The sequence below is a fragment of the Lactuca sativa genome, chromosome 4 (genome assembly GCF_002870075.4).
Source record: "Lactuca sativa cultivar Salinas chromosome 4, Lsat_Salinas_v11, whole genome shotgun sequence".
Classification (NCBI taxonomy): Eukaryota; Viridiplantae; Streptophyta; class Magnoliopsida; order Asterales; family Asteraceae; genus Lactuca; species Lactuca sativa.
In genome coordinates this window covers 135,847,302-135,919,390 of record NC_056626.2, presented here as the reverse complement: position 1 = coordinate 135,919,390, position 72,089 = coordinate 135,847,302, and the positions used below count along the sequence as shown (strand labels likewise).

General features: G+C 37.4%; 2 protein-coding genes across 2 annotated transcripts; both read left to right on the top strand.

Moving 5' to 3' along the window:
• The first annotated feature begins 45,371 nt into the window (after positions 1–45,371).
• On the top strand, positions 45,372–46,769 carry LOC111886186 (uncharacterized). The gene is made up of 3 exons (XM_023882420.1): positions 45,372–45,586; positions 46,113–46,297; positions 46,432–46,769. The coding sequence occupies exons 1-3, from the start codon at positions 45,372–45,374 to the stop codon at positions 46,767–46,769; spliced, it is 738 nt and encodes a 245-aa protein (XP_023738188.1).
• A 2,814-nt stretch (positions 46,770–49,583) lies between these two features.
• On the top strand, positions 49,584–50,117 carry LOC111886176 (uncharacterized). The gene has a single exon (XM_023882408.1). It carries the CDS (start codon positions 49,584–49,586, stop codon positions 50,115–50,117), a length of 534 nt encoding a protein of 177 aa, XP_023738176.1.
• Positions 50,118–72,089: the final 21,972 nt, after the last annotated feature.

Genomic DNA, 72,089 nt, shown 5'->3' with positions numbered 1-72,089 from the left:
GTATACACTCGGTAACGAACTTGTTGAAAATGTTCACATCTAGGATTTAACCTGCTATAGCAGGTCATAATGGTCATATGTGAACACTTCCAACAAGTTTGTTACCTAGATGTGTGTAAAAAAATATAGTTACCTAGATGTGAACACACCGAAAAATTAATTTCCTTAATAAGTCATTTTCCCAATAGGAAAATGAGAGTCCAAAGGTATAAATATATTCCCACTTAGGATATTAAGACATGTTTTATTTATTAAGCTTGATTCTTATTAAGTCCATTAAATAAAAAATACCGTTTAAAGGGTGTTTGAGACTGTTTTTCAAAACAGCTTATTGGCTTATTGGTTTTTTGAAAAGCTAATAAATAAATAAAAAAATGTTTGAACAACTCAAAAGCATTTTTGAGTTTAGCTTTTCCATTAGATTCAAAAAACACTTTTTAAAAAACATATAAAATTTAGCTTTTTGAATTTTTTTTGAATTTTTAGCCAAAATAACTTCAATAAATACTTTTAAGCCAAACATCTTTTAACTATTGATTTTTTCATCTTTAAAACTAATTCAAACACTTTTTAAAACTCTTTTTACCACCACAATAATTTAATAAACACTTTTATCTAAAAACACTTTTAAATTCAAAAAATACTCCAAATCACCCCTAACTCGGTTAAACTTTTCTAAAATTTGACAAAAATTTAGAATTTATGAAAAAAGTTATAACCAATAATATCCTAGGTCCACTGAAGAATTTAGCGAATGGGTTGTGAATAGACTAACGAGCTACGAAATTGTGCTGATAAGCCCATGTGGGGTCTCCCCTGTATAAAACATTTTTTTCTTCAATTTTGTTTTTTTTTACAACGTATTCTTTTTGTAAAATATATATCAATCTAATAACAATACATTATACAAAGCTTTATTTTGCAATGAAAAGGTACTTTGAAAAATTCCTACAACAAAGAAAATGCAAATAACAAAAAAAAACCCATGATTTTTACAGTTTAATAGGAGTAATTATTTTTTACTTAAGATAATAACTTCGAAAGTCAAACCTACAAAATTACATTTATCTATAGTTTTTTTATTTACTAAGATCAAACCAGCAAAAATGCAGGTCAACCACAAACTTTCAAAAACACATGTCAAATTTGCCAAAAAAGATTGAAAGTATTTTTTTTCACAAATCAAACCTTTAATTTTTATATGTTTTGTTGGTCCAACAGTAATTTCGCGAAAATGAAACTTTCAAAATTAATAACCATTTTTGGAATTTTAATATTTTGATTAAATATTTAAAAATAAAAAAACTTATCAGATTAAGAAAATTTGTCTGAAAGGTAAGTCCACCTGTAAATAATAAGACAAACAAGACTGCGCACTCATTAAAAGAATAGGTAAGGTACGAAAGTGCTGTACGTACGCATTAGTTATTTGTACGTTTACGCTACATTTATTTTTTCGTTTTCGTTTTCTTCTTAAAAAAGTTAAATCAAAGTTAAAACAATCAATTTAATAGTTTTTGATGAGTCTGATTTTAAAAATAATAATTTGATAAGAAGGTTGAAACTACCAAGATAAAATGACATTTATGAATTATAATAAGCTTCTTCGGATGTTGAACAAAAATACAAGTTCACAAGTCACAACAATAAATTGATACTTGAGATGTACATTGAGAAGGATGCTTAGAAAAGATTAAATATACGAAAAATTCCCTTGAAAAAATTATCAATTATCAAAGATCACTCGAAACACAAGGGTTACAATCGTATTGTGTTTGGATTTGCAGGGTTGCAAATCATAAAAGTTCAATACAGACGCGAAATGTATGTGGGACCTAAGAAAAAAAAAGTAAAAAAAAGTCCTTCAAATACAAATATAATAAAGATTAAAAAAAATATCATCTATTATTTGTTATAAACGTGTGTTCAATTAGCAACAACAAGCAATCCAAATTGTTTATCTTTTGAACAAATTTGAGTTTGAACTAACTTTAGACCTTAACAATCATTTATAAAATAATTTTTATATATATATATATATATATATATATATATATATATATATATATATATATATATATATATATATATATATATATACACTATATAGCCCATAAAATTTAGGCCCCATAAAGAAGTAGGTCATGGACGGTCGTCCAAGTTGCCCACCATCTGGACCGACCCTGAATACAGACACAATCATATAAATATATGCTCAACAAAATTACAAATAAATAGGAAAACCTGCATAACCATTCAATTAAAAGGGTTCATGGGTCATCTTCGTGGGTCATAAAATAAAAGTCTAAATATCACATATTTGCTTATTAGTTTTTATTTTTTCCTTTATTTAATAAATATATTTTTTTATTTTATTTTTTAATCTAATAAAATAAATGAATTTACAGGTCAACCCACAAAATTATTTACAAACCTGAATACTGCTCTTATAAAATAAAATTGTCATCCTTATTGGAACATGACTATAAAAAGTTAAAACCTAAGTTTGAGTGATTTTGAATTTAATGAAAATTGTAGACCGCTAAAAATATTTATTTGTATAGCAAATGAAAAATCTATATGGTCAATAATTTAGGGTTTGAAATAGGGTTAAAAATCATAGAAATAAATAGTAATTAGATGTGAATTCCAAAGGAAATCAAATAACTCATTTAGTTAAAAAAAATTGAATTTATTCAAATTTATTACTATTTACAAAATATATTTGCTAAAAATCAACAAAATAGAACAATAAAATCGTTCACAATTATTAGTTAAAGTTCAACGAAATATATTTGCAATTTGTAAATATACGCGAATAACTGTACTATTTTGCTGATTTTAAACTAACATGCTTTGCAAATGGTATAGTATTATTTAATTAAACCAATGTCGACGATATGTTTAAAAAAATATTTTTTAATATGTCACAAAATAATCTAAGTGATATAATTTTTGAAATTACTGCGACTATATATGTCAGGAAAGGAAATAGTGATCTCAAATAAGAAATCTTTCTATTATTTAATTACATATTTTCATTTTTAAAAGAGAAAACAAAAAGATACATAACATAAATAGTGATATTTCCGCCAGCTCGATGTTGGCCTTTTTTTTTATTTTTTTAAATTTCTACCGTTTTATTTAAAAAAAATTGCTATATGTTTTCCTTGTGGTTAGATAAACTATTTATATTTATGTTTGATTTACAATATGATTGGACTATATATATATATATATATATATATATATATATATATATATATATATATATATATATATATATATATATATATATATATATATATATATATATATATATATATATATATATATATATAATTTTATGAGACCGTGAGACGCATTTTTTTTATTATTTTTATTTTTTTAATTAACTCAAGTTTCGAAAATAATATTTAAAAAAAGAATTTTTTTGATTTTTCCATTTATTTTGCATTTTAAAATTATTTTTGGAATATATACAGTGTAATATTCTATTTAGAATATTTCACGTATTTTAAAAAAAAAATAGGATTTTTCTTATTTTTTTTTATTTTTTTAGTTAATTCAAATTCCGAAAATAATATTTAAAAAAAGAATTTTTAGATTTTTCCATTTATTTTGCATTTTAAAATTATTTTTTAGAATATGTCAGTGTAATATTCTATTTAGAATATTTCACGTATTTTTCAAAAAAAAAAAGGAATTTTTTTTTTTATTTTTGTTTATTTATTTTTTTATTTTATTTAGTTAATTCAAGTTCCTAAAATAATATTTAACTTTTTTTTTGGATTTTTCCATTTATTTTGCATTTTAAAATTATTTTTAAATTTGGTCTCACGGTCTCATAAAATTAGAATGGTCTCAAATTAACCTGAACCTATATATATATATATATATATATATATATATATATATATATATATATATATATATATATATATATATATATATATATATATATATATATATACTAGATATGTTTGAGGGTCGTGCATGTACCGTTGTCTAAAACGTATTGTGCTAATAACCAAAAAAGTGAAAAAAAAACACTATAAATAGATGAATTTTCAATGTACAATGCGTGAATAGGAAAATGAAAATGGAAGTAAATTGTAAATTTGTAATAATCAACAAATATGTGGAAGCCTATTGTAAGTTCTTGATAGATATTTTCATATTATTAGAAAGCTCATCATCATTTGTAGAACGCTAAAAGGATAATATGATTAATCATGAGATACCATCTTTAATTTCTGTATTCAAGGCTTCAAGGCCTCAACCACTTGTTCATTGATTTCCCCTCTAGCTTTAAAGTTTTGTATTTGCTTCTTGGTTCTACATGACCTAAAAAATTAAGCATGAATTAGAAATATTTGGGACTTTAAACAATATTTTTTGCTCTTGCATCCTTTGTAACATGTTTGGTGTTAATATTAACATCAGATAACTAATTGACGTGTTATTTAATTGAAAGAGAAAGTGATTCATTATTACTACATGCTTAATGGATATTTATGGATGTTGTTGTGACATGTAGATTCAACAATAAAGGTCACGACATAGGACACATGAATCTTTATATGGTTTCATAAATGGTTAATTGCATACCTTCATCTTTATAACCTGTGATGAAACGAAGTAGATCTTAACACCATTATATTTGGCTAGAAGATATGCAAAAGAGGAAATTGGTTGCTTGTTGAACACATAAAGAATAACTCGAGTAGGATGGTAGATGGACAATCCCCGTCATCATTTCATTCAGGCTCTACTGAAGATAAATACAAAACAATAAAAAATATATATTACTATTGTAAAAAACTCAAAATCTGAATTTAAAGAGAGTCAAGTGTTCCTCCAAAAATAGATCTCTCAAATTCCTGTAATTTTAAAAACTATAAGCCCAAGTAGTATCTAAATCCAGAAGTGTATAGTTTTCTTTAAAAAATCACTCAAAAGAAAGAACATATGACTTGCATTCTAAAATTTACTGGTTAAAACATTTTAATAAAAAATTAAAAAGCTTTATCAATATTATAGAAAAAATGACAACAAAAACCAAAATCTAAAGTCATACATATTACATTTTCGTTATTGGGCATCTATTACCATTACGTCTTGTTCAAAATTGATACCTGTTATCATGATCCATTGAAGTTTTGGATATGAAACGAACAGAATTCTATGTGCTTATATACTTACTACTTGCAACTTTAGCCTCTTTAATCATTTTTCATTGTATGAACACATACATCTAGTCTGTTGGATATAACTTAAAGGAGACAAACATGTAAACGGTTATTTACCAACGACATGTCGTCGGATAAGTGTCGTCGGTATAGCTTGGCTTTTGCCGACGACATATGCCGTCTGGATAAGTGTCGTCTCCATAGGGCTCAATCCTTGTAGTGCCTTGGTCATCATGACCATACTAAACAAACAAAAAAACAACAAATTTAAGTTGTTATCATTATACAAAACCATAGTGGACATCGCTTTTTAGAAACATATGCTTGTCAGAGCATGATTTAATTCTTGAAGTCTTAGAAGTTTTACTTGAGTAAACATGATGTGATTAATAGGAGTGTTTAGTTACATGAAACCATATCGTCCATTAATGATATTTTTTATTCTGGTTATCATCTAATTCTATGAATCCATCTTGATTGCTTGACATTTTATTAGTTTATCTTCTACTTCAGGCATTCCATCAAACAGTTAATATGTATGCCAAATTATCACATATTGATGTTTAAAACGATAGTATACGCAAATCCATGAGAAACAACTTGATTAAACAGAGATAATAATAATAATAATAATAATGACATTAGAAAACTTGTATATCCACTTGCTTAATTGCCAGAATCCATAAGTGCTACATACCCAGTTCAAAAAAATTATCAAACAGGTTGTAAAAAGATCAAAATAGAGAAAGTGAATCATCAAAGAGCTGATTACCATAAAAGGGAAGCATGCCAAAAAGAATTTGAGCATTTATCTAAATTCCAGATTAACATTATAGTTCTAAAAGCAAAATACCTTGTCTAATGCAGATGTTCTTCCAAACCAGAAAATCACAAAGAAAAAGACACAAAAAGGGTTAATCCTCAAGGATTGTTGTCATCACCACTTGGATTAGCATCCTCATCATCCAAATAGCTCTAGAAAGCTTGTCTGGTCGTCCCATCTAGTCTGGTGTAACAAACGCATCTTTAGAGCACATGGGAGAGAGAGAGAGAGAGCATGCATATTCCTCACAACTGCATTGGTATTGATACGTTAGAAAGTTCCAAAAGAATCTGACCACTTAAGGAGTTATTGTGAAAATGGGTGAAAAATTCAACAACAAATGTCATGTAATCACATAAACAAATTAACACATATACCAATAAAATCTAATTTTATGATCCACTAACGTAAAAATCTCCGGATACTACTCTCTCAGGATATTCATTAACCAGTTGTGTTTTCCCTATTTGTATCTTACCCACTTAGCATAGAGATCCATGTTATCAATTGGTTCTCTGTTTTGACTTGTCGTGTCATTTAATTTACTATTTCAAATAAATTTTAGTATCCAGATTCCAGACTACAAAATTTACAAAGCAAAATTAATAGTAAACAATAAAATATGAAAGCGAGAAACCTGTGATAAACAAGCATGCCACCAAGTGTAGTTGTCTTTAGACAGTCCCTAATTAACCATCTTTGTAAGTGCGACTGTATGCTGTATAGAATTGTCTTCAAGGAGTTGGATGTTCATCTAAGTGTTGCAAATAACCAAATGTAAAAAAGAAACGCAGATTAGGGTCTGCAGTAACACAAACAAAATGAAACACGAATATATCAATAAAGAGTAAAATTTAGAAAATTTAGGGCAAAACCAACTATTGCCTTCTGTTCCTTCTTGTACCTTTAAAATGATGAAGAGTGAATCGATTGCATGGCGAGGTTGATTAGGGTTCGATTTTTCTCTTTCACCGAAGTCATGGAATCATATTCAATGCAAAAGAAGAGGCATCGAAGGGAGGATAAATGTCGAAGCGAGGATAATTAGGGTCTAGCACGATCGATCAACGAGTCTCTATTGGGAGTGGAACGGGTTTCACTCAAATGGATTTTACTTGGAACCGGAAACATGCCTTCCTCAAAGAGAAAGAGCAAGAGTACGAGAGGTTGTGTTGATTTGTGCTTCATTTTCTAAAGCGGTGTTGGAGTTAGGTGTCACGAAGAGAAAGAAAGGTAAAGATACATGTCGATTCGGTGACAGTTTTGTTTACGCCATCGGCTTTTCTTTAAAGCCATCTAACGCGCTGTACGCGCTTCTTAAAAAATAAGGTTTTTGTATATAATAATGATATATATATATATATATATATATATATATATATATATATATATATATATATATATATATATATATATATAAAGGTTCAAATGAGAACCAAAAAAGGTTAAGAACCGTAAGAACCTATAATTTTAGATGTTTATAAAGGGATTAAGGTTTAGGGTTTAGGGTGTTTATAAAGGGTTTAGGGTGTTTATAAAGGGTTTAGGGTTACTTTAAACCCTTTATAAATATCTAAAGTTAGAGTTTCTTACGGTTCTTAACCTTTTTTGGTTCTTATTTGAACCACTCCCTATATATATATATATATATATATATATATATATATATATATATATATATATATATATATATATATATATATATATATAGGAAAATGTTATATGGAAAATAAAGAATTAGGGCAACACATGTTGGAACCAATAAAAGAATGACAACACATCATTTTGGAATAACTACATAAATAACTTCCATAGTACATTGCTTATGAATAAAGAAATGGACACGTGTCAGTTGATCATTGGTTCCAGCATATGTTGCCCTAATTAATCATTTTCCATTGAACCTAAACCTATATATATATATATATATATATATATATATATATATATATATATATATATATATATAGGTTCAGGTTCATTTGAGACCATTCTAATTTTGTGAGACCGTGAGACCAAATCTAAAAATAATTTTAAAATGCAAAATAAATAGAAAAATCCAAAAATTCTTTTTTTAAATATTATTTTTGGAATTTGAATTAACTAAAAAAATAAAAAAAAATTCCATTTTTTTTTTTGAAAAATACGTGAAATATTTAATAGAATATTACACTGTACATATTCTAAAAAATAATTTTAGAATGCAGAATAAATGGAAAAATCTAAAAATTCTTTTTTTAAGTATTATTTTCGGAACTTGAATTAACTAAAAAAAATAAAAATAAATTCCATTTTTTTTTGAAAAATACGTGAAATATTCTAATAAAATATTACACTGTACATATTCTAAAAAATAATTTTAAAATACAAAATAAATGGAAAAATCCAAAAATTCTTTTTTTAAATATTATTTTTGGAGCTTGAATTAACTAAAAAAAATTAAAAAAAAATAAAAAAAATGCGTCTCACGGTCTCACAAAATTAAGCCGTCTCACATGAACCTAACCCTATATATATATATATATATATATATATATATATATATATATATATATATATATATATATATATATATATATATATATATATATAATCGATAAACTATTTAAAGTCTATTTATCTCTAATACGTTTTTCCAACGACGGGAAAGGGAATGTGACATCTAGTTCATGTGTTATGCATGATAAAAAAACATTATTTCAGTGTCAAATCTCCCTAAACCAAGTCTCAGTTTGTAAGCAATCGCTTATTCTTTCATATTGTTTTCTTCTACTTAGTCATTGATTTTATAAAATAATCATACAGGGCATTTTAGTCGAGCTTAATATTATTTTAATATTACTCAAATGACTCATAACATAATACATTTTATACACTAAAACAATGCGTTATAACTTATAAGATAGCAACATATGGTCCATCTAAACATATTTTAGCCCGAAAAAAAGACATTTGGCAATAATATTTGAAATAAATTAAATTGTCAAGAGTTAAGATCGAATAGTTATAATCTTAATAGAGCAAAAACTAAAAATAAAAATCTCATTGAGATAAATAACAATGATAAATCTCAACCAATTTTTTTTTTTTTAGAGAAATAGGTTTCCTTAAGAATTAATTTTATTACAATAAAAAGAATCCTAGAACAACACATAACCTCCAAAAATGACTTGTACTTCAAAAACAAACATCTAAGCGATCTCGATTACAACTGTTTTGAGTTTTGACTGAAACATATTTATATATAAACAAATACATCTGAGTTTTATCAAAACTTATGGAATTTGGAGGTACTCAGATATACTCACTTTATAAAAATAAGTTTTTTTGATAAATATTAAAAAGTTATTTGATAACTTTTGAGTTTTGAATGAAACTCAATCGCTCAATATTCAACGGTTTGATATAGCCGTTGAATAACCTTTGAACAAATTAAAAGTTTCTGAACCATTAAACAACCACAACTTCTCTTAAACCATTATAAATTTGAAATAATTTTATAATAAACGGCTCAGATTTAATTAAAAAAGTTAAAAAAAAAAACATAAATCTCAATTGAGGTACCAACTAACCATCATGCCGACCCAGAATGATGGTCCAACTTGCCCCTTATGGACCGGACCCGAGACTATGTGTAATCTTCTAAACGATAATTCGTATATATATTTAATCTGTATCTCTTTTAGATGAGCAATAACTATCATATTTCCAAATTTACTTTATATATATATATATATATATATATATATATATATATATATATATATATATATATATATATATATATATATATATATATATATATATATATATATATATATATATATATATATAACGACCCAAAATTCAAAACTAAAAATTTCTTTTAATAAAACATTACTTTAATCAAAGTCATCATTCCAAAACATAATTTGAATATAAGTTTTCAAAACACATGTTCATTATCAGAGTAAACATTCCCAGGCTGACTAATCTATGGTGTGTGCCATGCGATCACCCCGAGCTCCTCCCTTCGCTACCGGAAGTACCTGAAAACAAAACTGAAAACCATAAGCACGAAGCTTAGTGAGTTCCCCACCTTACCACATACCATGCATAACCACATACTGCACATACTGGGCCATGCCCGCTATCCGGGGCCTCGCCCCCTACTTCGGGTCTCGCCCGCTACAACGGCCCCGCTGCTCCAGGCCCCGCCTGGCTTCGAGCCCCGCTCGGATACAGATCTGTTTCACTTAGGCCTCGCCTGTCACAGGGCCCCGCCCACCAACATATAATAACACATACATATATCACATAACATCACATAAGCTAAACATACACTAACAGCTCTTGCTCTAAGGCCTCGCCTATCTCCGGGCCCCGCCCGTGTCCTGCTACTGATGAGTCATGGAACCCCGTCCATACTCCTGCTGATAGTGAGATACGGGCCCCGCCCGTCCTCACTCCTTTCCTAACTTGGGCCTCGCCCCTGGACTGCTGCTACTGAGATGTGGAACTCCATCCACACTCTGCTATTGGTGAGATATGGGACCTCGTCCCCACTCACCTCCCTACCAGGCATATACAAGTATCACACAGACAACAAGTATAAACTATCACATAAACCACCCCTTGGGCACCCGCCCTCTATCATTGGACCTCGTCCGAAAATCATACTAGCATACTGTGCCTAGGGCTAACCCCCGGGTCTTCTACTCATAACTACATGGGCCGGCATTGTGGCCGTAGACCCATCCATACAAAGGGAAACTCACCTGATACTGCTGAACTGCTGCTGCTAATCCCTTTGACCGCTACCCGTCCACTGACTCCGAACTGCTACTCCACTAGCTCCCCGAGCTACCAATATCAACACATTACTTAGTCTAATTGACCTTCAAAGGTCAACCAAGTCAACCCTTGCCAAAGTCAAAGTCCTGGTCAAAGTCAACCTTCCAGGTCAACCCTCCTCGCCGAGTCCACTTACTAACTCGTCGAGTTCTTATGCTCAAAGTCCTTCCAATCGCAACTTGACTCGCCGAGTCAGCCCCTGACTCGCCGAGTCTACAGATTCCTGAATCCTGTCCTGACCAACTCACTGAGTCCTTGCTCGACTCGCTGACTCGAGTCTTAACTCGAAGGGTTTGGGACTACGCGACCTGACTCGTCGAGTCCAATAACAGACTCGCCGAGCCCAAGGAAATCTCCAACCAACTCGCCGAGTCGTTCGTCCAACTCGCCAAGATCACGCCCATCTTCATCCGACTCGACGAGCTGTTCATCCCACTCATCGAGTTCCTCCTCGTCTTCAAGCTACTCGCCGAGTCCACTCGAAGGACTCACCGAGTCCATTCAGATCTACATACATGTAGAGGACTTTCGAGTCATGCATGGACTCCAAATTGTAGATCTACCCTCCCCAAGCCTATCCCCCACGTAAAGTTGCAAACTTTACGTGTAGAAATGGAGATCTAGGCAAAATGCACCATAAACTAGGGTTTAAGGCCAAGGGGCTCCAAAATCCACTCAATGGCTGATACTTTACGGGATTCTAAACCAAAACAAACATGGATCTGAGGTAGCAACCTCAGATCTGGGCCTCAAGCTCGAGATTGATCTTAGTCATAGCTTAAAAGCCCCAAAACTCATAACCAAAGAAGGTCTAAAGGAGAGGAACGACTTAATACCTTCAAATGCTCTGAAATGATCCTCAAACTTCGGATCCAAAGCCACTCCCTAATGCTTCAAAGATTCCCACTTCTTCTTCTTCCTCTAAATCACTCAAAAATGGCCAAAAGCATGAATGATTACAATGGGGCTTAGGGTGCGGCGTTCTAGGTGAGAGAGACAGTAAAGGAGCCCTAGGAAGAAGAATGAGGCGATTAAATAGGCTCCAAGCCCCGGATTTAGGGTTTTCCTCGCACAGACCCTACTCGCCGAGTCGCCTTGGCCGACTCGCCGAGTTGGTCACTTAATCCTCGACTCGGATCCCGCTCGGACTCACCGAGTCCTTCCTAAATTTGGGGTTTCCTTACTTTCTTGGCTTTCAAAATATTGGGTGTTACAACTCTCCCCCACTTAAACTAAACTTCGTCCTTGAAGTTTACCATGGCTCACCGCCTGCTATCTGCCTGCAATACCCCACCAATTGTTCCAACACTAGCTGGCTACCTTCGCTGGTCTTCCGCCCGATCATTCTGACTAGCATCAATCCTTGCGGTTAATCATCTCGGGTCAACCCTAACCCTAAACATTCTGGAAACACAACTTACTCAACTGACAATCCTTCTGGTACTCTCCGAGTACTGCAACTGAACCTATAGGGGTTCACCCCTTCTTTTCTCACGCGATTCCCTTGCCTTCCCAAGGCGATGCTCCAAAAACAACTATTTCCTCTGACATTGTGAAGATCCTATCTTCACCATTCCATTATTCCCGCTAAATTCAGTACAGGTCATCACCGCTAGTAACCACTGACACTCCTCTCTTGACACAACTTGGTGCCGAGCACCTCTCGATCAACCAACTGAATTCCCACCATACGCTGCATACTCGCACTGACACTGACTGGAAACTCTGCTGTTCCTCAACTGACTTCCGGTTGTACTGAGACCACCCTGGTCCCTACCAAGCTATCAATGTCTGGTTTACCGGCTCCCACCGATCGCTGACCCATCACAACTCCTAGTCGCTCTCAGCGACTTCCAAAGGAACTTCGACCACCTACCACTGCTCAATCTATCATGCCAATCCGGCGCCACAATCCCGGGGTCCTCGATCCCCTATCTCGACACTAAGGTCCTTACCAGGTCCCACCTGTGCTGCTAAAACTCTCGGGCCTCGCCCACGGGTCTCACCCAACCATACTACTGAGCAACCCTGCTCTCAGGTCTCACCTACACTGCTAATCTCATACGGGCCTCGCCCACGGGTCTCACCCAACTATATCCTGGAGCGGCCTCTCCCAAGGTCTCACCTCTCCAGGGCTATACAGGTAACTCCCTATCATTCTCATCCACTACCCATTCCTGATCCCTACCTGATCACTAGGAGATAAGGGCCTCGCCCCAACTCCGCTAACGAAACTACTAAGGAATGCTACGGCTTACCCATGGGCTTACATTACCACCCATTGCTGACTGTTAGTGAATGCTACGGCTGCCCCGTAGGTTTACAACACTTCCACCACTGACTGCTAGTGAATGCTACAGCTGCCCCGTAGTCTTACATCGCCTCCTACCACTGACTGCTAATACAAAGGCACCCCATGTGCCATCAGCTCTCAAGATCCTCATTCTGACTCCCTCGAGTCCCACGGGTGATCCACGACCCAAATTCCCAACCATGAACTAACCATTACCATCACACGCACTAGCTGATGGGGAGTTTTTCAAACTCCCAACCCTGAAATCCTCAATCCATCAAACGCTGAACTACTTCCTTTCCTCCTCGGAGATCGCACACTCATTCTGGGTCTGCGTGCTCCTCTCTGGGCACACTCGGAGGATTCTCCCCCACTTCGATCCTGCTTACCCCTTGCTGCTCTATACTCAAAATAGATCCTGATCTTTGCTACCATTGCATAATCCATCTACTGAGGAACCCAAGCCAGCCATAGCTAGGCATTTCACCAATCCATCTCTAATACTATACAACTCCGATCTAGCGAGACATACCAAGTCTCTTCCAAGCATGCTACAGATACTGCATCCTATGCAACCTTCTCCAACAGGGCACATCCCCTCACTACCATACAATTACCCAAGGTATGCAGATGGCATATAACTCGACCATAATCAACCGCACGTAAAATAAAATACTCATACCGATAATGATGCAGAACCATAACAATATAATCATGCACAAAATAAAAGAACTGGGAATGGAAATTGCATACCTGCAACGTCCAGCGTTGCTCGCGTCTCCAAGGTCGTCATCTGAAAAGCCCTGCTCCCTGCTGCAGGTGCCTCTACCCGGCCCTGACGGCCATCCGCGATCCTCATGGTTGCAGGGGCGGGTGCCATCACCCGTCCTGCCGAAGACAAACTGGGGCACTGGGCCTTTTTGTGGCCCCGCTGGTTGCAATGAAAACATATCAAGTCTGATCCCTGCGCGGCGGTAACAGTGCAATCCCTGCTGAAATGACCAGTCTGACCGCACTTGAAGCAGCCAAACTCACCACCGCTACCACTCCTGCACGCACCCCCGTGCGCCCTGCCACACTTTCCGCGCCGACTGCGGTCCTGATGATCCCTCGATCTCGAATCTGATCCCTTGGGCCTTTTTCCCGAACCCGCAGCTACTTGAACCTCATCCGGCTTCCTCTTCCGGATTTGCTCCAAATCAATCTCCCTTTCTCTAGCTCGAGAAATCATATCTTCCAGCGTCTTACAGCTGGATCTGCTCACGAACTCCCTGATGTCATCCCTCAACATCTCATGGTACCGAGCCTTCTTCATTTCCTCATCCGCGACATACTGCGGTACAAGGAGAGCCCTCTCCCTGAACTTGGCGGTGATCTCCGCCACAGTCTCAGTAGTCTGCGTCAAATCCTGAAACTCTCGCGCCAGCTGCTGCACCTCAATCATTGGCGAAAACTCCGCCCTGAACCTGGCCGAGAAATCGCTCCAAGTCATCGCGTCCAACGCGGCATCATCCCCCAAAGCATGACCAATCTCCTCCCACCAATCCCTCGCTCTGTCCTTTAGAAGACAGGAAGCGAGTTTGACCTTGTCCCCCTCGGGACACTTGCTCATACGAAAAGCGTTGGCTACATCAGCCAACCATCTGCTGCTAGCAATGGGGTCCCTAGCCCCATGATAAGTTGGTGCCCCGCAGGCTCTGAACTCTCGAAATGTCAGAGTACGTGCTCCCATCAATGCCATCATCTCAGTACGGAAGGCTCCCAGCCTCTCATCCAAGATCTCCAGTATACCCTCCTTGACCGTGCCAAAGATCACAAGAGTCTGAGCTAGGATACTGCGCGTAACCTCAGCTGATATCAACTCTCTCATCCGCTCCTCGAGCTGCTCGGTCCCTGAACCCGAGCCCGATCCCTCTTCGGCGCCTGAACCGCCTGCTGGTCTCTCTCGCAATGTCACCATGCTGAAAATATACCACAACCATCATCAAAATACTCATCATTGATGCGAGACCAAACATACCCTACCAAGTTCCCGGTCTTGTCTCGGCCCTTCCCGAATCGAGTACGGATCCTCTGCTTTCAGTAGTACGGGCCCATACTACCTTCCACATCTATCCGTACTTTCCTCAGGAATTTCTTTGACTCCACCAGATCCCTTAACCACTACTACTGCTCCCAGCACTATCTCATCCTAGGCTTACCCTAGGGAAACCTCTGACTCAACACAAACCAGTCCTCAGCTACTGAAGGTCTCCTTGTGATGCCAATTAGCCATCACCTGGATACCATCACATACGACGAGGCTCAGATAATCCTTCAAGTAAAAGACTCATCCCTACAATGTTTGGACTCAAACGAGAGCTGCACAATAGGACCAAATCCAGCACTCTGAGATTATTCAACCCTGATCGCATGTGACTTGTCGTATCCACCTAATGGCTAACTCCCATCACTCAGAATCCCACAATGCAAAAAGCAAGCAACATTCGAACAAGGGATAATCTAACCATAACATACTCAAGCAATCATATCCACATAGCAAGAATCTGAACTAGCATGCAACACAAACTCATAAATCAGGCATAACCTAATCAGGCTATCCTACTACTGTCTACTCAGCACTACTATGCAGCTCAAAAGCACAAATAACAGGCACATAAGGCATCATCCCTAGATCCTTAGTCCAATTCTAGCATGCTGTTCTACAAACTGATAATCATAACATAAACTTATATGGGTATTTTGGGGTACTTACTTGAGCTCGGCTGATTGCATGCACCACACCCTTTTCTCTTTTCAAAGTTCTTTCCTTTCTTAATTATTTTGCTTTTCTAAAACTGTTTTCTTCCCATAACTCTCTTTTACAAAACTGACTTTTCATTTTTGAAAACTTTTTATCTGACCCCTCAGTTTGAGTTCAGGCACACCCGAGAGTATGTCCGAATCCCTCAAAACAAGGCTCTGATACCAACTTGTAACGACCAAAAATTCAAGACCCAAAATTTCTTTTAATAAAACATTACTTTAATCAAAGTCATCATTCCAAAACATAATTTGAATATAAGTTTTCAAAACACATGTTCATTATCAGAGTAAACACTCCCAGGCTGACTAATCTATGGTGTGTGCCATGCGATCACCCCGAGCTCCTCCCTCCGCTACCGGAAGTACCTGAAAACAAAACTGAAAACTGTAAGCACGAAGCTTAGTGAGTTCCCCACCTTACCACATACCATGCATAACCACACACTGCACATACTGGGCCACGCCCGCTATGCGGGGCCTCGCCCGCTACAACGGCCCCGCCGCTCCAGGCCCCGCCTGGCTTCGAGCCCCGCTCGGATACAGATCTGTTTCACTTAGGCCTCACCTATCACAGGGACCCGCCCACTAACATATAACAACACATACATATATCACATAACATCACATAAGCTAAACATACACTAACAGCTCTTGCTCTAAGGCCTCGCCTATCTCCGGGCCCCGCCCGTGTCCTGCTACTGATGAGTCATGGAACCCCGTCCATTCTCCTGCTGATAGTGAGATACGGGCCCCGCCCGTCCTCACTCCTTTCCTAACTTGGGCCTCGCCCCTGGACTGCTACTACTGAGATGTGGAACTCCATCCACACTCTGCTATTGGTGAGATACGGGACCTCGCCCCCACTCACCTCCCTACCAGGCATATACAAGTATCACACAGACAACAAGTATAAACTATCACATAAACCACCCCTTGGGCACCCGCCCTCTATCATTGGACCTCGTCCGAAAATCGTAGTAGCATACTGTGCCTAGGGCTAACCCCCGGGTCTTATACTCATAACTACATGGGCCGGCATTGTGGCCGTAGACCCATCCATACAAAGGGAAACTCACCTGATACTGCTGAACTGCTGCTGCTAATCCCTTTGACCGCTACCCGTCCACTGACTCCGAACTGCTGCTCCACTAGCTCCCCGAGCTACCAATATCAACACATTACTTAGTCTAACTGACCTTCAAAGGTCAACCAAGTCAACCTTTGCCAAAGTCAAAGTCCTGGTCAAAATCAACCTTCCAGGTCAACCCTACTCGCCGAGTCCACTTACTGACTCGCCGAGTTCTTATGCTCAAAGTCCTTCCTATCGCGACTTGACTCGCCGAGTCAGCCCCTGACTCGCCGAGTCTACAGATTCCTGAATCCTGTCCTGACCAACTCACTGAGTCCTTGCTCGACTCGCTGACTCGAGTCTTAACTCGAAGGGTTTGGGACTACGCGACCTGACTCGTCGAGTCCAATAACAGACTCACCGAGCCCAAGGCAATCTCCAACCAACTCGCCGAGTCGTTCGTTTAACTCGCCAAGATCACGCCCATCTTCATCCGACTCGACGAGCTGTTCATCCCACTCATCGAGTTCCTCCTCGTCTTCAAGCTACTCGCCGAGTCCACTCGAAGGACTCGCCGAGTCCATTCAGATCTACATACATGTAGAGGACTTTCGAGTCATGCATGGACTCCAAATTGTAGATCTACCCTCCCCAAGCCTATCCCCCACGTAAAGTTGCAAACTTTACATGTAGAAATGGAGATCTAGGCAAAATGCACCATAAACTAGGGTTTAAGGCCAAGGGGCTCCAAAATCCACTCAATGGCTGATACTTTACGGGATTCTAAACCAAAACAAGCATGGATCTGAGGTAGCAACCTCAGATCTGGGCCTCAAGCTCGAGATTGATCTTAGTCATAGCTTAAAAGCCCCAAAGCTCATAACCAAAGAAGGTCTAAAGGAGAGGAACGACTTAATACCTTCAAATGCTCTGAAATGATCCTCAAACTTCGGATCCAAAGCCACTCCCTGATGCTTCAAAGATTCCCACTTCTTCTTCTTCCTCTAAATCACTCAAAAATGGCCAAAAGCATGAATGATTACAATGGGGCTTAGGGTGCGGCGTTCTAGGTGAGAGAGACAGTAAAGGAGCCCTAGGAAGAAGAATGAGGCGATTAAATAGGATCCAAGCCCCGAATTTAGGGTTTTCCTCGCACAGACCCTACTCGCCGAGTCGCCTTGGCCGAGTCGCCGAGTTGGTCACTTAATCCTCGACTCGGATCCCGCTCGGACTCGCCGAGTTCCTCCTTGGACTCGCCGAGTCCTTCCTAAATTTAGGGTTTCCTTACTTTCTTGGCTTTCAAAATCTTGGGTGTTACAATATAGAATTTTTTTTAATTTTTTTTAGTTAATTCAAGTTCCGAAAATAATATTTAAAAAAAGAATTTTTAGATTTTTCCATTTATTCTGCATTTTAAAATTATTTTTCAGAATATGTCAGTGTAATATTCTATTTAGAATATTTCACGTATTTTTCAAAAAAAAAAAAAACGGAATTTTATTTATTTATTTATTTTTTATTTTTTTAGTTAATTCAAGTTTCGAAAATAATATTGAAAAAAAGAATTTTTGGATTTTTCCATTTATTTTGCATTTTAAAATTATTTTTAGATTTGGTCTCACGGTCTCACAAAATTAGAATGGTCTCAAATGAACCTGAACCTATATATATATATATATATATATATATATATATATATATATATATATATATATATATATATATATTAAGCTTATGTACAATAATATTATATTAAGAGGTACGATACTTATTACCTTATGTACAATAATATTAAGCTTATAATCACATGGTATATGTATACACGGTATTACCTTATCTCTTCGATGTTACCCTAATCTTCTCTACACACAACAACCGCCATCAGAAGGAAATTGAACCCCTCTTCTTTGCGTCTCCTTCCTAATCGCTTCAGAATCGATCGATACTAACCAAAAAATCGCAGTGTCTCCTTTTGCTCAATCGACGCCCTGGAAGTCCACCAACCATTCACAACCCAAACACCTTTATGGCTCAAATATATGTGTGCTGTATCCCAGTAACAGAAGGAAATCAAACCCCTCTTCTTTGCGTCTCCTTTCTAATCGCTTCAAAATTGATCGATACTCACCAATAAATCTCAGTGTCTCCTTTTCTCAATCGATCGCTATCTTTTTCCCTTTTCTTCTCAAAATCGATTGTAAGTTCTAAGTTCCGATCGACAGAAGTCAAGAAATGCCCCGATCGATCACGAAAACCTTCACTGTTTGATTTTGATTGCACGCTTCTTCTCTCCCCTCTCACGAAATCGATTGCAGATGTATGTTTTTCCGTCACCGTTGTCCGCCACTTCTACCTGACAACAACCAGTTAATTTGACGATGGTGACCATTTTTGTGATCTCACCTACGGACGATTTTGAAGTCAATTAGACCATGGGTGATAGTCAGTACTCTTTCTCTCTAACAACTTTCAGGTATAATCTACATGCTAATTTCTCCAATGGTGATCAACTTTGATTTCACTTGAAATTACAAAATTGCTAGAACCCTTCATTCTTGTTGGCAGTCCTTCTGGATTCAAGGCAATATGATGTCAAAAGTTTTTTAGGTTTGTAAAACTTGATAGAAAATGTACTTTTGGGACAAGGGTACGGAAGCTGGATTATTGGACGACTCTTCTATGGAGAGGAAGGACCGTGAGACATTAGCTGAAAAGACTGCTAGGCTTGAAAAAGAGGTATTGGGGGATTTTCTTTTTATCTTCTTGCGAGTGAAGTCGATTCGCCTGAGACCCTTTGGTTTGTTACATTTCTGTTATTGTTTTTGTATCACATGTTAACCAAATATATTGTTAAAATCTCATTTTAATATCCAAAACTTCAGAATTCACGTTTACTTTGATTGGTTACCTTTCTGTTTTTGTCTAGTGTCAAAGCTAGAGTGAGGCCAAGGAGATTGTTTTCTAGGTGAAAAGTTTATTGTGCTTTAGACCAACTATGTCTTTTTCACCTTTTAATATTGTTTGTTAGTTTATCTCTTAATTAGTTGCAATAGTGAAAAGGAATTCCATGGTTATTGTAATATTTTTCATTGAAGCACATTAATCCTTTATTTCCTTCAAAAAATGCAACATTTGTTAATTCTATGCTTTTGATACTGATTACAGAACAACACTTCTCTCTAATGATTTATTTCCTTTTGTTTTAATAAGAATTTCACTTTTACCCATTTGTTGCATACTTGCATCTATTAAAATGTCATTGGAATTTTGGAATTTCATTGGTTGCTTTCTTTCTTTGTACAATTATTTGACTATCAGTATAATATGGGACTCTTGCTTATTGAGAATAAGGAGTTGACAGAAACTGCTAAGCAACTTAGAGAAGGATAATCATAGATACATGAAGTTGTTAAACGTGAAGAAGCTGCTCATTTGATGGATGTCTCTGAAGTTAAAAGGAGCGCATATAACTTTCTAATTTTGTTGGTTCATGACTTCACCAGGTAAGTCAAAACTCTTTAAGTTTTTGAAATGTGATTGCTAAAAGGGATAATTACCATGAGTTATGTCTGATTACTTGAAATTATTTTATTTGGAATTGTGTTTTCATATTCAAGAGTTGTACGATTTTGTTTGCAGTTGAAAGGATATGTTGGCTGAATGGGCAATGAAAGATAGCTCCAACTCTAGAGGTGAATTACAATCTTTGACCCAAACATTTGGGTTGACTATATGGATCTTTTTTATCTATTTAAAAAGAGTATGTAAGGATTATATCATTAAAGAAAGAACATAAACTGGAGTATTTTATTATTAGGAGATGGGTATGCTGGAGGTAAGGCGTCAACATGAGTTAGAGTTGCTTGTGAAGGTTTGTGTGCATGTATATAAGTAACATTTTCCTTATTTCTAGAAATGTATGTTTATTGTCATATACTCATATTCATATGGGCAATAGTTTCTTTAAGGTCATGGGAAGATTTATTGATATTCATGTTTGTTGGGTTTTGAGTACATAATTAACCATGCTTACTGGTAGGGTTGCTCATCCAGTGTTGAAAGGCCCAAGTGTGGTCAAGGAGTTAACCATTGGATCAATGCTTGTTGGTAGGGTTGCTCATCCAGTGTTAAAAATCACACATTTTTTATTCTATTTTTTTTAAATCTTAGATACTTTTCTCTTTATCTTTCTCATAAATAATACACAGCCAATGGTGTATTACACCCTATATTTCGAAAAGCAGCTCTTGAAAGAGGTTTAATAGAGACCGATGATAATTTATTACAATGTCTTGTAGAGGCTTCATTATTTCAATTTCCCAGCGCACTTAGAAGGTTATTTGCGATGATGCTGGTTTTTTGTGAACCGGGAAATGTTCGCAAGTTATGGGATGATCTCTGTGATTCTATTTCTGAAGATTATAGGAAACAATATGGATGTCCCGAACGAGTGAAAAATATGGTCCTCATCGACATTAGAGTCTTCCTAGAATCTATGAGTAAAAAGCTTAGTGATTACGACCTTCCAAATGTCAGTGCACACATCGATTTACAATCAAGAGGCTATCGTGAGGTGCAAGAAGAATACTTTATAAATGTGGAATATAAAGACTTACATGCACGAGACTCTCTCAATCCAGACCAAAAGTTTGCATATGATGAGATAACGAGGCATGTGGATGAAAATTTTCCAGGTGTGTTCTTCATAGATGGTCCGAGTGGAACTGGAAAGACATTTTTGTACAAATCTTTGTTGGCCAATATTCATGCCCGTGGTCTTATTGCACTTGCAACTGCCATGTCAGGTGTTGTGGCTAATAACATGATAGGAGGGAGAACAGCTCATTCATGATTTGGAATTCCCCTTAATCTTGATAATAACTCGATGTGCAAGATCACTAAACAAAGCGGGAAGGCTCAGCTAATTCGCGAGGCAAAGATAATCATAGGGGATGAAGCAGCAATGGTTAAGAGGCAGGCGGTAGAAGCAGTTGATCGGACAATGCAAAACATCACAGATGAGAAGCTCCCTTTCAGTGGAAAGATAATGGTTATGGGAGGTGACTTTAGATAAGTGCTGCCGTTCGTGAGACGTGGCACTTGAGCACAAATTATGGACTCTAGCTTACGAATGTCACCTTTATGGGCTTCAGTTAAAAGGCTTCGATTAAATATCAACATGAGAGATGTAAATGACCCAAGGTTTTCTGATTTTTTATTACAATTCGGTGATGGAAAGGAGGAAACATTGGAAAAGTCCTTTATTCGTATACCTGATAACATGTCCATTCCATACACTGATAAAACTAATTCAGTGGACTCTCTGATTGATGCAGTATTTCCTTCTTTGCAATCCAACGGCACCGATTCAAAATTTATCATTTCGAGGGCTGTTGGGTTTTATTTTTGTGGTTTATGTTGGGATCATAATTCCTTAGTGGGTCTAGTTTGTTTTTTGTTTTTTGGGCTTAGGTTGTTAATGCTTTAATGGGTCTGTATGTGTTCACGGTTAGTTTAACCATGAGCACTTAGTACTTATATGGTGTTTATGGTCTTGATGGGCTGGACTTTGAGGCTTTGGACTGATATATATATATATATATATATATATATATATGTAGTGTTCTCAGCCGTGACTTAGTAAGTAGTTTTTGGCCATTGTTGGTTCACAACTGAAGTTAGAAGGTTTAATGTACCAGACGATTTATTAATCAATAGAATCGTGTGCATTGAATGTTATTTTTGTGTGCTTAAATCTCTATTTAGTTTATATTCCGCATTTGCTAAATAGATTGATTGATATTGTGTAAGCTTCATTGTTTTGAGACTTACAATTGGTATCAGAGCCTTAACGGGTATCAATCGCATTCAAGGACTTTGGAATCGGTTTTAGTTGTTCTTGGGGTTGTTGACTTATTAAAAAAAATTATAATCTTAAAGCCTTAGATTTTTGTTTTCTTCTTTCTGTGTTCTTTATGAAATCGAGTTTGGCATTCATCGTGTTTATCGGAAATTCAGATATATCCAATTCGTGAATCTTAAGAGAGCTGGATAAAATTTAGATTTTTTTTTGTTAAAGATTAGCATCAAGGGTATGCAGACATTATGGAATTTACAATCAAATTTGGAGTTCACGGTCAAACATTTAAGGTTTACGGATTCTTTTTGGTCAAAGTTGATGGGTTTTAGCCATAAGAACTTTCCTATGTGCGCATGCAAAACCCTAATGCTTGGATCTAGGCTTTCTAATTAAACATGCTTTGAATCCAAGACTTCTAATGACTAATTAGGTTAAATAACAACATTGAAACAGATCTAGAACCATACCTTTGAGTTCCTTGTTGATCTTGTAGTCTTGGAGCTTCTAGAGTCACAAATGTCACTCCTCTAATGGCTTACAAACACCAATAGCAAGGAAGATGATTTAGGAGAGAGGAGAGGGGAGGAAATCGGCCAGGGTACTCTTACTTTAGGTGAGAAGCCGATTTCCCTTAGCCATGGGGTCTATTTATACTTGTAGACTCCTTAAGGGTTACAACCTAAACCCTAATTGGATAATCTTCTCTTAAGGCTATCCAAATCCTTTCCATAGATAAGTCATGGACGAATTTAGCTATCCTTTAGCTTCTAGAATTCGTCCCTTGTATATCTATAAGGATTTATAGTCTAAAGCTTAACTATCAAACAATTGACAGTTTATACCCCTTTATTTAATTAATCTCTTTAAGTCACCAAATTAATTCTAATTAATTCTATGACTTATATTAATCAAATAACAATATATTATTCTTTATATTATTCTCATAATATATATTAATAATATTTACTCTCTCTTAATCAATCATCCTATCAAGTTGCTATGGTGAAAGCAACCCAAAAGGACCATGCACAACCGGGTCAAATACTTGCCTAATATAGTTGCAGCCTTAGACACTATTCCAACAGTCTCCCACTTGGATAAGTCTAGTAACTATATGCACAAGTACAATTCGGTTTGCAATCGTAGCTCTCAAAGACGCTGTCAAACTCTGATCTAATCAATCTTGTCCTTTAGATAAGGGATCGTACAGTCCTCTGTTAGATATAATGCAGACAATCTTATGGAATGGTTAGTCAAGCATTTAGGTTTCTCGATCTCTGATTTATTTGACACAGAACTTAATCAAACACATCAATTCAGTTCTGACTGGGCCCGACACATAAGTCAAATCAAATCATCGAGCGGCCGAGATATCGCTTTTACCTTCTTAGATAAAAGTTACAGATAAACTTCGACTTATATGCATTTACTTATTTATTAATCAACTATACACAACAATGCGTTTTATAACACCGAGTTACTGATGTGTTTTCACATTATCAATGTACAATCAATTAACAAATAACAAACCATATATCTAGGTTTTAAGACTATATGATATTATCGTCTTGCGATCACCTTTTATATCGTATTCCATAAGGTGATTCCAGCAAGCGCGGGTTTGTTCCAATGCTCAAAACTAGTTCATAAGCACTCATGAACGTTGCAACAACCCTTTGCTATGTCTAACACCATTTAGACATTCTACACACCAATTCATGACAATCTTCATTCATATCTACTTCCAACCTATGAACGATTGTGGATAATTTGAACAATTCGATTATTCCTAATAAACTCAATTATTCTCGAAGTCAAAACATGCAAAGTGAAACAATAGTTAAACAATTAACATAAGATAGTAACATTACTCATAAATAAAACTCCTTTATTTAATCATCAAATGTTAATTACATTTATCTATTACACGTTTCTAATACTATCTAATCTATGCTAATATCATCCTTCAGCCCAATACTCCTAGCATGCTGCAAGTGCTTAACCCTACTCAGTCCCTTCGTAAGCGGATCTGCTGGGTTATCTTCTGATGATATCCTCTTCATTACGAGTTGTCCTTCTTCTACACGATGTCTGATGAAGTGATATTTTCTGTCGATATGTCTTGATCTACCATGATCCCTCAGTTCCTTGGTCAAGGCAACCGCTCCTTCGTTATCACAGAAAATTTCCATGGGCTCCTTTATGGCAGGTACAACTCCAAGATCACCGATGAAGTTCTTTAGCCATATTGCCTCCTTCGACGCTTCGCTTGCTGCAATGTACTCTGATTCGCACGTCGAATCAGCTACAATCTCCTGCTTGGAACTCTTCCATGTCACTGCTCCTCCATTTAGGGTAAAGACCCAGCCTGACTGTGAACGGTAGTTGTCCCTGTCGGTCTGAAAACTGGCGTCACTATACCCTCGCACCTTCAAGTTATCACTCCCTCCGAGGACTAAGAACCATTTCTTCGTCCTCCGAAGGTACTTAAGGATGTTCTTCACCGCAATCCAATGTGCTCTGCCAGGATTCCCTTGATATCTGCTAACCATGCTCAAAGCGAGGGCTACATCAGGGCGAGTACAAGTCATAGAGTACATGATTGAGCCAACTGCGGAAGCGTATGGTACTCGGCTCATTTCTGCTATTTCAGCTTCGGTACTCGGACTTTGAGTCTTACTCAACTTGGCATTACTTTGTATCGGTAATTCTCCCTTCTTCGAGTTTTCCATACTAAAACGTTTTAGTACCTTCTCTAAGTAAGTATTCTGACTAAGTCCAATTAGTCTCTTACTTCTTTCTCTTACTATCTTTATTCCCAAAATGTAAGAAGCCTCTCCGAGGTCCTTCATAGCGAAGCACTTCCCGAGCCAGGACTTAACCTCCTGCAGAGTCGGTATGTCATTTCCTATGAGTAATATGTCATCGACATATAGAACGAGGAAGCTTACTATACTCCCACTGGCTTTGACATATACACAAGATTCATCTTCGCTTCGTACAAATCCAAACTCTTTGACTTTCTCATCGAAGCAAAGATTCCATTTGCGAGACGCTTGCTTAAGTCCATAAATGGACTTCTCAAGCTTACACACTCTATTCGGATGCTTCGGATCCACAAACCCCTCTGGCTGAGCCATGTAAACATCCTCAGCCAACTTTCCGTTAAGGAAAGCGGTCTTGACATCCATTTGCCAAATCTCATAATCATGAAATGCAGAAATTGCTAGCATCACTCTAATAGATTTAATCTTCGCAACTGGTGAGAAGGTCTCATCATAGTCAACTCCGGGAGTTTGAGTAAATCCCTTCGCAACTAATCGCGCTTTATATGTGTGCACGTTTCCATCCACATCGGTCTTCTTCTTGAAGATCCATTTGCACCCAACGGTCTTACGTCCGGGCACATAATCAACCAAATTCCAAACTTGGTTATCATACATGGATTGGATCTCGCTATCCATTGCCTCTTTCCACTTCGCAGACTCCAGGCCTGCCATGGCTTCCTTATAGCTATTAGGTTCATCAAGATTGACTAGTGTACCATCACTAATATACGTGTCCCCTTCGGTAGTAATATGAAAACCATAAAACTGGGGATGAACTCTAACTCTATCGGAACGTCTAAGAGGTAAGGACTCGTCAATCGGTTCAACTGGAGTTTCCTCCTCGAGTTGAGTGCCAGCGGTAGAGGTTCCTTCATCTATCGACTCTTGAATCTCTTCAAGTTCGATTTGCCTCCCACTGTCTCCTTGGCTTATGAGTTCTCGCTCTCGGAAAACTCCTCTCCTCGCAACGAAGACAACATTGTCCTTCGGTCTATAGAAGAGATATCCAAAGGATGTCTGCGGGTAGCCGATGAAAATACATCGCTTACTTCGAGGTTCAAGCTTTTCGTGAGTATCTCGTCTTACGAAAGCCTCGCAACCCCAAACCTTGATATGTGCCAACGAGGGAGCTTTCCCTGTCCACATCTCGTGAGGTGTTTTGGCAACCTTCTTAGTAGGGACTCGGTTAAGGATATGGGCGGCCGTCTCTAAGGCATACCCCCAAAAAGAGATAGGCAGTGAAGCAGGACTCATCATAGAGCGAACCATATCCAATAAGGTTCGATTACGCCTTTCTGCCACACCATTCAACTGTGGTGTCCTAGGAGGCGTCAATTGCGAAACTATTCCACACTCCTTGAGATAATCGTGGAATTCAAGACTTAGGTACTCTCCTCCTCGATTGAATCGAAGCATCTTGATTTTCCTGCCCAATTGATTCTCCACTTCATTCTTGAACTCTTTGAATTTTCAAAGGTTTCTAACTTTTGCTTGATTAAATAGATATACCCATATCTACTATAATCATCGGAAAAAGTCACGTAGAAGCGGTTCCCATCCTCCGTGGTTGATCTAAACGGTCCACATACATCGGTATGTATTAGGTCCAATAGACCCTCACCCCTTTCACACGTACTCGTGAAGGGTGATTTAGTCATCTTTCCAAGTAAACAAAACTCGCATGTGTCATCTTCCCTAAGGTCGAATGACTCCAACACTCCATCCTTTTGGAGTTGGGCTATGCGTTTCTTGTTGACATGTCCAAGACGACAATGCCACAAGGATGCTTTATCCATACTAGTGGAAGAATCTATATTCAAAACATCATTTCCTAAGTTATCAACAATCATAACAGTTTCATAAATTCCATTACATGGTATAGCTTCAAAGTAAAAGACACCATTTAGATAAGCCAAAATAGAACCATTCTCATTATTAAAAGAAAATCTAAATCCTTGTCTATATAAACCATGAAATGAAATGATGTTTCTAGCCATTTCTGGCGAATAGCAACGCTTGTTCAAATCTAAAACCAAATTATTCCTAAGCACTAAAGAATACACTCCAATCTTGGTCACAGGCGACGATCTTCTGTTCCCCATGATTAGATTGATCCTTCCTTGCTCCACATCCCTACTTCTTCTTAGTCCCTGCACATTAGAACAAATGTGATAACCACAACCGGTATCAAGAACCCAAGAAATAGCATGATTAGAATCGTTAGATTTAATTGTGTATATACCTGCAAAAGATGGCTTGATCTTTCCTTCTTTGATTGCTTGCAGGTACTCTGGGCAGCTTCTCTTCCAATGTCCTATCTTGTGGCAGTGGTGGCACTCTGCCTCCTTCTGGTTAGGACAAGGCTTAGCGGGATCAACTTTGGTCCCACTAGAAGAGGCACCATCTCGGGCTTTGACCTTGCGATAGTTCTTCGATGAAGCCTTCCTCTTCTTTCACTTTCCTTGACCAATAGCCAAGACAGGAGCAGTAGGCGGATTGGGAGTAGGTGCAACAGACTTGTCCTTGAAGTTGCTCTCAGCGACCCTCAAGAGACCTTGGAGTTTGCTTAGGGTGACCTCTTCTTTGTTCATGTGGTAGGCCATCCTAAATTGGTTGTACATCGGAGGAAAAGAGTGAAGCACCATGTCGATCGCCAAGTCTTCCCCAAAGTCAACATTTAACTTGCGAAGGCGGTCGACATACCTTTGCATCTTTTGTAGGTGCACGGTAAGAGATTCTCCATGACCCATCTTAGCGGAAATCATGTTGGTGAAAATCTCATAACGCTCTTGTCTCGCGTTTTGGTGGTATCTCTCCAATAAGTCTTGGTGCATCTCGTACGGGTACATGTCCTCGTAGGACTTTTTGAATTCGGAGTTCATGGTGGCAATCATGATGCAATGTACCTTCGTTGCATCTCGCTCATGAGTCTCAAAAGTGGTGATTTCGGCCGGAGTAGCGATTTCGGGGTTGATTTTCTCGAGCTTCTCATCGAGGACATACTCCTTATCCTCATAGCGAGCAATGGTGCGAATGTATCTTATCCATTCGCTAAAGTTCGTTCCATCGAAGGTGACCTTTTGGCAAAGGCTCATCAACGTGAAAGAACTAGCAGCAGCGTTGTTGGCGTTCGACATCTACAAAATAAAAAGGACAAAGATAGATTAGAATAAGAATCCCTAATTTTCACCCAATAAGAAAAATTAGGGCTAGGATCCAACAATAACATTTACATACTAGAAAAGGGATGCCGTAATCTAACATGCAAATAAATTGAAGGTAAGTGAATGACGATTCACTAATTCTCCATCACAAAACTTAAACTATTAGTCCTAAGTGTATTGAGAATTCCTAGGTTCGGATGAGATTCATTGAACCTATTCAATGGCATGTTTAAATCTCGATATGCCCCTCTTGTTTGTGACTGGGATACCGAGGATCACAAAGCGGGTGTGAATTACCATGCAAATTCACATGGTGCCTTCATTGTAACGATCACCTATTCGATGTGCCGGTAAACCACACATGCTCCATCGAACTATGATAAACAATGAATCACCCTTTTCCACCTTTGCTTAGAACCAATTAGTGTGCCGGTAAACCACACACGCTCCACTAACTTCTTAGCAAAGGTGCAAAGTGTAATTTCATGGGATTGCATCAATTCACTTTTCCTAAAGTAACTAAGATTGGGAAATTTTAAAAATATGTAGTTACTTTGTATTACTTATTATACTTTTAATGAGAGGATGAGGTTTCCCTATCCTACCCGTTCGGCTAACGACCCTCCACCAATCAAGCAAGCGGTGGGTGTGAGTGTACACCCATTAAGCGCCATTTTATAGGCCGCAACCTTATACCCACCTTATAGATCGGCTTCGTGAATGAGGCCTACTAACGGTAAGACTAGCATTTAGTTATACATACATATATATATATATATATATATATATATATATATATATATATATATATATATATTATTCTAGTAATATCATATTAGTATAGGGTTGTATTTTAAACCTTTTAAAATCTAGGGTTTGAAATTTAAGTTGTCTAAATTAAAACTTTTAATCACAAATATAAATTTCAAAACTTGAGGGCAAGTTTTAAAACATTTAAAACATGGAGGATCAAATAACAAATAATTCCAATTAACAATTAATATCCTAATTATCTATATTTGATTTTATTCAAGATTTCTTTGAAAGATAATTACCAAAATAGTTAAAATAATTAATTAATTATCATATAAGGAAATTAAATATTTAATTAGTTGATAAATACCTTTAACTAGATCAAGATAATAGTCATATATATCAAAAAATCGGATTTAGGTTGATCTATTATGATTAAGGTAAGTTTCCATAAGATAATTATGAAAAAATCCCGAATCTGGCCATTCCTGACGCCTGGACTCGCCGAGTGCACAAAGGGACTCACCGAGTCCACTTTGGAACTCGCCGAGTCCATGACTCAGAAGCCAAAAAATCGAATTTTGTAGGTTTTTTTCAGTTAATCAAGCAACAATTTAAAGAAAACCAAGCTAGTCTCTGATACCACTGATGGGTTTTAGCCAGAAGAACTTTCCTATGTGCGCATGCAAAACCCTAATGCTTGGATCTAGGCTTTCTAATTAAACATGCTTTGAATCCAAGACTTCTAATGACTAATTAGGTTAAATAACAATATTGAAACAGATCTAGAACCATACCTTTGAGTTCCTTGTTGATCTTGTAGTCTTGGAGCTTCTAGAGTCACAAATGTCACTCCTCTAATGGCTTACAAACACCAATAGCAAGGAAGATGATTTAGGAGAGAGGAGAGGGGAGGAAATGAGCCAGGGTACTCTTACTTTAGGTGAGAAGCCGATTTCCCTTAGCCATGGGGTCTATTTATACTTGTAGACTCCTTAAGGGTTACAACCTAAACCCTAATTGGATAATCTTCTCTTAAGGCTATCCAAATCCTTTCCATAGATAAGTCATGGACGAATTTAGCTATCCTTTAGCTTCTAGAATTCGTCCCTTGTATATCTATAAGGATTTACAGTCTAAAGCTTAACTATCAAACAATTGATAGTTTATACCCCTTTATTTAATTAATCTCTTTAAGTCACCAAATTAATTCTAATTAATTCTATGACTTATATTAATCAAATAACAATATATTATTCTTTATATTATTCTCATAATATATATTAATAATATTTACTCTCTCTTAATCAATCATCCTATCAAGTTGGTATGGTGAAGGCAACCCAAAAGGACCATGCACAACCGGGTCAAATACTTGCCTAATATAGTTGCAGCCTTAGACACTATTCCAACAAAAGCCTTAGTTTACGGTCAAATTTGGAGTTTATGGTCCAAAGCTAAGCCTAAGGGTTATTTAGATTCGTTTACAGTGAAACCTTAATTATTATTTGGATGTTTTCGAAGTCATTAATTTAAAATGGAATTCCAATTCACAAGCTCAATGCATCAAGAGTTGGACTCTATCATGGGAACTACCACTTGTATTCCTCGACTTTTGTCAGCTGGTGGATTTCTGGAATGGAAATTCAGAATTGAGAATTACATTAAGATGAAGGATCCTAAGAATGGAGGAGCATTCTCAGAGGTCCAGTCAAGATTACAACTGTGGATGAAAAGGATAAATTTGTGATTGAAAAGAAGATAGAGGACTACACAGATGAGGACTTTGAAAAATTTGAAGAACATGACAGAGCTCTTGCTACTATCACTATGGCTTTGTCTCCTGAGATTGCTCAAGGCTTTAGGGAATACACATCTGCAAAGGATTTATGGGAAGCTTTGATTGAGGTTTATAAGGGAAATGAGGACATGAGACAGAGCAGACACGACTTACTTCGACAAAAGTTTAACCTATTTAATCACATTCTAGGAGAGTCTCTAGAAGCTCAACTACAACGATTTATTACCCTAACTACTGAGATGAGCACCGCTGGAATTAATCTATCTCGCTCATAAATTAATAAGAAGCTACTGAACTCTCTTCCAAGAAGTTGGGACATGAATGTGGCAGTGATCAAGAAGACTAAAGATCCGACTAGTCTCACCCTTGCTGAAGTTATGGCTATTATCAAGGCATGTGACATAGATGATAAACAACATGAAATCAACCATGTGAATTCCTACTCTACTACAAATCTAGGAATCTCATCAAATAATGCCTTCTCAGCTCAACAAACGTATACTGCTCATCCTATTGTGCCTGCTCAATCTTTGATATCCTCAAGTCCTTTTGGCTCAAATTCTAAAGTCACAGCTACAACTCAAACCTCATCAATTCATAAAGAAGCTGAAGAGAACTTAGCCCTAATGGTTGGGTTTATGAACTGTTATAATGCTCTTCTGGCAGGGGTTTGGCCCCTCCAATCATGGTTGGAGAACTGGATCAGATTCACCCTGAGGATGTGAAGGAAATGGACATCACGTGGCAAATAGCTATTGCCATGTTCAGGGAAAAGAAATTTACTCAGCATACAGGAAAGAACAATTAGGGAATGAATGTGGAAAAGAAGGTAGGATTCAACAAGAGCAAGCTTCGATGTTTCAACTGTCATGATCTAGGTTACTTTGCTCGTGAATGCACCAAGCCAAATACTAGAAACAATTCCGATAGGACACTGGTGCCCGCAGGGAACAACAGTGCAACTGCAGTTAACGCTGAAACCGCTAACTTGGAAATGGTAGCATAAAGCTTCAATTGGGAGGATCAAATGCAAGCGTTGAATTTGATAGGACATGAAGCAGCAAACATGGCTCAGATCAGTGAGAATTTAAAGATGGACGAAGCTGAAGAAGAGATGATGGAATTGCAATTTGCTTTCATAGTCTCCTCCTCACCTGCCACAAAAGAGGTTAGTGAAACTCCTTGTTCTCAAGCATGTAGTGATACAATTAAACTTTATCGTGATCAAATTGATATATTAATTAGGGAAATTGAGGACCTTTAATATGAAGTATACACTCTCAGGAAGGCTCAAAAGCCCTTAAAACAACAACTAGAGGCCTAAACAAAAGATTTAAAAAGAATAAAGGAAGAATATAATATTAAATGGGAAAAATATAATTATGCTCAACTAGAGATTGCCAGTCTCATTGCCAAGCTTGACACATTAAAAAATAAGTTTGAAAACGCATATTTTAATTTTAAAAAATTTGATGTATCAAGTAAGAAGGTTGAGATGATGATTGAGAAACAACCTAGATGACAAGGTAAAAAGAATGTAGGTCTTGGTTATGATAGTGTTCCTCCTCCATTTAATGATAATTACACCTTCCTCCGCATGATTAAGGAAGAAATAGCATGGGAAGCTCACATGTAATATGGCAAACCAACTGTTGTTGAGATAGTGGATATTGATAGGATGAACGATACTAATGTCTCTACCTCACATGCAGATGAATCCCTAGTGCAAGACAAGAAGGAAGATGGAAAGAGTACTTGTGTTTTAAAAAATGACACTGCTTTCAAAACTGATGTTTTAACATATGATATTGCTATTCCTATTGACTATGTTGATTGTTTAGACAATGTTTGTTTGAAACTTGATGTTTCTTTTATCTCTAATGTGTGTGATGATGTGATTATTAATCCAAATTTGAATGGGCTTGCCATTAGTAAATGTAGTCCACCAAAACAAGTCAATAAGACTGCCAACTATAGGTGTACTTGTAGAAATAATCAGGAATCACAACCAAGTAATAATCATTTCTATGTGAAGAGGCATACATGTTTCTACTGTGGAACCCCTGGACACATTGCCAGAAGTTGTCCAAATCATGCTTATACTCCTTATTGTACACCAGGTAGGCAGGACGTATCACGAGGAAGATCTTTTAAAAGAAATTCCTCGAGGTCACGTTCTAGTGATGATGATTGGAATGCAAACAAGGACAGAAAACAGGTTGTAAAAGAAAATAAAAACAAAATGATTTTGAAAAAAAAGTCACGAGATAAATTGATGAAACCGAAATTGATCAAATCAAGATCGGTATCACCAAAGTCATCTCATGGTTCTCCATCTATATATAGATGGATACCCAAAAGTTCCAACATAAAAGACAAAAGGATTTCAAAATCAAATGTTAAATCTTCCATCTATGTCAGCAATAAATTTTTTAAATCTAATTATAGATGGGTGCCCAAAGGTAATGCATACCAATCATCTCACCATCATTTAAATTCTTCAAGTACAATATGTGATCCAAAGGATATGGTATGGCAGGAAGTTAAATACTTAAACGGACATGGTCAACCCAATGTCTCTATGGACCGGGTTGCCAAATCTAATTAATCTCGCACATCGTGCAGGAACAACTATGGATGAATATCATCAGACCTTGGTATGTTGATAGTGGCTGTTCCAGGCACATGACATGAGATATCTCTTAGTTGCATGACATTCAAAATTTTAATGGAGGGTATGTTTCCTTTGCGGGAGGAGAAGGAGGAAAAATCACTCAAAAGGGTACGGTAACTAATAGAGTCTTAAGTTTTGAAAATGTTAATTATGCTCCAGAGTTGAAACACAGTTTGCTGAGCGTCTCTCAGATATGTGACAAAGGTTTTTCAACTCATTTCACGAACAAGGAATGCTTAATCTTAAAACCTGGTATCATCATACCAGAGGATTGGATTATGGTGTAGACTTGACAATTCGTGTATTCGTGTCATGAAAACATGTCACCCAAGAATTTGAAACGATACAATTACACGATGAGAAATAAGCTTTATCTCAATTTTCAAGATGTATTCGTGTCGTGTTGTGTCTCTCACGGATTTGTGTATTCATGTCTAGAATTGCTAGGTCTATTCCGGTGAGATCTAAGTGTGAAGGAAATGCATACATTATCGACATGAACCATAATGTTCCTGAACAGGTAACATGTCTATTCTCAAAAGTCTCAGAACACAATGCTATGGTTTGGCATCATCGTCTTAGTAATGCAAATGCTAAGAACCTAAATTGTCTTGCTAAGAATGATAGTGGACTACTAATAAAGGATTTCATAACCTTTGAGAAATGTGTGGCCTGTGCTCAAGGAAAATATCATCGTAAGCAACATAAGCCCAAACTGATTAACACACTCAGCAAAATCTCCAACTACTAGACATGGATTTATTTAGACCTGTAAACGTTCTGAGCATTAGTAGAAATTCTTACTGTTTAGTAATAACAAATGACTACTCTTGTTTCACCCGGGTCTTCTTTTTGTCAAATAAAAGTGAAACCACTGAGCTTATCAAGAGGTTTGTAGTGCGCATTGAAAATCAGACTAATGAGAGAGTGAAGGGGATTTGAAATGACAATGGCACAAAATTCAAGAATGTTGTTTTGGATCATTTCTGTGCCGAAAAGGGTATACTGCGTCAGTACAGTGCTACTAGGACACCTAAACAAAATGGTGTAGCAGAGCGGCGAAATCGCACTCGGATTGATGCAACAAGGACTATGATTTGTGACTAAAAATTACTAGTCTTCTTCTGGGCTGAAGCCATAAACACAACTTGTTACGTTTCGAATCGTGTTCTGATTAACAAATAGCAGATGAAGACTCCACATGAAATTCTATATGGTCACAAGCCAACTGTAGCTCATTTTTGGATATTCGGATGTCCATGCACACTACTTCATCTGGAATCAACTCCCAAGTTTAACTCAAAAGATGATGATTGTTATTTTGTAGGATATGCTGGACACACTGCTTATAGGGTATACAACAAGTCCACGAAACAGATTGTGGAGTCATTTGATGTGCGCTGGCTGGAAGAAAAGACGACGGATGCTCGAGTTGGTCCAGATTGGTTATTTGATTACACTTCATTATTTAAAACATTTAATGTGTTTTTAGATGATATTTCAGGAACATGCTCAGGTTCACGTGAAGTTGTTGGAGATGATGAAGAAGAAGTTGTCATTGGTTCATTTAAACCATCTGTAGTGGCTCATGAATCCTCCACTACAGAGGCAACTACACCTAAAACATCTTCCTCATCACCAGTCTAAGAGTCTATATCTGTCTCTGAAAATACCATCATTCCTCCTGAAGAAGTTGAGGTTCACGCAAAGGACTTAATACCATCAAGTGAATCTGCATCATCAAGCGATTTTGTGCCTGCCACACAAACTTACATGGAAATTCTCTTTCCAGAGCCATCCGCAAGTGAATTTGTGGCAAGTACCTCTCATGATCACAGACAGTCTGAGGGAGGCAATACGGCAGCAGGTAGATTCGTCAACATCACAAATCTTCCAATCACTATAAATGATATCAGCAATCCAATTCCAACCAGTGTTCAACACGATCATCCTATCCAGAACATTATCGGTCCACTAGAAAGCGGGGTTCATACTAGAAGTCAAAGTGGAGATGTAAATGAGTGTCTTTATTCGTGCTTCATATCCCACATTGTGGACATGGCTCTGAATGAACCAAGTTAGGTAGATGCAATGCATGAGGAGTTAAACCAGTTCGAGAAACTGAAAGTATGGAAGTTGGTGGAGCTACCGAAGGGCAAGGAATCCTTGGATATGCGTTGTGTGTTTAGAAATAAGCAAGATGATAACGGGGTGATTGTGCGCAACAAAGCTCTTTTAGTCGTTCGTGGCTTCAGGCAAATAGAGGGTCTTGACTACACTGAAGTATTTGCTCCTGTGGCTCGGTTGGAAGCTATTCGTATATTTATTGCTTATGCTTCCTACATGGGATTTGCAGTTTATCAGATGGATGTCAAGACAGCCTTCTTGTACGGTGTAGTATAGGAGGAGATTTATGTTGATCAGCCCCCAGGGTTTATCAATCCAAAGTTTCATCATAATGTTTACAAGCTGGACAAGGCTTTATATGGTTTGCATCAGGCTCCTAGAGCCTGGTATGCTACCCTAACTAAACATCTGCTTGAACACGGATACACAAACGATCGATCAAACATTATTCATTAAGAAAATGGATGCATACTTGATTATCATCCAGATATATCTAGACGACATCATCTTCGGGTCGACCAGTTCAAAGCTATGCAAAGAGTTCGTGGATGTAATGAAGAAAAGATTTGAGATGAGCTCGCTAGGGGGGATGACAATGTTTCTAGGGTTATAGGTTCAACAAGATTCGACTGGAATCTTATTGCATCAAGGAAAATATGTGGAAGACATGTTAGAAAAGTTTGGTTTTAAAGACTCAAAAATTGCTTTGACTCCAATGGCAGAAAGACCACTGTTGGCTCCAGATCCAGATGGGGAACCCATAGATCAAACAGAATATCGATCGATGATCGGATCTTTGATGTATATGACTGCCAGCAGACCTGACATCATGTTTTCCGTCTGTCAATACGCTCGTTATCAGGCTAATCCTAAACTGTCTCATTTAATTGCTGTTGAAAGATTTTTTAGGTATCTTAAAGGTAGCCCTAAACTGGGTCTTTGGTATCCAAAAAATTCCGATTTCAATTTATATGCTTTTGCTGACAGCAATTATGGAGGATGTGATCTTAACAGGAAATCCAAGTCCGGTGGATGTCAGTTTTTGGGGGATCGATTGGTGTCATGGCAATGCAAGAAACAACAAACGGTGTCAACCTCAACGGCTGAGGCTGAATTTGTTGCTGCCTCAGCCTGCTGCTCTCAGGTTATTTGGATTCAACATCAATTGCTGGATTACGGTTTGAACTTTCTTGAAGCTTCCATTTTTTATGATAATGATGCAACTATTCAGATTGCTAAAAATCCGGTTCAACATTCCAAAACCAAGCACATTGACATTAAGATTCATTTTATTCGAGATTGTTATGATCGCAAACTCATTCGTTTGGAACAAATCCACACTGATAATAACGTGGTGGATTTGTTTACCAAACCCTTCAGTAAAACCCGTTTTGATGTGCTTGTGGATTTTCTAAAAATGATCCGTTCGAAGATTTAGTTATTTATTATTTGTTTTCAATTTAAAAAAAAAAAAAAAATTCTTTTTTGCAAATATTTTTGGGAAGTGATATCAATATGTGATAACAGGCAATTTAAATCTGTGTAAGGCACCAAAGTTAAATTGTCTAGGCTCTGTGTTGAATGCGCTGGTAGGCACGAAAGATTTAGATAGACTTGACTCGGTACAGATGAACTTAAGGAATGTAGAGACTTGACAAATCTTGACCTAGATAGATCCGTTTAGCCTGACAATATGACGCTCGGGTAGGTTGAGCAGTGAGTTATACATGGGAATCTTCAAATTACACTAAATAATCTGTATCTAGAACCGTGGTTTAACTTTTCCTTGATGTGCGGACTTTGTCCTTAATTCCGGTATTGACGGGACGACTGGGGAATTCCGATAAATTAGGTCTGTAGAAGGTTATTTTCTTGCTTTCTTTCTGTTAGTCATGTGTTGCCTCCTCTGCGTGATTGAAATACATCTGAACTGGATTGCAACATATGCAATTCTATCTCTCTACATCTTCTATCTATTCAATTCTTTCTGTCTGTTAGCCATATGTTGTCTCCTCTGAGTGATTGAATACATCCGACCTTGTAAACAACATATGCATCATTCTACTTCTCAATCCCTCTAAATCTGGTTAGTTATATGTTTCACCCTCTACGAGATTGGAAGAGATCCGACCTAGGTGTACAACATATGCATTCTAAATCTGCCTTCTCCCATAATAATTGTCTGCTCATCTAAAGTATGGAGTATTTTGGAAGTCCCCGATTATTGGGGTATATCAGGAAGCGGGAAATATGTTCTAGTACATCTAAAATTGAACAATTAATAGGTTGTCTATAGATCTCACTGCTTAATTTTAGGTGGACAACAATATCCTTGGTCGTCGTCAGAATAATGGTCCTTAGGAACATTATCTAGGAACGTAAGGTCACAATTGTCATGTCACTTGTAGTATGTCCTAATTTTGTCACAACCTTTCATGTTTAAGTGGACCACAATACCGGAAATTGACCAGATCTATTGATGAAAGGGGAGGTATCGATAAATAGATTGAGGCTGTCTAACAACTTTGATCCCCAAAGTTTAAAGTTAGTCATACATTTTTTTAAAGTTTGTTCATATTTTATTTTTTCCTCTATACAAAAATTTAGGGGGAGAATTAAATAAAATTATATATATATATATATATATATATATATATATATATACACGTACTTTTACTACTAATAATAATAAATAAAAAAATTAATAATAATAATAATAATAAATAAATTAATAAACAAAAGCCTATTTGTTCAATTAATCTTTGAGTAAATTATTTTAAGCTTATTAGAGTTATTTGAGCCCAATGGACCGAGAAGCCTATTTGTTTAGGTATAAAAGCGTTATTATCTCTTCTTTTTACTTGACTTTCAAATTTTTCACAGTAAACACAAAAGCTCCAAACCCTTGGCGAAAACGGTTCACACTCTCTGCATCCCTTCGTTTTCAAAAATCTCCAGTTGATTCAACATTTTTCCTTGAGGCATGTCTTCATCGAGCATCATGTTCCAAGTTTTGCTGTATTTTGAGGTTGTTAATGGAGGATTTTGATTCATTGATGGTGGTTTCCGACTAAGGCTCCGACAAAATGTAGCTGATGAATCGTTGGGTTAATTTAGGGTTTACGCCTTGATCCAGATTCAGCTGGAAACCCCTTTACCTGACCTTAAACGAAGACAAATCTTTACCTGACCGTGAACAAGGACATTCATTGACCGTAATCGATAAAAGTTTAACTTTCACCATAAATGGTTAAAATTGGACTTTGACCGTAAACATATGTCACAACTAGCATTTTTGCTAGGAAATTCTACTATCATGCAATCATTCACCTAGTGTAATAACTTTTACTCTAAAGGAATATCATACTCCATTCTCATTCAAATATATCTCATATGCTAAATAAGGGTTGGAAACCTTAGAAATCCCGACTCAAGTTCTTTATGGACTAGGATTTCTTTATTGGGCCTAATGGTCCAATAAGCTTCCAATTTAACTATCTTAAACATAGAACTCTCAAATGGGCCATAATTGGACCGATATACTTGAAACTTAATATTATGGGCCTTATAAGCCTAAAATGAACTAGGTTAACTTTAATGGGCCTTATTGGGTCATAACAAATTTATATAGCCCTAATGGGTCATAAAAATCATCCCTTGATTTATTTGGGCCAAAAATTACCTAATTGAGTCATAGTATGGGCTTAAACACTAAAAGCCCAATATTCTTTCTTTCCCTTTTCCTCTTTTCGGCCCAACAACTCAAATGGAGGAAGAGTTGACTTCCATTTGACACCTCCTTATTGCCTAATGGATTTCCATGCACCATCCCATACATCCATGCAACTCTCTCTCTCTCTCTCTCTCTCTCTCTCTCTCTCTCTCTCTCTCTCTTCTTCTTCTTCTTCTTCTTCTTCTTCTTCTTCTCTCTATTCTCGGCCAAAGAACACCAACACACACACATTTCTAAACTTCAGTCTCTCTCAATTATTCTCTCAAGAACTCTCATCTCCTTCCTGTAAATTTCGAGTTTTGGAGTGTAGTTTCAAGAGTATCTTCACCTAGATCATCATCTTTGGTAAGGTTTTGCTTAGATCTATGATTTAACTTCTTTACTTCTTCAAAAATCTCCTCTTACCACCATATTTCGTGGATCATGTTCATTAGAACCATCAAAGTTCAAAAACCTCCTCAAGAGGCTTGCTAAAGTCGAGATCTCTTCACTTCTTCATCAAAACCGACTTCCAAACCCCAAGGTGAGTTCATACCCCTTGTTTTCTGTTTTTAGATGATTTTTGGGGGAGAATACAAGTTGCTTTGTGTAGATCTATGTGTATATGCATGACTATGTGTGTTTTCCATGAATTATTTGATGATTATGTGTTGATTTCTTCACTAATCTAAAAATATGTTGAGAAACTTGAAGTTATCACTAGGATCTTCATATGAATCTTGAGAAAAGTATGTTTTATCAAAAGTATTACATTTAAACATGTAGATCTGGGATTTGTATACTTTATATAGCAAAAACAAGTGTTGTGTTCAAATATTTATAAACTAAACCCGCAAAACAGCTCTTAACAGAAAAGTTTTGGTCCAATATCGGACTGTTTTGACCATCCAAATGGAATTATTTTTCAAAACTGTTTTACATGGATAAAGTTCAGGTTTATACCTTTAAAATGACTACTCGCACGTTTTCATATGATTTTTCTACAATTTTTGGCGAATTTTACAAAACTGCCTATCATATTTGAAATAATTTTGGACCAACCTGTGAAGATGAGCAATTTCACACTTGTTAGAAGACATTAAAAATTATGAGAAAATTTTGGAACAAAGTAGACAAAATTTCTAAACTTTGAGAGTTTACGGATCCAAATTTTGACTTACGATGATTTTTCTACAAATTTTCAAACAACTAGGTCGGAAAAGTTCAAAAACCAGAAAATGTGCGTTTTCACAAAAATCAAGCTAAGAATGTTATTTTTGACAAAAAGGGGTTTTAAAATGTTGTTTTTACTACAAAATAGTTATCAAAACAAGTTTTGAACAAAATGGAGACCAAAGTGTTATTCTTACAAAATTGGGCCTTAATCCTAAATTTTTGGCTTATTGGGCCAAGAACATCATTTTTACAAAAAGTGGGCTTTAGATATCAGTTATGTAAACAATCATGCTAAAATAAACTAAACAATAACAAACGGGTTAAAAACGACATTCATATCCTTATTGGGCCTGGAAATAATATACTTGTTTAGTGGGCCTTGGTGTCCTTTTACATGTATATTGGGCTTAGAATAGACACTCACATTCCTTTTGAGCCTGGAAATAATAGACACATATAGTGGGCCTTAGTGGTCCACTTACATGTTTATTGGGCCTAGGAATGGGTTTTATATGCGTTATTCTTTTTATGCTATTTTAATGGATACTATTTGCATGCTATTTGAGCCTATAAATACCTTACATGTGAAATGGGCCTTAGTTGTCCTTTCACATATATTTTGGGCCCATGTTATATAATCTCATTCCCTTTAGGTCTTGAAATGATTTACATGTTGAGTGATGCCTTAGTGGTTCACTTACATGGATCATTGGTCCTAGAATGAGTTTATACATTTTTCTTCGCGTAAATTCGATTAAGGATCTAGCGAGTTTTAATCGGTTGGCACCTATTAAGTGAACGATCGTAGCCTGTAGTTATAACCAGAGTCTCTTGGAGGGAGAGCGGGGATTTGTGTATAGATCTATACGGGGATGACACCCCACACCAGAGCTGTTCGCTACAGTTAGACTAGGCCAGTCTAGGGTGACAAAAACCTTATTCTATTTTCCGTCGGCGTCCAACGACGCCAAGACATGCAAAATTGTCATTATTTAGTATGGTTATGACGGCTCGCTTAGAGGAATTAACGTTATGAAGTTTACGGAAGACCTTTCTATTTAGGCAACATCGGGTTGTCTGGGAACATTCTCGTTACATGCTCTTACGTTCTCTCTGCATTCTCTTTACCTTTTTAATCAAATAAACAATAACATACATGCATTAATACAAGATCTAACACAAACACACTAAACAGTTTTCAGAAAATATCGGATTTTCTGGTGGTTTTCAAAGTTATACAAATCATTTTCACAAACATGCTTATGAACTCACCAACATTTTTATGTTGACCGTTTTCAAAATAACTTGTATTCTCAGGAAACCGTTGAAGCAGGATGAACGAAACAAACTAATGAATATTGTGTGATATTTTGTTTCATCGTACTCTTACTATTTTGGCATGTAATATTCAAATACAATACTCGATGTAAACAATGAATGTTGTAATATTACATGTGTGATGATGATGATGCTATGTTTCAATTATATTCACTGTAATGATATTTCAAGATGAAGGTACGCGCAAGCCCCCAGACGTTTCCGCCGTCTGGTTCGGGGGTGTGACAACATCTAATTCAAGGAAATTATTATGTTTAATAAGAAGTTATTATTCTTATTATTCTTAATAATTAAATTTTGTTTTGTAATTAATATTGTTTGGACAATTATTTTTCCTTGAATCATTCTTACTTGACTCGTTTGGTGCAGATAAATGGCATATCATTTAAAGTTCTATGAAAATCACAATGTTGCTGGATTTCTTATGGATCCTCATGCTGCTCATCGAGAATTCAAATATATGATTGTGGGCTTGAATAATTGTAAAATTTCACACGCGTTACGTTCTAATCTAGTCGTTTTCAAGGACCTAATTGTTGATTTCTGGAAAAATGTCTCTGTGAATAACAAGGGTGCAGGTGGAGCTGGCACCATTGAATCTGTGATAAAGGGAATTAACATAGTTATCTCTGAACAAATTATTCGAGATATGCTTGAATTTGGTGATGATCCTGCATTTCCAACTGAATATCCTGCTAGTAAAGTGAAGGAGGTGCTTGAGAAAATGTGCTATGAAGGAACTTATTCTCCAACTATCAAGAAGCAGCTGCCACCTTATTGAAGGTTTCTTGCACATTACTTTGTAATTTGTATTTCTGGAAGGAAGTTAGGTTTTGATGAGATTTCTCAGACTGCGACCTCAACTATTGTCGCTCTATCTATGAACTGGGATTACAACTTTTCAAAGTTTGTCTTTGAAGAAATGAAAAGAAATCTTCAGGGGAAGAAAAAGGATCAATTCTTAATGTATCCAAGGTTTCTTCAAATGATCCTAAATGAAAAATATTCTCAAATTGAGAGGTCATATGACACGTTGGAGTTGAAAGCTTTGGGTCCCAACACTTTTGGACTCATGAAGCAATCTAGAAAACAACTAAGATCACTTTTCGAGGAACAAGAGAGTTGGTTAAATTTGGAAAGTTTGCTGAAATGGAAGATGCTCAGATTGCTAGTACTCCAATTGCAATAGTAGTTGAAGAATATGCAGCTCCAACAAGACCAAATCTCAGTTCCTTGTTTGAGATTTCTGATGATGACGATGACAATGATATTGATGATGATGTTGGTGATACCGACGATGGTGATGATGGAATAGATCTTCGTATGCATGTACTACCACAGAAGTTTGCTAGTAAAGGTTTGGATACTCCAGTTGAAACTGAAAAGGATGTAAATATTTTCAAGCAATCAACCGATCCCACACCCGATTAGATGGATGCTCTCATTACTCAACTACAGTGAACTGCAAGGAAGCCTCCCCAAGCAGTTCCTGTTATTTCTGCTTCTCCATCTGAGAGTGATAAAATTGATTCAGACGCCTCCTTATTGCCAAGAAAGCAAAGACGCAACAATCCAAGACAGGGATTATTTTTTTCTGAACCAGTACAACCATCAAGCCCTACTGAAGAACCAACCCTATTTTCTCAAGATAATCAAAGTTTTTCTATAGGACTAGCCCAGATGGCTCAAGATGATCTAAGCCCTATTGTAGAACCAGTCCAGGTCTCTTAAGATGATCAAGGTCTTTCTATGGAGCAAGCCCAAGTCGTTCAAGAAGATGCTCAAAGCCTAATTTTTGAACCAGCCCAGGTTCAAGATAATGTTTAAAGTCTAGTTTTTGGCGAAGGTTTCATGTTTTTGGCCAATGAAGAAACGTTCGCCTCAGGAAGTTCCTCTGCTCCATCACTTCCAGAGCATGATGCTGCATCTGTCAAGCTAGCTAGGATACTTGCTTTTCAAGATTCTATTTCTCAATCCAAAGGAAAAGGAATATCTATCGGCTCCAGACAAGGGAGTGATGAAGATTCTCATCAAATTATCTCTGAGCTTAAACATGAGATTGTGTCTTTCAGGAAGGAATCAATAGAGAAGGACTTTCTAATTGGTAATTTGGATGTATGAGTATCTAGTCTTGAGAAAGAGAACTCTGTTAAAGATGCGAAGATTTCTGAACTTCATGTAAATCTTGGTGGTATAGCTGCTTTAGTCCTTGACTTGTTACAACGTTTACATCAAAAGTTTGGTGATGATTTCCAACCTTTGAGCTCTGAAGGTGAAAAGATTACAACTTCTACTTCTAATCCAGTTAATCCATCTTCTCAAGGTGTAAGTGAGAGGGTTGTTAGACCTGCTCCAGACGCGAATCTTGACACTTTTTTATCTTTTGGTCCTTTTTCTGCTCAATAAAGGAGAGAGAAGCAAGCACGGATTGAGGAGCTAAAGGGGAAGATGTTGGTTATAAAGCATTCAGATCAGAATGTTTTAGGTGATCACCCTGAAATGTTTTTAAGGGAAACAGGAAAGGCTTTTATTGACAAGTATGGAGATCGATCTGGCATTTTGATGTGGGGATATGATGCTGACAGGAAAATGTGGGCGGTAAAGCGAAAGAGCAAGCGAGCTGAGTACTGTGAGAAGCCAATTGACTTTATGTCCTGGACTACAGTTGATCTTGCTGAACTTAATCATGCTCCCTTCCACAATCCAACTAATAATTTCGTGGCCTGGGATTTTAATAGGTTTCTCGAGACTCAAATTAAAAATAAGTTTGAGGGCATGCCTACTGCTTTATCGTTCATGAGAATGGCTAAAGATGATTGATCATCAAACTAATCAAACCTCGGTGAACGTCATGTAGCCACCCACAAAGAAAGTTAAAAGGATTCCAGTTCCTAAACGTGTTTCAGAAGGCACTTTGGACTCAATGCATTTTTGGGTTTATGATGAAGCTACCGCATCTGCGGTAATCAAGCTAAAGAAGGGCCAATATCGCATTGTCGATCCAAGTGGTTTGTTAAAGTTTGGAGAACGTGATATTCATACTTTTTCACATTTTCAGCTTATTGTTGAGAATGAATTTTTTGAAGCTGCTGGCAAAAGTTTCACTAGAATGGTTGCCACTATAACTGAGAAGAAGCTGTGGGCTGGGGCACTTGATCATTATGATGTTCATCTCATAGACAAGCTTTAAAAGCAGCCAACATTAAACCAAGGGGGAGATTGTTGGGTTATATTTTTGTGGTTTGTGCTGGGCTCATAATTCCTTAGTGGGTCTAGTTTGTTTTTTGTTTTTTGGGCTTAGGTTGTTAATGCTTTAATGGGTCTGTATGTGTTCACGGTTAGTTTAACCGTGAAAACTTAGTACTTATATGGTGTTTACGGTCTTGATGGGCTGGAGTTTTGACACCTTGGACCGATATATATATATATATATATATATATATATATATATATATATATATATATATATATATATATATATAGTGTTCCCAGCCGTGACTTAGTAAGTAGTTTTTGCCCATTGTTGGTTCACGGCTGAAGTCAGAAGGTTTAATGTACCACTAATCAATAGAATCATGTGTATTGAATGTTATTTTCGTGTGCTTGAATCTCTATTTAGTTTATATTCCGTATTTGCTAAATAGATTGATTGATATTGCGTAAGATTCATTGTTTTGGGACTTACAAGGGCGATATTGTCAACTAAAAATGAAAGTGTTGATGAGATTAATTATAAGTTAATCGAACAATTTTCTGGCGAGCAAAAAGTTTACTACAGTTTTGATGAAGCAGAAGATGACAAAAATAACTTATATCCAATGGAATATTTGAACTCGCTAAATGTTAATGGTATACCCCCTCATTATATTCGGTTAAAAACTGGGTGCCCAATAATACTTTTCAAAATATCGATCCCTCAAATGGGTTATGTAATGGCTCCAAATTGATATGTCGAGCTTTCCAACGAAATGTCATTGATGCAGAGATAGCTGTTGGTCAACATGTTGGAAAAAGAGTGTTTTTACCAAGAATTCCTCTATGTCCGTCTGACGATGAGGTGTTCCCATTCAAACTAAAGAGAAAGCAGTTTCCAATTCAGCTTAGTTTCTCTATAACAATCAATAAAGCTCAAGGACAAACAATTCCAAATGTAGGTGTTTTTCTACCAAAATCGGTATTCTCACATGGCCAACTTTATGTGATGTTGTCCAGAGAAATATCACGTGTCAATACCAAGGTATTAGTAAAGCCGGAAAAAATGTTTGATAATGATGGAATCTACACATCAAACATTGTGTACAAAGAAGTTTTATGTGATTAAAATGGTACAATCAATAACTTATAATTTTACAATTTCTTCAAATATGTATCTTAGATGGTCATTTGATGTTTAATGCAGGGCTAGCATATGAAGCAACATGATTGTAGATTGGTGTACTTTATATATTGGACATGTTACAAGTGTACAAAACTACATGATTGCAGATTGTTGTTATTTATATATTGTAAAATCAAGTATGAACTATTAGATGAAATTCCAAATGTATACTCAACTTCTGTCGTGTTGTATGACTATGCACCTAAAAAGAAACTATCCGTTGAAATGAACTATTCGACTCAAAATGGTCAACCAAAAGGCCGCAATGAATAGCTCACGTCTAAAGGAAACTAATCATCACATTAAAACTATCTTTTGAAAGAAGCTCTTTGCCGCCCGACGCTTAGCGCGGGTAAACGGCTAGTATATATATATATATATGTATATATATATATATATATATATATATATATATATATATATATATATATATATGCTAGTTATATTCAAGGTCCGTACTAAGCACGACCCACAATAGGTAGTTTGGATATTTCTTTCCATTCTTTGATCTTGACCAAATGTAAGTACATTGCTGTTAAGTATGGAATTCATCGTATGTTGTTGTTAGCACTAAACTACCAAGTATATTGTTATGATTGGCAAGGAAATGAAAAAGCATTGCTATTATTGGTAAGGAGGGGAAATAACATTGTTATCATGTCAAAAAAGTAAAGTATATCAATTATATAGGCAAAATGCTTAAAATCTAGTGTTGTTTCATGCAAATTCCAAATTTGCCCTTATTGCTTGACCAACACGTCAAGCTTGTCCATGACTCCCATGTTACCTACATAATTGATATTTATATAAAATTATCAGCAATTAATCTTACATTATTACTGTCTGGGAAAATGAAAGTATGTTGCTATTATGGTTACAAAAATTTAAGTATGTTGCTTACAAGGGTCCATTTTAAAGCACTTTGTTTATTCTGGTAAAAATGGTGAACTCCATTGCTAAATGGTGTAACTTCCCCTTCATCTTTTAAAGAGCAATATGCATACCCCAACACATATACACATCAACACACAGTCGTTGTGTGTATGTGTGGTTGTGTGTTTATTTTTATTTCACCCCCATTTTGATAGTTTTACATAAAAAAATATCCATATAAGTAAAAAGTTCATTCAACAACCTATAAAGCTAGAATTAAAGATAAGTCAATATCCTGGCTTGCAAATAACCTTGTAAAAAAGTAACATATAAAGAAAACAATGGTTTACAAAATATTGAAGGTCTATAATTTTAAGTTTAATGAATGAGCAAATTGCAGGTAACAAAAATATACTTACATTTATTTCACCAAATATAACAATTTCATCCAAATACATAGCAATTTCTAGCTTATAAAAAGAAACAAAAAAGATGAAAGTACAATGCTATAATTTGGTTGATTTTGTAATGTAAAATTTTCTTTACAAAGAAATGAAACCAATATACCATATTAAATAAAACAAAAAAATTACATTGCAAGTTCTTGCTTCGACCTCTATAAAATATCTCCAATAGCTTGTTCCTACAATCACTCGATGCTTGAGCTTTGAAGACTTGTTGATAGAGATTTCTATTTATTGAATCTTGCACTTATAATATTAAAGATGTAGGTCAACACCAATAACTTGTCTTTGCACATTATTGTTTATGGAAAATATAGGAAACATTTGTTTTTTCATCACTTTATGATTTAAGCGCATAATTAACCAGTTTATGTAATGATTAAACCATTATAACCAGCTAGTAGCCTTGGTACGATGAGAGGTCCTTATTACTTTATCCCATGTATCATCTCCTCCAGGGGTAAATCATTTGGGAAGTAATGGCTTATTTCTCCTTGGTTTATTATAAGACTTGTTAGAACTCAATATCTTAGATCCCATTTGTACAAATTTCATGGAAAGATGCCAATTCTAATATAAGTTATGACCAAAATACTCGAAGAACTTGAAACAATAAACTGCACAACGAAAGTAAATCACATTCCCCTCCCATAGTCTGCATTAAGTTATATTTCCGTGTTAATAGCTCTGTTTTAGGAGAGACGACAATAACAAGATGGTCACATTGACTCAATGTATGTGTTTGCAAATAAGAATACCCTCATAGTGATTTTCTCGAATTAGAGATCAAACCCTGTAAAGTAATTTCTCAATTTCTTCATCAAATTCATCTGTCAATTGAATGATTTATTAGCCGATTATATTTTTGGATATTATATATTTCAATATTGTATTGTTGTCAATATTTTCTGGTATTATTTCCTATTATACCCCCTCTATATTTGGGGATCCGTTTGTATTTATCCCTATATAAATAGGGCATTGTTGATCACAACTATTCGAAGATTCAGATCCTATATTTGTTGTTATGGCATCAGAGCCATAAACCCTAAATTCAACGGTCACCCTTTCATCCAAAGCTATAGGTTTGTTTCATCTGTTTCACTGTATATATCAAGAGCCCTTCTATGTCATTGTCATGGGCAGGGATGATGCTAGTTCAAGTGAAGTAAAGGCCACAACGTTACATCCTGCATACACTGTAACGAACATCCAAACCAAGATACGAACTCTGGATGGTGTCAAAGTTACGTACTCTTCATGGATAAAACTATTCCATCTTCATGCCAAAGCTTACAAAGTTCTTGATCATACCGATGACACCCCAAAACCAAAGGAAACTGATCCCACTTATCTTCAATGGATCAAAATTGATGCCATCGTCTTGCAATAGATTTATCGTACATTGTTCGATGAACTCATGGTTCGAAATTTGGAAAATGACGCTACTGCTCAAGATGCATGGAACAAAATCAAAACAAAATTTCTTAACAATAAGGGATCACGTGCTGATGCCCTTGAACAAGAATTTTCTAATCTCACCTTGGCTACGTGTTCATTGATGGTAGCCTATTGTCATAAATTAAAAAATCTAGCAGACCAAATGGAAGATGTTGAAAATCCTGTCCTTGAAGCAAGACTTGTTTTGCGTATGGCTTGTGGGTTACCACCAAAATTTGATGTCGTTGGGGCATATATCAATCAAAGGTCTCCATCATGTGAGACGGCTCATAGCATGCTGCAACTGGAAGAACACCGACAAACATCTAGGCAAAATCAAACTCATACAGTCATCACTGCTTCTTCTGTTGACCGATCATTTCAAAACTCACACTCTTTCAATGTGGTCAGACTCCTAACTTCAATAACTACTTGGGGTAGAGGTGCAGGCATCCGCGGTCGATGTCCACCTGGTTATGGCCGTGGCGGAAGTTTACGGGGTCGTAGAGGTTGAGGCCAATCAAATTGGAATCAAGGAAATCAATGGCATCAACAACATTGGGACATCTCACAACCATGGAATCCACCTGCATCTCCATACCCCTCACATGGTCCGACCCAGCCTACAAGTCATTAGGCTAATCACACATTCAGAACCAGCCTAGTAGTCGATCCAACATCACAACAGGGGCCTAACAACCACCTCCGACACGACCAACTAGTCCGATCGCTGCTCCCATTCTCCAATTTGCTGGTTATTCTGACTATGGTCCATTAGATTTGGCACAAACAATGCATCAAGTGCATCTTAACTCCAATTACCAGTCTTGGTACATGGACTCAAGCGCCTCGACCCATCTCACATCTGACTAGGGTAAGATCTTAAGTTCCATGACTACTTCTCTTGTAACCTCGATTTTTTTGGAAATGGTTCTGGTATTCTGATTCATGGGTTTGGACATTCTTCTTACACCACCCAATCTCATTCATATGCCTTGAAAAATATTATTTTTACTCCCTCCATTAGTAAAAACCTTTTATCTATTCATAAATTCACTATCGATAATCAAGCTTAAGTTGAATTTGACTCATCTGGTTTTTCACTAAAGGAACTCAAGACTGGAGCTCTTCTTTTTGGCATGATAGCACAGACGATCTTTACCCCTTCACGACACCATCCAATCCGTTTGCTCTCCTTGCATACTCTCACGATCGATGACATGCTCGCTTGGGTCATCCGAGCGCTCCTGTTTTAGATTTACTTCGTTCTAAAATTTCAATTTCTTGTAATAAACCTACAAATTCAACTTTATGTAATGATTACCATATATCTAAACATACCCGGTTACCTTTTTATGATTCACAGTCTATTACTTACGTACCCTTTGATATTATACATTGTGATATTTTGACATCTCCAATCTTAAGCAAATCTGGCTACAAATATTATATGGTCCTCATCGATAATTTCACTCATTATGTATGGGTCTACACTCTCAAATACAAATCTAACACCTTTCTTAGTTTTACAAAATTTCACAAACTCATCCAAACTCAATTTAACCGAACCATTAATTCTTTCCAATGAGATCTCGGTGGTGAATTTGACAATAATGAATTTAAGTCGTTTGCCCAAACTCATGGTCTTGTCTTTCCGCTCTCTTGCCCTCAAACATCCGAACAAAACGGATGTGCTGGACGGATGATTCGTCGCCTCACTAACATTATCCGAACCCTTCTCACCGACGCATCTCTTCCCCAATCCTTTTGGGTTGAAGCTCTTCACACCGCTACATACCTACATAACATCCTTCTAACGAAACACCTCAATTTTTTTACTCCTCATTCTCTATTTACGGTCGCCAACAATCATATGACCATCTTTGCACCTTAGGGTGTACTTGTTATCTCAACATCTCTGCCACTCAATCTCATAAACTCCAACCACGATCCGTTAAATGTGTTAATCTTGGATAACCGGAAAACTTTTGGGGTTATCGATGCTTTGATCCTTCCACCGGTAAAGTTTACCTATCCCATCATGTTACATTTGATGAAACATCTTTTCCATTGTCCAATACCCCTCCTTCCTCCACCTCTTTCGACTTGTTCGATGACCAACCTCTTCATGTTTTTCCACACTCCACTCCTACACCATCTACCACCCCCACTCAACCATCAACAACACCATTCCATACCCTATCCACCTCTCAACTACCCATCTGGACCTACTCACGTCGCTCAAAACCAACCACCTCCCCTCCATCTGCTCAATGAAGCTCTCTCCTGTCTAAAACACCTCCCCCCCACATCCACCCCACCTCAATCCACCTCACCTCAATCCCACCCCTCCTCCTACTCATCGGATGACTACCCGTGCATGAGTAGGTGTTACCAAACGTGATTATCTGTTTAAACCTTCATACCTCATCTACCCTACCCATCTCTTTAATTCCTAAGTCAATCTTTGCCGCCATGCCCGATCCTTATTGTTTGCAAGCCATGGAAGATGAATTTTGAGCTTTATAGGTAAATAAAACATGGGAACACGTTCCCCGACCGACCGACAACCTAGTTATTCGGTGTATGTCGCTGTTTTGTAAAAAGTTTAAAGAGGATGGATTGCTTGACCACTATAAATCATGCCATGTGGTTAATGGGAAATAAAAAACAGTGGGTATTGACTGCCTAGAGACTTTTATTCTGGTCATGAAACCAGCTATTATATGAGTCGTTCTCAGTCTTGCAGTCTCGCAGACATGGCCGATACATCAGTTAGACGTCAAAAACACATTTCACTATGGCAATCTCCATGAGACTGTCTTTATGCACCAGCCCCCAGGCTTTGTTGAATCTCGGTATCCATCCCATGTTTGTTATTTACAGAAATCTGTGTATGGGCTTAGGCAAGCCCTGCGTGCATGCTATACTTGTTTTGCTTCACTTATCACATCTCGGGGGTTTAGAAGTAGTATTTGTAATTCATCGTTATTTATTTATCAAAATGGTCGCCAACGTGCTTACTTATTACTATATGACGGTGATATACTATTGACTGCTTCTAACCCTGCTGTTCTCCGCAACATTATCACCTCTTTGTCCCAGGAATTTGTTATGACTGATCTGGGTCCACTTCGCCATTTTATGGGTATCACAGCTACTCACGATGAACATGGTCTTTTTCTGTCACAAGCATCTTATACTCGTGATATCCTTTAATGAGTTGCAGTGGTCTCTTGTAAACCATGCGCTACACTAGTGGATACATCCACCAAAGTTAGGGCTACTGATGGTGAACATCTTGCTGATGGCACTCTCTACCGCACTCTTGTAGGTGCCCGCCAGTATCTGTCACACCCTAAGACCGGAACGACGGAAACGTTCGGGGGTGGAGGTCGTCATGTTTAGCATCACAAGACATGCATCATAGTAATCAAAGTAATGAACAACCAGTTCATTAGAAAGAAAGTGTTTACGAAGTATGTGGTTACATAACATAGACTACAAAGTAAATAACAAAACAAGACTTGAAGCTATACTGCTCCATCTTCTGAATCCCAGTATGCATACCTTTCTACTGGTCTCCTGAGAATACAAGTTGTTTTGAAAGTGTAGATCAACATTTAAGCTGGTGAGTTCATAAGATTTTAGTGATGGAAGTAGTTGTAAGAAAGTTGTAGTAAGTTATAAGTTCTGTTTAGAAAAGTTTGCCTGTTCCTCCAGAAAATCCTATATTTCCTGCTATGTTAAAAGATAAGTAAAAATGACTCTACAGTCCTTTCTATGAGTATTAAATGGATACAATTTATATAAAACTCAGAGTAAACAAAAAATCGGTTGTGTGTATCTTCCCTAAGCCCACAACCAAACAAGGAACAGGAAATAAGGCGGAAAGCACACATCCCATTGTTTGTTAGATCATTGTTGTATATAACCCTGACATATTCACTTGGTACTCATGGAGTTAACTGTAATAGTTCCTTTATATTTGATGAAAAGATTCTTTAAGAAAACCCTTATTTCTTTTAGTAAAAATGGTAACCACAGTGGTTCCTTCTATAATCACTTAGTTTATACTACCTATATATAATCTAATTTCGAATAGATAGTTAATTGTGTGAATCTGCCGTAAGCCCACAACCAAACAAGGAACAAGAAATGAGGCAGAAAGCACACATCCAACTACCTATCGGGTATTAATTATATATAAACCTGATGTATAGACTTAGGTATTATAGAGTTAACCACCTAAGGTCCTTTAAGTTTATATTGGTTTAATAAAATTGATTAAACCCTTTACTTGTAAGTTTCTAGTTTTGTCTACCAAATGTTCTATTTGAAAAGTATGTTTTGTACTAGAAAATGGTGCATTGAATTTGTATACTATGACCTGGCCCATACCTGGTACCCCTTATGATTACTTGGTGTATACGAAATATATATGTAGCTAAGATCGGATAGATAGTAGGTTGGGTGAATCTACTCTAAGCCCACAACCAAACAAGGAACAAGAAATGAAGTGGAAAGCACACACCCTACTACCTGTCGGATCCAAATAATATATATCCCTGATGTATACACTAAGGAATCATAAAGTTAGCATTACATGCCCCCTTTCTACTGAATGTACTAGACTCGACCAATCTGTTTGTCATTTGTAAATTGTAAGTTTTTCCCTAGTTTATAACTATCTTAACTCGAAAATAGTTTGTATTAACTTTCAAGTGGAACTGTCACAATATGAAAGTAATGGGAAAATGTAAGTACCCAGTTGTCTTTTGAATTGACATCCTGACGTACTGATTACCTCAAAAACATGTATTTTTTTTATTAAGGTCATAATGTGATGGATAGTACCCATACTATCCGCTCTCCCTGCTAGAGATTCATGGGACCAAACATGACTTCCGCAAACAAATTGCTTGGCCGCGTAAATTTACATTAAAGTTATATGATCATGTATACCCAAGTTACTATCACTTTTTGTTTAGAACAATGAGTTAGTGATTATTGGTATAGTTAGATCCTGTAGTGTTCTCCTGCTATAGCGTTTAGTGTGTTCGTTTTGTTATAGTACCTTAGCATGTTCTTTCTGTTATCATGTATAGTGTATAGTATGTATCTATGATGTATTGTATCTACCTTCCCGTTTCTCTTTATAGTATTCTCTAGTATCTAGTATGAGCTGAACCTCTAAACTATACCCCTTATAGTTTACTAGTGTTTTACTTGGATTGTTATTGAAAAGACTCATTTTACTACTAAGTTATGCTTGTACTTTAAAAACGGAGTTTTGTTAAATTATAAAGTAACATAACTTTAAAAGAGTTTTTGAAATGTTTTGATAACTTATAAAGACATAAACAATCTTTTGAAAGATGTTTATAACAAACATTTACACAATTATCATTGTGTTCAACTTGCATTCCCACCCTTAAAAGCACTTAAAACAGTTAAAAGATTCATTATAGGGGTATGAACTCACCTTATGTGAGTGATTCAAACGAATATGCGTGTAAGGATGAGAAGTTCCACGAATGAAGTCCCGAAACAAAACGAGTCCTAAATGACATATATGGCAGGTATTTGCATGAGTAAAGTGTTTATAAGCAACTAACAGGCAAGGAAATACCCTTTGGGACTAGGAAACACTTGGACCAAGTGTTTGAATCACATGTGATTCATCCAAGGGATGTTTAAGGCCACTATTAGGTGTTTATGGCCATGGAGTTTACGACCGTAAACTCATGGTAGAAGGTGCATAAGAGGGTGTTTGAATGCTAGGGAAACTTGATGGATCATTGCTCTACACAAGGATGAGCAAAACCAACTTATTGGAAGGTGTTGAGGTGTTTACGACCACACCATAAAGTGTATGGCCGTAAACTCTCCAAATGGTTTCATTTTGGGTCATAAAGGCAAGGGGTTTCAAAGGTTCAAGTGTTCCAAGGGTTAGCAAGAGTCTAGAAGTGTTTAAGGCTCAAAACATGACAATTACAAGGGTTTACAGTGTGACAACCCGATATTTTTCAAATCAATGTAACATTCAAAAAGTCAAATATAATGAACTATTTGGAATCAACGAAATTAGCTTCAAAAATGAAGTGTTCTAACATCTTAGTTGGAATGCATAAAGTGTTAGATATCGTGCCAAGGTTTCAAAAAACATAAAGAACACTCAAATCTGAGTTATAACTAAGGAGTTATGACCACTCGAAAATCCACGACACACCTGGTAAAACACCGCTAAACGTAAAAAGTGAAACTTCAATAAAATGCTTTTTAGCCTTAAGTATCTAAACGAAAGTCATAGATTACGTTAAACCATGAGCATACATGAAAAGAACGCCCAAATCTGACTTCGTATGAGGAAGTTATGATTTTTCTAGGTTTCGGAACAGCATAGACAGCTAAAAACTCGAAATAAAGATCGAACGATATTTAGCCGACGCAAACTAAACGAGAGTTGAAGGTCTCTAAAATATTAGTACAATGGTAAAAAAACAGACGAAAACGGACGTCTCATAAAGAAGTTATGGATTTTTAACGGAATTATCGTGTCCCGGCCTATTAAATAAAATATAATTTAAAATAAATTCAAATATAGCCAACGAAGTATAAATCAAAGTTGTAGAGTATTTTCTCTCCTTCGTGTGGATATAAAGAACGTCAAAATCGAAGCTCGTATGCGAAAGTTATGGATTTTACAAGTTCGAGGTACACAAAACAAAACGATTTACGGCCAGCGTACCCTCGTACGCCCAGCGTACTCGGATGCTAGGCTCCGGACCGTCCACGTTGCACCCTACGCCTCTACTCCATCCCTTTCAACGTCCGACAGTCGAAGAGGCGGTCATGCATGACGCACGAGTACGCCCAGCGTACCTAGGGCCTCCAGCCAGTATAAAAAGGATGCGAGGGTTCCGGGCATTTGTGCTCATTTCTCTCTTCTCTCTTGCAATTACTCACCGTTTAGCATCTCGAGACGACCCCGACACCCCGGTTTCATACCCCAGCCTCGACGAAGGTCCGAAGCCCCGAGATTCTCGAGAATCTCGCCACTTTCAGGTCGATGTGCCGCCCGAGAAAAAGCTCGCTTTCTTCGAATCGTCACACTTTCGAAGTGAGTTCATACCCCTACTTTTTCACGTATTTTTCATGTTTTAGGGGGTAAATACAAGTGCAATACGAAAAAAACATATCGCTTTATATAGATTTAAATACAACATCTACATTTTTAAATACTTCGATATTAACATTATACTTTACATGGAAAGTTAGTATTACATCGAGTTATTATCACCAAATGGAACACACTTTCAGAAAAACTATAATGGGTATAGTTTGCGGGTTACTCATTACATCCTTACGTAAACGTTGTGAAAATGAAATACTTTCATATGCATGAAATATAGACTTTCTTTTTCGTAAATCTATTAATACTAAGTGTTGTGAGATATTCAACTTCAACGTACTCTCAAGTATGCATTTCAAGTCCTGTATTATAAACCATAATCTCTTGGAGGGAAAGCGTGATATATGTGTATAGATCTATACGAGATTGACAATCCCGCACCTAAAATGTTAGCTACAGTTAGACCGACAGGTCTGGGGTGACAAACGTCATAACACTACAACGCCGGAAGAACGTTGTTACATGCAGTATGGGTCATTAGCATGGTTATAAAACTCACACGTAAGTATTAAATAAGTTTGATTTATGAGACTCTTGAATGCATTCAGTAAATACATTATTTTGAGCATAAATTCACTTTCATCATTTGAGCACGAAAGATACTAATGCACTCCAACCTTTGGAACTTTTTCAGCTATGGGAAGAAAATATTAGATTTTCTGGAAAACACATTCATTTATTTTTACTAAAAGACATACAAATTTTAGTAGAAAAACACTTATGAACTCACCGACTTAATTGTTGACACTTTTTCAAACTACTTGTATTTATCCGGGAATCAGTAATACAGGTAACCATCAGCTTTTGGAGAAGGAACACTAAGGCGTCTATTATCAAAACATTTTAAATCATCATATTGTAATATTCTTTTGAAACATGTATTACACGTAACAATGTAAGTTTTTGTTATATATATGTGATGGTTGTGTTTACTTTCTTTACAGTATTCAACTATTATGATACTACGTGAAGTCACCCATCCCCGAATATTTCCGCCATTCTGGTTTGGGGGTGTGACAGATTGGTATCAGAGCATTGTTTATATTGAACTAAGTATACCGAACCACATAAGATATACAAACTATAAATGAAAAGGGACCAAAAACCCTCTGAAAAAACGTTTTCATAAACGATACTTTTAATAAATTAAAGTGATATGCATTTTTTTATTTATAAAAGTATAAGTACGCGCATGCATCAATCGCGTATCATAGCAAAACTTTATAAAAGTATTAAGACAAGTTGCGACACTACGACTAGGCCTCGGGATATGTAATCAAATCGAGAATAAATATAGTCTGATCAACTATATTTATCCTGGATGTGACTGTCACACCCCCGAACCAGACGGCGGAAACGTCCGGGGGCTGTTGTGCCTCAATTGAATACCATCACAATGAATATGCATGAAACATAACATCATACAATACCAAGCATTGGAATATTACAACTGGTTGCGTTTACATTCAGTACATAGTTTCAAAATATTACATTCTCAAAAGTAGATTGTTCAATACTAGTTAAACAAACAATAAGACATCACTGAGTACATTTTTCCTTCAGTTTACCTGTTACCTGAGAATACAAGTATTTTGAAAAACGTCAACATATGAAATGTTGGTGAGTTCATAAGTAATGTTTGAAATATAGTTGTTTGCATTGTTTTGAAAATCTCCCGAAAATCCGATATTTTCTGAAAAGAACTTAGTGTAAAAAGTGTGAAGATCCGTAAGTATGCTTGTTTGTTTTCTATAAATGTATAGAACAATTTGTAAAACCCGGTATGTAACTCATCGGTGTATTAATGGAAAACCCTAGGAAAACCCGATGTTTTCCTAATACTTTGCATCAAAAATTTATATCTTGTTATTTCGTTACGACAGGTGTATTCATTGAGCTCCGGAGTCGTTAGATTAATTGTGGATTGTGAATTGTTGTAAACCTACATTAATGAAAATGACTAGTTGACAACCGTACAAACGATCCCTTAGGCGTCGCTCGCACTATTCACTTAACCCAACCACCCGGACTCATGTAGCCCCACAATCGAGGAGAAAAAAAGAGGGTGCGAAGCCCCGGTATTTCTCTACGTCGTTCAAGGCTATTGTGAATGCGAAGGGCCCTTAGCCCGACTCGCATTGGTGAATTCTCGACTTCGTTAGCAGTACCGAAGGACCCTTGGGGACCAGCATCACAATTGCCATTGAAAGTCCTTTTACACAGAATTAAGTCGTATTAGACCCAACTACATGTAAGCAGATTTCCTTCGGGCCTAAAGATCATGTCATTGGGCTAGCTAGGCCCAACAAGCATGGTTTGAAACTTTTGGGCCCAAGGACGGTGTATCAACGTCTTGTGTATTCTCATGTGTGTATTGACTTTCCAAATTTTCCGCGTGTGTATTGAAGTTTCATCGCGTTAGTAATTTCGGATTCATTATTGTTTCGAGACCGAATCAATTCGTTTGATAACGATTTTTGGTGTTGTTGTGTATTGTGATTTGTCGGTAGTCGCAGTGTCAGTATTTTATCGCAACGGATGTACTGATTTAAACATTGAAATTTTTCTGTTTACAGCCCCTTTCTTTTGTAAATTTATCGTTTCAACCCTTTGATCAAATTAATTTCCGAGTTAGTCCTTAAACCATTTGTCTTGGCATTTTAATATCAAAACTTGTTGTAATTGATATTTTTCAGCACATTTTTATTTGAAAATAGTTTTAGTCCCTCAAAATGCCGTTTTCTCGGCTGTAACCTCCCTTTTTCGCAGTTTTTACATTTTTGGCCCAAATTGGAAAATTTTTGCAACTTTGGTCCCTTTTAATTATGAAAAGCATTTTTAACCTTTGAAATGGACTTGGAACTCTAGTAGTCCACTGTTTTACAGAAAAACACAGTTTCAGCCCCTCAAATTGGAAAATTTCGCATATTGGGCCTTATTGGGCTGAAAATGTCACTTTTAGCCCATTATGCTTGAGATTTATATTTTTAATCCCTCAAAAGAGTGTATTTTCAGAAAATACATTACTGAAACTGTATTGACTCATCTTACCCATCAGAAATTGTGTTTGGTCATTTTGGGCCCTTTAACTTTATATTTTTAACATTTTGAGTCCAAAAATTGAGTTTTTAGCCCAAAGAAAATGTTATTAAACAACTTGGTTATTTTTCTTGAAATAATTTGTATGTAGTAATATAATTTATGCAAGTATCATTTAACACAAAGTATATCTCGATTTTTAAGGGTTTTTGACTAGATCCAACATCATAATCACACAAAAACACAACTTTAAGCATAGAAATCACACAAGGCATACAAATACACATAGATCTACACATTTGCTTGTATTCGCCCCCCACAAAACTTATAAAACCCGAAAAATAGGGGGTATGAAGCTCACCTTGGGTGTGGTTTCAGTTTTGGAGAGGATTGGAAGAAGTTTGAGGTGATTTTCGGCCCTAGCACACTATGATGAAGATCTCGGCCTTGAGGTGATTCTAGGATGCAAGATCATGATTTTTGCATGGATTAGGAAGAGATTTTTGATAAAACAAAGAATCTAGATCATAGATCCAAGCATAATCTTACCTTAGATGAAGAATTTGTGGAAATATCCCCTTGAAAACCTTTTAAGTTTCGAGATCTTGATGAAGAGTGGAGGGAGTTTTCTTGAGAGAGAGTTGTGAGAGAATTGTGTGTGTGTGTGTGTGTAATCGGCCGAGAGTGAGAGAGGAAGAGAAGAAGAGAGTGGTTTGCATGGAGAAATGAGACTTGCATGGATGTTTGAGGTGTAAAGACTTGGATATCCCCCATACAAAAGTGAGGTGGCATGAAGAAGTCAACCCCCCCTCTTTTCTTCTTGGATTTGGGCCTTGGGTCGAGAATTTGGAAAGGAAAAAGGTTTTTGGGCTTTACTGCCCCTAAGCCCATATAGAAGTTAAGTTGGATGATTTTTGGTCCCAAAATAAATATAATATGATTTTTTTTACACTTGGTTGGGCTAGTTTAGGTTAATCATGGTTCATAATTTTTAATTTATTTCATTCTAGGCCCAATATGGCCAAAAATGTTGAAATAATTGGATGTGGGTCCAATTAGAGCCCATTTAAAGGTTCTAATCCCATGATAGTCAAATTGGAGGCTTATTGGCCCAATGAGTCCAATAAGGAAGTCCTAGTCCAAAATGGACCTAACAAGAACTTCTAGGGTTTCCAATTGCTTGTTGACCATTTGTAGCACTTGTATGGTGTATTTGTTTGAAAATTTGATGTCATAGAGTAAGCATCATACATGCTCTTTAAGTTTTTGATTCTTCATTATACTTGAGTGTAGAGATTACATGACACAAAATTTCTAGTTGTGACAGTGACCAACATATGCCGAGAAATGGTTGTAGTGAGTAACAAGTCAAAAAAACTTATCAAAGAAATAACTAGAATCAAACTTACAAATTTGAAATACTATAGGAGTATTGTATAGAACCATAAGAGCTACAAAAAAAATTGTGCAAACCCCCAATATTTAGTTAAAATTAGGAAATCGTCAAATAAATATTTTCTTATCAAAAATTACTTTTCTCCCAAGTTTTCTTACCACTACTTCTCGACCAGATAAAATGGCAGGATTTCACATTCCCGGGGACCCCTACTATCCCAACCAAGGAAATGGAGGTTGGATTGAGGATGACCTAGAAGAGGATTCCGAAGAGGAAATTCCCGAGGAAGAACCAGAAGAGGAATCTGAAGAGGATCCTGAGGAAGAGCCAAATGAAGAATCAAAAGAGGAAGGTGATGGTGGGAGCATAGACTCGGAGCCTGAAATCTACAACCCTCCCCGAGGAGCAGCAATTCACCGACGAGACTTTCAGGGCCCGACGCCCCGTTGGGCTATGGATCTGAAGCAATGGAGTAGGGAACAAGGGCAACACCCACCCTATGGCATGGTGCGAAGCTTTTATAACCTCTGCAACGGGGGTTCGGCTGACAGGGCCTTCCCTGTCATGGTTCGTCGCATTGCCAACCAAGGCGAGGAAGCAAGAGCAAATGCCAACCAAATCTTGGACATTGTGGCCACCGCTGCTGTCACTGCGGTACATCTTCGTCGTCTGGACGAAGAAAACAATCGAACAATGGAGCACACCTTTTCCCTTCAGAAAGACATTACTGCTACTAGAGCTGAAGTAAGGGGGTTCCGTGAGCAACAAGCCGCAATGGAAAGGCGTATCATCGAGGCTGAACGTCAAGTAGCCCGAGCTAAGACTTTCACAACTACCTACCATGGTCCACAGTGCCCTACCCGCTCGGAATAAAACGTGTACTTTTGACGCTATATTTATATCTATCGGCTAAATGTTGGTGTTACCTTTTCTTGTATAAATGTAAACCCGACGGATTGTGAATAAACAATTCGGAGGACGGAATGCTGTCAAATTTTCCCATTTTCAATGATGTAACCTAGACCTATAAAAGGTAAAATTTTCCTGATCGTTGTATCATATACTAATATCAATGAAATTGACACGCATTTATTACTTCCTTGAGTATCCCATTAATCATACACTTGTTTTCCTTTAAAAGTTTCCGTTAACATACTAAAACCAGAAATGTTCAGAACTAAAATTTATAAACCTTCCTTAATCATTTAAAATGACTTATCAAGTATTTGTCTCTTAACTTATGGCAGAATCATGCCGCCAAGAAGGAGTCCCCGACGTTTCAATACAAACGAAGCGCCAGCACCACCTCCGCCACCCCCACCAACGATGGATGCTGCTACCTTTCAGGCTGCTATAATAGCCGCCATAACCGCAACGATGGCACAAAAGAGTAACAACGGATCAGGAGGGGGGATAAACAGCTTTACAAATGGCCAAACCCAAGGTCGTTCTGGGGAATGTACTTACAAAGACTTCTCCAACAGCAAACCCATCCCCTTTAATGGAACTGGGGGAGTGATGGCTCTATCCTAATGGATAGAGAAAACGGAAGCTGTGTTCGAGATATGCTCATGCCCCGAAGAAATCAAAGTAAAATTTGCCGCCTGTACTTTCTCCGAACGAGCCCTAACGTGGTGGAATAGCCACGTCAAGTCACTAACTCTAGTGGTGGCAAACTCCATGGGTTGGGTGAACCTAAAACGAATGCTACTACGAGAGTACTGCCCAAGAGGCGAGATTCAGAAGCTCGAGCAGGAGCTTTGGGGCCTTACGATGGTAGGCTCGGACAGCGACTTGATAATACTTTGCTTAGTAATGATGATTCTGGCAAGCCAAAAGGTGGAAAGGTATATCTAGGGGCTGTCACCCCAGCTTCGAGGAAGTGTGTTAGCTTCCAAACCCACAACGTTCGACAGCGCCAAGGAACTGGCACAATCTATCGTTGATCATGGGGTCTGCCAAAGTGTCACAACCGTCGTCCCGGAACCAACCAAAGGAAGCACCAACATTGACAACAATGCCAACAACAAAAACAAGAAGAAGTTTTGGAACAAGAGAAAAGGTCAAACTTCACAAGAACCTTCAAAGAAACAAATAGTGGCGGTCCATGCCGCTACTGCCCCCACTGCTGTTCCCGCTACCCCCGCACCAACGAAGCAATATTCTGGGAACCTGCCAAAGTGCAACAAATTCAATTACCATCACCACGGTAATTGTTGGGAGATGCACTGTAAAAACTGCGACAGGAAAGGGCACACTGCCCGTTTCTATAAGGCACCGGCGCGACCAATCATCCAAGTTCCTGGTACTGGAGTAAGCCAGGCATGTTATGGGTGTGGGGAAACTGGGCACTTCAAGAGGGATTTCCCTAAGGCGAAGAATATTGGCGGTGTAGGAAGAGTGCTGGCAATAGGGTAGAACGAAGCAATAGCCGATCCCACGATGGTTACGGCTACGCTCCTCCTCAACGACATTTATGCATGCATACTCTTTGACTGCAGTGCGGAGAGGAGTTTCGTGAGTCATAAATTCAAACACTTACTTAATAAAAAACCCCAAGCACTCAATGAAATATTCATTGTAGAAATGGCAAACGGTAAAATGGAAAGCGCAAACAACATGTACATAGGCTGTACATTAAATTTAAATGAGCACTTGTTCCAAATCGATCTTATGCTAATTACTATAAGAAGTTTTGATGTCATCATCGGTATGGAGTGGTTAAGCCTTAACCATGCCGATATACTTTGTCACGAAAGGGCTGTTCGCCTCAATCTGTTAAACGGCAAAACTCTTGTCATTTATGGTGACAAACCCATCATAAATTTACGAATCATCTCCTGCGTCAAAGCCCAAAAATATCTTCGCAAGGAATATCATGCCTTTATAGCCCACGTAGTAGACAAGAAACGAGAATCGAAAGATATTAAAGACATTCCGGAGGTTTGCATTTTCCCAGACGTCTTCCCAGAAGATCTTCCAGGAGTCCCACCGAAGCGCCAAGTTGAGTTCAGGATCGACGTGATTCCCGGAGCTACCCCAGTAGAAAAATCGCCTTACCGTCTAGCCCCGGCCGAGATGCAGGAACTGTCCAGTCAACTAAACGAGCTGCTGAGCAAAGGCTTCATCAGACCGAGCTTCTCAGCATGGGGAGAACCGGTCCCATTCGTAAAGAAGAATGACGGATCTTTTCGCATGTGCATCAATTACCGGGAACTGAACAAACTGATGATCAAGAACTGATATCCCTTACCGCGCATAGACGATCTGTTCGACCAACTACAAGGAGCAAGCTACTTGTTAAAGATCGATCTAAGATCTGGATATCACTACCTGCGAGTCCTGGATGGAGACATTCCCAAAACGGCATTCCGAACTCGCTATGGTCACTACGAGTTTGTAGTGATGCCCTTTGGATTGACAAATGCACCAGCGATGTTCATGGACTTGATGAACCGAGTATGTCGTCCCTTACTGGATAAATTTGTGATCGTGTTCCTAGATGATATACTTATCTATTTAAGGAGCAAGGAAGAACATAGCCAACACCTCTGCCAAGTTTTGGAAACATTAAGGATAGAGAAGCTATACGCAAAATTCTCAAAGTGCAAATTTTGGATTCGGGAAGTAGATTTCCTAGGTCACGTGGTCAGCAAGGAGGGGATACACGTGGACCCATCCAAAATCAAGTCAATCGAGAACTGGAGAACTCCAAGGACTCCAACGGAAATCCGGCAATTCTTGGGCCTCGCCGGGTATTACCGAAGGTTCATACAAAACTTCTCAAAGATTGGTAAGCCAGTTACTACGCTGACTCAGAAGAGTGTAACCTTCGACTGGGGTGAAAAACAAGACATCACATTCCAAACACTAAAGCGAGCCCTATGCAATGCACCTATTTTAACCTTACCAAAAGGAATAGAAGACTTTGTGGTCTACTGTGATGCGTCAAACCAAGGACTTGGATGTGTTCTAATGCAGCGAGGGAAGGTCATCGCCTACACCTCAAGACAACTGAAGACGAACGAAGTAAACTACACAACGCACGATCTTGAGCTAGGAGCAGTCGTTTTCGCTCTAAAGATCTGGAGGCATTATCTCTACGGCACGAAATGTACAATCTTCACCGATCATAAAAGCCTGCAGCATATCCTCAACCAGAAAGAACTCAACATGCGACAAAGACGGTGGGTAGAACAACTAAATGATTACAAATGTGAAATTCGTTATCATCCCGGAAAAGCTAATGTGGTAGCTGATGCACTCAGCCGAAAGGAATACTCGGGCTGCCGAGTGAAATCCTTAACCATGACTATCCATTCACACCTGTCCACACAAATTAGGGATGCTCAAATAGAAGCCTTGAAATCCGAAAACGTGGCAAGTGAAGCCTTAAGAGGAATGGATAAGAATCTTGAAATCAAGGATGACGGAGTTTGTTACTTCATGAATCGGATCTGGACGCCGAAGTTTGGCGGATTCAGAGATGTTGTCATGGACAAAGCCCATAAGACACGATACTCCATACATCCCGGTTCAGATAAGATGTATTTAGACCTCAAGAAATTGTATTGGTGGCCGAACATGAAAGCCGAAATTGCTACCTACATAGGCAAATGTTTGAATTGCACCAAAGTCAAGGTGGAATACCAAAAGCCTTTGGGATTGTTGCACCAACCAGAAATACCCGAGTGGAAGTGGGAGCGGATAAACACGGACTTCATAACCAAGTTACCCAAGACGATAAGCGGACTCGATACCATCTGGGTGATCGTCGACAGGTTAACCAAATCCGCGCCCTTCCTACCAATCAAAGAAATGGATAAACTGGAGAAACTAACTAGAACATACATCAGGGAGATTGTACGACTGCATGGTGTGCCAATATCTATTATCTTGGACCGAGATAGTAGATTCACCTCGTGGTTCTGGTAGTCACTACATAAATCTCTAGTTATGAGTCTAGACATGAGTACCGCTTATCACCCATAGACCGACGGCCAGAGTGAGAGAACCATACAGACCTTAGAAGATATGCTGAGAGCTTGCATAATCGATTTTGGTAAGGCGTGGGACACCCATTTACCGTTGGTCGAGTTTTCGTACAATAATAGCTACCACACTAGCATCAAGGTTGCCCCATTCGAAGCCCTCTACGGCCGTAGGTGCAGATCACCTCTGTGCTCGGCTGAAGTGGGTGACACGCAACTAGCAAGAGGTCAGGTACCCGACAAAACTCTCACAGGACCGGAGATCATAAGAGAAACTACGAAGAAGATTTCTCAGATCCGGGAGCGATTGAAGGCTTCAAGAGACAGACAAAAAAGTTATGCGGATAAAAGACGGAAACCCTTGGAGTTCCAGGTTGGAGACCGTGTCCTACTAAAAGTCTCGCCCTAAAAGGGGTTAATATGTTTTAGAAAGCGTGGAAAGCTAACCCCAAGGTACATCGGACCATTCGAGATCCTTGCCAGGATCGGCCCGGTCGCTTACAAACTTCGATTACCACAGGAACTCAAGAACGTACACCCTACCTTTCACGTATCGAACCTAAAGAAGTGCTTGTCCGATGAGACCCTCGTTATCCCTCTGGATGAAATTGCAATCAACGAGAATCTCCAATTCGTAGAAGAGCTAGTAGAGATCATGGATCGGGAAATTAAAAGAACTAAACAAAGTCACATACCCATTGTGAAGGTCCGCTGGAACGCCAAGCGAGGACCTGAATACACCTGGGAATGCGAGGATCAGATGAAACAAAAGTACCCGCATCTTTTTCCTAACCCATAAACTCTGTCTTAGATTAAATTTCGGACAATATTCCCTCTAACGGGGGGATGATGTGACAACCCGATATTTTTCAAATCAATGTAACGTTCAAAAAGTCAAATATAACGAACTATTTGGAATTAACGAAATTAGCTTAAAAAATGAAGTGTTCTAAAATATTAATTGGGATGCATAAAGTGTTAGATATCGTGCCAAGGTTTCCAAAAACATAAAGAACACTCAAATCCGAGTTATAACTAAGGAGTTGTGACCAATCGAAAATCCACGACACACTCGGTAAAACACTGTTAAACGTAAAAAGTGAAACTTAAATAAAATGCTTTTTAGCCTTAAGTATCTAAACGAAAGTCATAGATTACGTTAAACCATGAGCATACATGAAAAGAACGCCCAAATCTGACTTCGTATGAGGAAGTTATGATTTTTCTAGGTTTCGGAACAGCGGTAGACAGCTAAAAACTCGAAATAAAGATCGAGCGATTTTTAGCCGACGCAACCTAAACGAGAGTTGAAGGTCTCTACAATAATAGTACAATGGTAAAAAGACAGACAAAAATGGACATCGCATAAAGAAGTTATGGATTTTTAACAGAATTATCGTGTCCCGGCCTATTAAATAAAATATAATTTAAAATAAATTCAAATTTAGCCGATGAAGTCTAAAGCAAAGTTGTAGAGTATTTTCTCATCTTCGCGTGGATATAAAGAATGTAAAAATCGGAGATCGTATGCAAAAGTTACGGATTTTACAAGTTTGAGGTACACAAAATGAGACGATTTATGCCCAGCGTACTCGGATGCTAGGCTTCGGACCGTCCACATCGCCCCCTACTCCTCTACGACATCCCGTCCGAAGTCCGGAATTCGATGAGGCATTTATGCATGACGCACGAGTACGCCCCGCGTACCGAGGGCCTCCAGCCACTATAAAAAGGATGCGAGGGTTCCGGGCATTTGTGCTCATTTCTCTCTTCTCTCTCGCAATTACTCCCCTTTTAGCATCCCGAGATGACCCCGACACCGTGGTTTCATACCCCAGCCCCGACGAAGGTCCGAAGCCTCGAGATTCTTGAGAATCTTGCCACTTTCCGGTCGAAGTGCCACCTGAGAAAAAGCTCGCTTTCTTCGAATCCTCACACTTTCCAAGTGAGTTCATACCCCTACTTTTTCACGTCCTTTTCATGTTTTAGGGGGGAAATACAAGTGTAATACGAGAAAACATATCACTTTATATAGATTTAAATACAACATCTACATTTTTAAATACTTCGATATCAACATTATACTTTACATGGAAAGTTAGTATTACATCGAGTTATTATCACCAAATGGAACACACTTTTGGAAAAACTATAATGGGTATAGTTTGCGGGTTATTCATTACATCCTTACGTAAACGTTTTGAAAATGAAATCCTTTCATCCGCATGAAATATAGACTTACTTTTTCGTAAATCTATTAATACTAAGTGTTGTGAGATATTCAACTTCAACGTACTCTCAAGTATGCATTTCAAGTCCTGTATAAACCATAATCTCTTGGGGGGAGAGCGTGATACTTGTGTATAGATCTATACGGGATTGACAATCCCGCACCTAAACTGTTAGCTACAGTTAGACCGACAGGTTTGGGGTGACAAACGTCATAACACTACAACGCCTGAAGAATGTTGTTACAGACAGTCTAAAAGTCACACGGAAGTATTAAACAAGTTTGATTTATGAGACTCTTGAATGCATTCATAAATACATTATTTTGAGCATAAATTCACTTTCATCATTTGAGCTCGAAAGATACTAATGCACTCCAACGTTTGGAACTTTTTCAGCTATGGGAAGAAAATATTGGATTTTCTGGAAAACACATTCATTTATTTTTACGAAAAGACATACAAATTTCAGTAGAAAAACACTTATGAACTCACCAACTTAATTGTTGACACTTTTTCAAACTACTTGTATTTCTCAGGAAATCAGTAATACAGGTAACCATCAGCTTTTGGAGAAGGAACGCTAAGGCGTCTATTATCAAAACATTTTAAATCATCATATTGTAATATTCTTTTGAAACATTTATTACACGTAACAATGTAAGTTTTTGTTATATATATGATGTTTGTGTTTACTTTCTTTACAATATTCAACTGTTATGATACTACGTGAAGTCACCCACCCCCGAATGTTTCCGCCATTCTGGTTTGGGGGTGTGACATACGGCCAAGGGAGATACCCCTGGCCATTAACTCTCTTTGATGTTAAGTTTGGTGATGTTTTAAGGCTATGATCTAGTGTTTAACATGTACAACTAGATGATAGATGGAATACTCACACTTTTGAGGGCCTTTTATGAGTTGTTGGCCACGAAGAACAAGTGTGTGTTCTTGGTGAAAGATGAAGATCTACCCAAAAGATGTTTTCATGGGTGGAATCAAAGGGTGATTCATGAATAAGAAGGATAACAACAACTAGAGGGAAGAATCACTTACATTTTTAAGATCTAAGATGAAAGGCTTGATGATACTTGAGAGAGAAATGAAGTGTTCTTGAGGTGGAAGTGAAATAATGAAAGAAAAGTTGAAGGGACGGAGTCTTATGGGGGGAGTTTACGGACCACCTTGAGTCTACGACCGTAAACTCATGTGTTGTGGCCGTGAACCTCCTTTTGATGGTGTAAGGGCTTGAATGTTGCACATTGTCTCTAGTAGGTACATTCTAACACTCATTCCTTATGTGTACCATGCTTAAAACCCAATAGAATGACCCTTAACAAGGTTAGAAGGCAATAAATTTCTCGGGTTGTCAAAGTATCTAACTTTACTTGACCAAACATCGCATATGTTGTTCAACAAGTTTGCCTCTTCATGCATGCTCCACATGAGCCACATTTTCAGATCATGAAGAAAACTTTTTGTTAATTACATTGTACGATTGACTATGGTCTATAGATAGTTGCATCTTCGTCCCATACGCTAACTGCCTACTCCGATGCTGACTGGGTGGATGTCCCGACTCACGATGATCTACTTCTCGATACTACGTATTTCTTGGCAATAATCTTGTTTCTTGGTCTTCAAAGTGCCAGCGCACTATCACTTGTTCCAGTGTCGATGCCAAATATCGTGGTGTTGCTAATGTAGTGTCTAAGACCACTTGGTTATGAAATCTTCTTCTCGATCTTTATGTTCCCCTTCACAAGGCAATGGTTATTTATTGCGATAATGTATCTGTTATCTACCTATCTCAGAATCCCGTCCAACACCAGTGCACCAAACATCTGGAGATAGACATACACTTTGTTCGAGGAATGGTTTGTCTTGGTTTGTTCGGGTTCTTCATATTCCAGCCTCCTTGCACTATGCATATATCTTTACAAAAGGGCTACCTTGTTTCTTATATCACCAGTTTTGATCCAGCTTGAGCGTTTGTCCTTCCCCGACTCAAACCGCGGGGGAATATTAGCCGATTATATTTTAGGATATTATATATTTCAATATTGTATTGTTGTCAATATTTTATGGTATTATTTTCTATTATACCCCCATTATATTTGGGGATCGATCTGTATATATCCCTATATAAATGGTGAATTGTTGATCAATTCTATTCGGAGATTCAGATCCTATATTCGATGTTATGATGATCATGATATATGACAAAGTGAAATTATTAAAATGCAAAACAAAACCAACTAATCCAGAAGAAAAATGAAGAAGGACCGTTTAGTGGATGACATTGAGGCCCAACCATATTATGATCCATTCACAAGTTCTCTTTCATGGTTTTCAATAACGATCAATAAGTAGGAGTGTGGATGTGTTTTTAAAAATGATTACCTGAAAAATGTTGTAATATCACGATGTTATGTTGTAATCCAAATGCCCTTGTATGCTGACTACAACAAAACCGTACACAAAAAGGCATTTACTGGAAAGAAAATCGAAATTTCATCGAATTTTAACGTACTCTGTATGTAATCCGATATGAAAATTAGATTATAAAAAAGTAAATTTGAAACAAACTGTTTTGATTAGGAAGCAACAACTAGATTGCATTTAAAAAAAACAATTAAGAGAGATCAATAACCTAGTATGAGATTATATTAATCCATGGATTCTTCTCAACGTGAAGGATATCTCAAGAATTGTTCGAAGAAATTATATTTTGAAACAACAAAATTAGTCATTAATCAACATATAGTAATATCAATTCCATTAAAAAGACCTAAAGAAATTATATTTTGGTGTTTTATCTTAATTCGCGGACATTTTGGATTACAAAAAGCATCACGATGAAAGTAAAGCAAGAAAGCGTGCCAAAGTGTTCTCTTTCTGTTGAATCTATATGTCCAAGAATCATTATGGAGTGATATTGCTAATAATATATGATCCTATAGGGTCACACCTTTATAAAGTTGGCACATTTTGTATATTTATTATTAATATGATTTTTAATAAACAATATTGATTCTTGTATTTTAAATAGGGAATAATTATTTTTTTGTGAAAATAATAACTATAAGAGAGTACTACTAGTTATTATTCCATATGGTAGGTATTAGTAAGTCATGCACAACCTTGTGGACTAGTTGGATTGCTTTTCCTTTTACATAAAGGCAAAGTTTATATTTTATAAACTTAGAGTTTATAAAAATCAAAGAATGTTTCTTATTTAAAGATGTATGGCCGAAATTAATAAACAAATATGGAGGTTGCTTTTCAACCTCCATGCTTTTTCTCCCATGCTTTAAAAGGATAGAAATACTTTAGAGTATTTTAATGTTAGACTTTACTTTTCATGAAGTATTTAAGGGAGTGCCTTGCATGAGTTTTGAGCAAGTTTTTGGTCTTCTTTCTTCCTTTCTTTCTCTCTAAAAACTATGAGTATGAAGAGCTCTCTTATTTTGAAGTTTGGTGTTGTACTTTGGTGTTTAGAAACCTTCTAAAGTTGTCTACTTTTGTGCTTATTTGAGTTAAGTAGTTAAAGGCTGAAGACACTCAAGAATACAAGAAGGAACTAGCATTCTAAGTGCCTTAATCTTGATGGTGGATACTTGTATAGAAGATCATG

Bases quoted from the DNA above. Each gene is read 5' to 3' on its own strand.
- LOC111886186 (XM_023882420.1), top strand. From the start codon at position 45,372: ATGCATTTTTGGGTTTATGATGAAGCTACCGCATCTGCGGTAATCAAG. The intron at 45,587-46,112 runs GTGGGCTGGGGC...ATATTGCGTAAG, and splicing joins ACTATAACTGAGAAGAAGCT to ATTCATTGTTTTGGGACTTA. The intron at 46,298-46,431 runs GTATACCCCCTC...TCATTGATGCAG, and splicing joins GAACTCGCTAAATGTTAATG to AGATAGCTGTTGGTCAACAT.
- LOC111886176 (XM_023882408.1), top strand. From the start codon at position 49,584: ATGGTTCGAAATTTGGAAAATGACGCTACTGCTCAAGATGCATGGAAC.